At 39.1% G+C, this 72,089-nt stretch overlaps 2 pseudogenes; both read right to left on the bottom strand.

Annotated features, from left to right (window-relative positions):
* Window positions 1-22,979: 22,979 nt before the first annotated feature.
* On the bottom strand, window positions 22,980-61,568 carry LOC127137339 (ribonuclease TUDOR 1-like; annotated as a pseudogene).
* On the bottom strand, window positions 25,009-25,108 carry LOC127077732 (uncharacterized; annotated as a pseudogene).
* Window positions 61,569-72,089: the final 10,521 nt, after the last annotated feature.

Genomic DNA, 72,089 nt, shown 5'->3' with positions numbered 1-72,089 from the left:
ATCTAATTTCAGTTCTGCACTTCAAATAGGTTCTAAATCGAATCTCTCCTTTCTTAAAATGCTTATGTTATTGTTGTTCATCTTTTGATGCTGGTTAATCTGAGCTTTATTTCATGAAAATCCATGCCAAATTGAGTTAGTTATGGTGATTTAAAGGTTCATGCATGAAAATATATTTGCTCGATTCTCCTTGTATGTGGGAATTTAACCTTAGCTATGCCTAGATTCGTGTTGTATGTTGAAAGATGTACATGTTGATATGCTTATTTCTGAAATCTGAGAAATTTGTTCTTGGCCATGCACTTTTCATGATGAACATGATGAAGATGATGAACTTTATTTTTCCAGAACGCGTTTGATCTTTCCAAATGAATTTTCTGCGTTTGCATGTGTTTGTGAAATAACGCGCATGTACTGGTCCACGCTAGCATTCGCCTGGCAGTTTGATTGGTTGGTAGCGCTTTGACCTGGCCACATGTGCATTGACCGGCCAGGTCAATTAATGAAACTTTGCGCTTCGTTTGGTTAGGCGCGCATGTTTGAATTCGGATGGTGTTCGATTCCCAGCCACAACATTCTTCATTTGTTCTATTCATTTTCCTCATATATTCATGTACTATGCTTCTCATGCATTTTTTTATTCTTTCTTTAACTTCCAAAAATCATAACAAATTAAATAATGCTCCAAAAATATGAGGATTTTTGCATTGCATTCCATTTTCTCTCTAGTTTTTTTGATATTTTTTTCATAAATTGTGCTTGGCTGGAAAATATTTGGTGCTAGGGTTTGTGTATACATGTCCATTTTGTACATTTCCTTACCATATCCTTTGTGAAATGATTGTTGTTTATCCAATGCTCATGACATTTTACATGTGGAAACTAAACTCATCGCTTGACATTTTGGTGTTGATTTGGTATTTTTACCATTTGTGGTTTCTGTTTTATGATCATGTTAAGGTAGGTGTGACAATTGGTGTCACACCTTGTGATGTTCAACGTGTTTGATTAATTTGCTATGCCAAATGAATTCCAAATGCCTTGATTTTTTGTATGATGCTTGATATGGATGTTGTGATTGATCATGATTTTTTCTGGAATTTTTGGATTAATTTCTGATTTGATTGAGATTTTTCATTCTGGTTGGTCATATTTGAGCTTTTGAATTGCCTTGATTTTCATTTGATCATGAAATGCTTGTGGTTTATCCAATGGAGGTGAAACTTTGCACACTATTTCTAGACATGTTGAATGTTGTTTTGGATTTGGTTTGAGGTTTTTACCATGAATCATTTCTGTTTTAGGCCTATGCTAAGTTAGTGTGACAATTGGTGTCACACATGTGCTTGTTATGTTTGCCTTGACTTATGTGATTTGATTACCATGCCTATTGATGTCCAATGCTCCTAATTTTTTGTGAGATAATCATGTTGTATGTTCTGTTTACTCATGAATTTTGTTGAGATTATTTGAACCATTTTTGAATTAATGTGCATTTGATCATTCTGATGTCACAATGTGGTTACAATTTGCATACCTTGCCATATTTGGTTCATGAAATGAATTTGGTTGATGATATTGGTGTGAGACCTGTTGGATTGTGTTCTTAATTGATTGAGGTTGATTCATGTTGAATTTCATGTTCTGTTTTGAATTTTTTCTCCCTCTTTGACCCTAGGCCTTGACCTAGTGGTTTGTGACTCACAGTTGAGCTTTGATTTCAGGTTTACACATCCAAGTCCATAGTTGATGATGCTCGCTCATTTGTATTGATTAAGTGGTTAATATTGACCAATTTTAAGTTGTTTTGTAGGTTGATGCCAAGTTGTTTGTGTTATGCCCATTGGCTTGTGCCTTGCACACTGTTGCATTGCTTGCTTATCTGTTTGATTGTGTGATTGACTGTCTGTTTGGTTGTTTGACTGGTATACTGATTGGGTTAGATTTTTTCAGGTACCTAAGTTGCTTAAGTTCTTTTGAACTTGATTTTGCTTTGCTTGGTTGCTTAACCATTTGAGGTATAACTCTCTGACTTCATGTAGTCTGGAAGACCTGTCATGTTATTTGGGCAGGCACCTGTCTGAAGCCCTCCTTAAGAGGAAATGCTTGTGTTTGTTTATCTTTGTGCCAAGCAGGAAAAGTCCTCTTATGAGGCAATTGGCAGATAAAAGAGATGTGCAATCCATCTCCTGCTATTCAGTGTGTCATTCACTCTGCTCACACACCTTGTGTTGATGCATTGTGGATATTAACCCAAGATCTTTGTTGTGTCAGTCATATGTGGAGAAGAGTTCCCACTTTCTGAACTCCCACTTTCATTTGTCTGAAGCTCTCCCAGGCCAGGGAGAAGAGCTATGAGGTCTTAGCCTCACTTCCCATTTCATCTGCTTCACCCTAACTCTCAATGTTAGGGTTAAGAGCTAATCACACCCGATTCCAATTGGCTTGTGTTTCACAGCCTAACCTTGTGTGAGCCCACTTTGTTTGTATATAGTGTGTGCTATTTGTGTGTATGTTTGCTTTGCTTGTGCTGTTTAGGATAGCTTGCTCCCCGTGCAAGTTAGATAGAAACCTCAACCTAGGACCATGGTGAATTTACATGATAACTATTAGGCTCGAGTCAGTCTCCCTTCTAGTATGTCATTTCCCAGTATCTGGTTAGGCTAGTCCTTCTTCCCTGCGTAGGGGAACTACGTCGCCTTGATCCTCATACCAGATGAGGTACGTAGGCAGGAGATGAGCTGATCTCTCCGGGTAACTTTTTGTTTTGTTTGTGTGAGTTGTTTCTCCCTTTCTAGTTGGAGTCTGACGTAAGTCCAGCGATTGGCAGTTGGTTTCCTGTGTGTGTTTGTTGGTTCGGAGTCTGATGTAAGTCCAGTGATTGGCATTCGGTTTCCATGTTTGCCTGTTTGTGTGGAGTCTGACGTAAGTCCAGCGATTGGCAGTCGGTTTCCTGTGTGGTTTTGGTTGGCGTGCGTTAGCCGAGCTACGAGTGCTCTGATTCTTCTCCAGTCAGAAAAGATACATATGCATAGGATGCGACATCCTAGCGAGCACGTTTCCCCCTGTCCCAAACTACGTCGACTCTGATGTCTGTTCCTGACAGACTACGTAGGCTCAGGATGGGATATCCTGCCGAGTTAGTTTCTCTTGTTTTCTTGTGTTTCCTTCCAGCCAGTGTGTGGTTTGTGAGCAGTTTTAGCAACCTTATCCTTTCTTTTGTGCGTGGATCCCGTCGAGTACGACGGATGCGTAGGGGTGCTAATACCTTCCCTTCGCATAACCGACTCCCGATCCCATCTTCCTCTGGTCGCGAGACCATGTCTTTTCCAGGTTTACTTCGAGCATTTCCTTTCCCTCTTTTGGGATAAATAACGCACGGTGGCGGCTCTGTTGTTTCGTTTTCCCGCCAGTTTTTTCGCGTAATGCGACAGCTGGTGACTCTGCTGGGGATAACAGTGAAGTTGACCTCTTACTGGTCCATCTTCCCTAAGCGAGTCTCTCCTAGCGCTCTCTAGGTTAGGGTTTGGTTGCTTTTGTTGTTTCATTTATTGCATTCATTTATTTATTATTTGCATTTATGTTTGCATTTATGTTTGCATTCATTCATATTCATCTGTTCATCTGGCTATGTTGTGTTGTCTCTCTGTTGGGGTGGGAGTTACTTGAGGTAAAAGGCCCAATACCCAGGCTATGAGTGAAATCTAGGACACCTAGGAATAGAGTGATTCATGGGAAGCGGGTGGTATTGCGCCACTTAGCGGAACATTGATATCACGAGCAGTTCAGACTCTGATGGGGTATCGTCGTTACATACTTCGGGTGTGTATATGATGATATTCTATGAAAGGGTTATTTATGTTGCGTTTCTCTCGACCTTACCCTGGCCTAGATGACACCCGTGAGTGGGGAGGGAATGATCATTATTAAAGGTACAATTGGTGACTTGTTGGTGACTTGTGATCCTGTTGGTGACTATTGGTTCAGAATTTTGGGTTGTCTCAGATGACTTTGGGTTTCAGATGAGTTTGTGGTCCCGAGTTCAAGGCGAAGCTTTGATCCTGTGTTCCGAGATACACGGCCAGCCAGTCTTGTCTGCATCATTTGCATCATAGCATGTTTATTTTCAAAAAAAATACGCAATAAAAAAATTGAAAAAAAAAGAAAAGAAAGAAAAAGAAAAAAGCTAATCTCTGCATGCATATCATTTCTCAGGTTCATTCAGGAGTCTATTCATTGATAGAGATGGCATCCGTCCCAGAGTTGAAGCGGAAGACTTTCTCCTACAGTTTTCACCGTGGGCCTTTGACGTCTCTGATAGAGTTGAGCAACCTTGTGACCAGTGGTAACCAGAAGGGGTTTGTTGATCAGTATGGGGACTTGTTGACACTGTTGAGGATGGTGGTAGATCCAGTGCCGTTGCAGACTCTCCTACAGTTCTACGACCCAGAGCTCCGGTGCTTCACATTCCAGGATTATCAGTTAGCGCCCACTCTTGAGGAGTACTCCATTCTGATGAATGTCCCGATCCGATATCAGGTTCCTTTCTTGGATGTGCCTAAGGAGGTTGATTTCAGAGTTGTTGCCAGAGCTCTCCATTTGGGTATCAAAGAAGTCAGTGATAATTGGAAATCCAGTGGGGATGTTGTAGGTTTGCCTTTGAAGTTCTTGTTGAGGGTAGCTAGAGAAGAAGTAGAGAAGGGAAACTAGGAGGCTTTTCATGCTCAGTTGGCCATCATGATTTATGGGATTGTCCTGTTCCCGAGTATGCCCAACTTTGTGGACTATGCTGCAGTCATTATTTTCATTGGAGGAAACCCAGTTCCTACTCTGTTAGCTGACACTTACTATGCTATTCACAGTAGGCATGGTAAGGGTGGAGCTATCAGATGTTGTCTCCCACTTTTACTCAGATGGTTCTTGTCTCTCCTGCCAGTCATTGGACCTTTTGTGGATGCTCAGAGCACTCATAAGTGGACTCAGAGGGTTATGTCTCTTACATCTTATGATATCAGGTGGCAGTCTTACCGGATGGATGTGCGTAGCATCATCATGAGTTGTGGAGAGTTCCGGAATGTGCCACTTGGAGGGACTAAGGGTTGCATCAATTACAACCCGGTTCTTTCTCTTCGCCAGTTGGGGTTCGTGATGAAGGGAAGACCATTCGATGCTGAGATAGCTGAGAGTGTGTATTTTGAGAAGCGAAGTGACCCTGTTAGTTTAGAGCGAGTGGGAAGAGCTTGGAAGACCATTGGTGTCAAGGATGGAGCTGTTCTAGGGAAGAAGTTTGCCATTGCTATGCCTGACTACATTGAGTGGGTCAAGAAGAGAGTGGAAACTTTGTTGTTGCCCTATGATAGAATGAAGCCTTTGCAAGTGCAACCACCTTTGATCCTTGCTGAGAGTGTACCTGCTGAGCAGTACAAGCAAACCCTGATGGAGAATCGCCTGTTGAAGGAGAAGGAGCAGGATACCCAGATGGAGTTGTACAAAGCCCAAGCTGATAAGTTGAACTTGGCTCATCAACTCAGAGACGTGCAGGGTGAGGATGTTGCTAGATTGAGCAACAAGAAGAGATCCTATGAGGAGATGGAGGCATTGTTGAATGCAGAACACCGGGAGTGCTTGAGGTTGCAGAGAGCCGAGGCCAGTTATCAAAAGAAGATAAGAGACTTGGAGAAGCAACTCAGAGACAAAGACATCCAACTGAAGAAAGAAGTAGACTTGAGGCATGCATCCGAGAACCAACTTGGAGGAGAAGTTGTGGAGCTCAGAAGACAATTGAAGGAGAAGCTCACTCCCTTTCCAGAATGTTCAGAGTGCGACCTGTTGATAGACCAGTGTCAGTACTTGAAGACTCTCATTCCTGGAAGCCATTTGTCTTAGCTTGTATCTCTGTTGTGTATGTTGAGAATCACCTCCAGGCTTATTGGATGGGATTCATTGTTGTACTCCGGTTATTTGGATCTTTGCTGACTTTGTTGTATGATCTTTGTTCCTCTTATTTGTGGATGAGGTTGTTGGTGCTTCACCTTGTACTCATTACTTTTGTGTATGTCGTTTTTGTGCTTCTGTGTTGTTCTTGTTGTAGGTTGCCATTTCTTGAATATGAATTAGGCTCTTTGAATGCCTGAGAAATGAACATATCATGTGCATCATATGCATCATTAGCATCATACTCATATCATTTTGCATAACAGGTGTTCTTGTGCGTGACTTCTCACTCTGGTTCCTGTGTTAGGCAGGATAGCTGATAAACGACCGCACCGCTACTCAACCAGACTTAATCATCAGAGGAACATGGACCAGGTTCAAGCAGAATTGGCTGAGATGAGGGCAAACATGGCCCAGTTTATGACGATGATGCAAGGGGTTGTTCAGGGGCAAGAGGAGTTGCGTGCCTTAGCCTAGAGACAGGAAGTCGTGATTCCGCCGTCCAACCGAGCGTCACCAGTGGGTGTACCCGTTCATGAGAATGTTGTTGTTTCTCCCGTCAATGACTACGCCGTAGGGGATGAATTAAGGGGGATCAGAATCAACGGACAGCCTCTTGCTGCAGAGACTGTTAATGCCAGAGCTACCCGGGCTCCGATTCGTCATCCTGCTCCGCTTGTTGACAGATAAGAGGACATGTTCACTCTGCTCAGTGAAGATGATGGTGATGTGGTGAGAGTTGAAGAGAGGGACCGTAAAGTTGATGCCCTTGTGGAGAAAATCAGGGCCATGGAATGTCAGAATTCCCTGGGTTTTGATGTGACCAACATGGGTTTGGTGGAAGGGTTGAGGATCCCTTACAAATTCAAAGCTCCCTCATTCGATAAATACAATGGTACTTCTTGCCCTCGCACCCATGTTCAGGCCTATTATAGGAAGATCTCTGCTTACACAGATGACGAGAAAATGTGGATGTACTTCTTCCAGGATAGCTTGTCTGGGGCTTCCTTGGATTGGTACATGGAGCGTAAGAGAGATTCTATCCGATGCTGGAAAGATTTGGGTGAGGCCTTCTTGAGGCAGTATAAACATAACAGGGACATGGCGCCGAGCCGGACTCAGTTGCAGAGTCTTTGTCAAAAATCTGGAGAGAGCTTCAAGGAGTACGCCCAGAGGTGGTGTGAGTTGGCTGCAAGAGTACAACCCCCTATGCTGGAGAGGGAACTTACTGATATATTCATTGGGACACCGCAGGGTGTTTTCATGGACCGGATGGGAAGCTGCTCATTCGGTAGTTTTTCAGATGTGGTAATTTGTGGTGAGAGGACAGAGAGTTTGATTAAAGCTGGTAAAATTCAGGATGTAGGGTCCTCGTCTTCGAAGAAACCATTTGCTGGGGCACCTCGCAGGAGAGAGGGTGAAACCAATGCGGTGCAACACCGAAGGAGTACAAACAGAAATCAGTATCGCCAGGTTGCTGCTGTGACCATTCCGGCACCTCAACCTCGTCAACAGCAACAACAGAGAGTCAACAACAACCGCCGCCACAACAACAACGATAACAACAACAACGTCCGTATCAGCCGAGACAGAGGATGCCTGATCGAAGTTTTGATCCTTTACCGATGACCTATGCTGAGTTGCTACCTGAGTTGCTCAGACTAGGGTTCATGGAGTTGAGAACCCATGGCTCCGTTGACAAAGATACCACCTGGGTATGATGCCAACGTGCGTTGTGATTTCTATTTTGGTGCACCGGGACACCACATTGAGAACTGCAGGGCTTTTCATCATAAGGTCCAGGACCTAATTGACGCTAAAACTATCAATTTTGCTCATGTGCCGAATGTTGTAAACAACCCTATGCCTCCGCATGGTGCACACCGAGTGAACAATGTTGAAGGGGGAGAAGCTGAAGATTTCGTGGTCCATGTTGAGGATGTCCAGACATCGCTGTTTGTTGTAAAAGACCGTTTGTTGAAGGGGGGCATATCCCCGGGCTGTTATGAGGGCTGTGTGGAGTGTGTTGAATCTGAGAATGGTTGTGATCAGTTGAGGGCTGGTATACAGAGTTTGATTGACGAGGGTTGTTTGCAGTTCAGTCGGGCTGTTAGAGCTCGTGGGGTGGTGTCAACCGTCACTATCTATTTCAAACCGTCCGAGGGACGCAGACGGAGGGTTGTTAGTGCGCCTGCAGTTAGTGGTACTCCTGTTACTATTTTCGCTCCTGTAACCGTCAGTACTCCGACTACTATTGTTGCTCCGGGAAGAAGGGCTGTTGATAGTAAGGCTGTGCCATGGAAATATGACAATGCTTATCGCAGTAATCGGAGGGCTGAAAATCAGATTAGACCGATGAATCAAGCTCCTGTGACTATTGGGTTGCCTAGTAGAACTCATGTGGTTGTGAGTCCAGTTGTGGATAATGTTGGAGGACCGGGAGGGTTTACCAGAAGTGGACGTCTGTTTGCTCCGCAATCTTTGAGAGACAACAATGCTGAGGCTCTCGCCAGGACTAAAGGCAAACAAGCAGTGGTTGATGAAGAACTAGCTCAGAAGGAGGCGCCTGAGGGCTCGTTTGAGAAAGACGTGGAGGAGTTCATGAAAATAATTAAGAAGAGTGACTACAAGATTGTAGATCAGCTGAATCAGACTCCGTCCAAAATTTCTATCCTCTCATTGCTTCTGTGCTCTGAGGCACATCGTAACGCCCTTTTGAAGATGCTGAATTTGGCTTACGTGCCTCAAGAGATATATGTCAACCAACTGGAAGTGTGATTGCCAACGTGAGTACCAGGCATGGTTTGGGGTTCACCGATTTGGACTTGACGCCTGAAGGACGTAACCATAACAAGGCCTTGCATATTACTATGGAATGCAAAGGTGCAGTGCTGTCTCACGTGTTGGTAGACACTGGCTCTTCGCTGAATGTGCTGCCTAAGAAGACCTTGGGCAAGATTGATGTGGAAGGAGTTATCCTCACTCCAAGTGACCTGATTGTGCGTGCATTCGATGGATCCAAACTGTCAGTTTTTGGTGAAGTCACCTTGCCAGTGAAGATCGGTCCGGAGGTTTTCGACATTGTCTTCTACGTGATGGACATCCAGCCCGCATACAGTTGTTTGTTGGGGCGTCCTTGGATTCACGCAGCTGGGGCAGTTTCGTCAACTCTCCACCAGAAGTTGAAGTATGTCTGGAACGGTCAGATTGTGACCGTGTGTGGTGAAGAAGATATTCTGGTGAGTTACCTATCCTCTTTCAAATATGTAGAGGTGGATGGCGAGATCCATGAAACTTTATGCCAGGCATTCGAGACTATTTCTCTTGAGAGGGTGGCTTTCGCTGAGCAGAAGAAGCCAAGTGCCTCAATTGCATCGTATAAGCAGGCCAAGGAGGTTGTCAACTCTGGTAAAGCTGAAGGTTGGGGCAAGATGGTGAATTTACCTATCAAAGAAGATAAATTTGGAATTGGCTATCAACCTCTGCAGGCGGAGCAGGGTGTGCAGACGGGTCCGAGTACCTTTACCAGCGCTGGGCTGATGAATCACGGCGATGTCTTTGCAGCCAGTAGCGAAGATGGAGACAGTGATCGTGATTTGGACAACTGGGTTCGCTCGTGTGCACCAGGGGAGACGATCTACAACTGGATAGCAGAAGATGTGGTCCAAGTTATTCTTCAAACAGAGTAATTTTCTTTTGTTTTTTCATTTTGCACAAAACCCTACGTTCTGCCCAAGGCATAGTGGTTCATTGTAGGGCCTCATGTTTTTTCAATGATATCATTAATAAAGGACGTTTTGCAAACAATTTTGTGATCCCTGTCTTTCTATTTTTTGTTTTCATTTTTCAAAAAAATTAAAAATGGCAATGTTTTTGTTTTTTGTGACTTTTTTTGAACTCTTTTTCTAAAACAAAGCATTAAACATGCAGAAGTGATCTCACGGAATCCACTATGAACAATTCTGTTATGGCTCAGTATGATTTCAATAATCCCATCTACCAAGCTGAAGAGGAGAGTGATGAAAACTGTGAACTCTCTAAAGAATTGGTTAGATTGTTGAAGCAAGAGGAAAGGGTCATCCAACCTCATCAGGAGGAGTTGGAGATTATTAATCTTGGTACTGAGGACGCCAGAAGAGATATCAAGATCGGGGCTGCTTTGAAGGTGGATGTCAAGAGCAGGTTGATTGAGATGTTGAGAGAGTATGTGGAGATATTCGCCTGGTCGTATCAAGATATGCCTGGGTTGGATACCGATATTATGGTGCATCGCCTACCTCTCAGAGAAGATTGTCCTTCAGTTAAGCAGAAGCTTCGGAGAACGAGTCCTGATATGGCTGTTAAGATCAAGGAAGAGGTTCAGAAGCAGTTTGATGCGGGTTTCTTGTCAGTGACGACTTATCCCCCATGGGTGGCCAATATCGTTCCCGTGCCGAAAAAGGATGGCAAAGTTAGAATGTGTGTCGATTACCGGGATTTGAATAGGGCGAGTCCGAAAGATGATTTCCCATTACCTCACATTGATGTATTGGTGGATAATACGGCTCAATCCTCGGTTTTCTCTTTCATGGACGGTTTTTCTGGGTATAATCAGATTAAGATGGCGCCAGAGGACATGGAAAAGACGACATTCATTACACCGTGGGGCATATTCTACTATAAGGTGATGCCATTTGGACTGAAGAATGTCAGTGCTACCTATCAGAGGGCTATGATGACTCTCTTTCATGACATGATGCACAAAGAGATTGAAGTGTACGTGGATGATATGATTGCGAAGTCGCAGACAGAAGAGGAGCACCTGGTAAATTTGCAGAAGTTGTTTGACAGACTGAGAAAGTTCAAACTGAGGCTAAATCCAAACAAGTGTACGTTTGGGGTGCGATCTGGGAAGCTGTTGGGCTTCATTGTCAGTGAGAAAGGGATTGAGGTTGATCCAGCAAAAGTCAAAGTTATTCAAGAAATGCCTGAACCGAAAACAGAGAAGCAGGTTCGTGGGTTTTTAGGGAGATTGAACTACATTGCACGGTTTGTATCTCACCTAACCGCCACGTGTGAACCGATATTCAAATTGCTAAGAAAGAATCAAGCAATCAGGTGGAATGACGACTGTCAGAAAGCTTTCGACAAGATAAAAGAGTATTTACAAAAACCTCCAACCCTTATACCTCCAGTTCCTGGGAGACCTCTGATAATGTACCTATCAGTGACTGAGAACTCGACGGGGTGTGTATTGGGACAGCATGACGAGTCTGGTCGAAAAGAGCATGCCGTATACTACCTTAGCAAAAAGTTTACCGACTGTGAAATCAAATATTCACAGCTCGAGAAAACTTGTTGTACTTTGGCCTGGGCTGCTCGCCGACTGAGGCAGTATATGTTGAACCATACTACCTTATTGATTCCTAAGATGGATCTAGTAAAATACATCTTTGAGAAGCCGGCTCTCACCGGGCGTGTTGCCCGTTGGCAGATGATTTTAACAGAATATGATATCCAGTATACGTCACAGAAGGCCATCAAAGGTAGTATTCTGTCAGACTACCTCGCCGAGCAACCGATCGATGATTGTCAGCCGATGATGTTTGAATTCCCTGATGAAGACATCATGTATCTTAAGATGAAAGACTGTGAAAAACCTCTTGTCGAGGAAGGACCGGATCCTGATGACAAGTGGACATTGATGTTTGATGGGGCTGTGAATGTGAACGGTAACGGTGTTGGTGCAGTGCTTATCAATTCTAAAGGTGCTCATATACCTTTTTCTGCCAGATTGACTTTTGATGTCACCAACAATGAAGCTGAGTATGAGGCTTGTATCATGGGGATAGAATAGGCCATTGATTTGAGGATCAAAACACTTGACATATATGGAGATTCTGCTCTAGTGATCAATCAGGTCAATGGAGATTGGAATACTAACCAGCCGCATTTGATTCCTTACAGAGATTACACCAGATAAATACTGACGTTCTTCAAGAAGGTGAAGTTGAATCATGTCCCCCGGGTTGAGAATCAGATGGCTGATGCCTTGGCTACTTTGTCTTCTATGATCAAAGTTCATTGGTGGAATCATGTGCCACATGTTGCGGTGAATCGACTCGAGAGGCCTGCGTATGTGTTTGCAGCCGAGTCTGTTGTTGATGAGAAGCCGTGGTACTATGACATCAAGAATTTCCTTAAGAGCCCGGAGTATCCTGAAGGTGCGTCAAAGAATGATACCCATGCTGGTGGTCAAAGAAAACCCTGAGAAGGCTAGCTGGAAGCTTTTATTTGAATCAGGACGACGTGTTGTACAAGAGGAACTTCGACATGGTTCTGCTCAGATGCGTGGATAGACACGAAGTAGACATGTTGATGCAGGAAGTGCATGAGGGTTCGTTTGGTACCCATGCTGGTGGTCATGCAATGTCCAAGAAATTGTTGAGAGCCGGTTATTACTGGATGACCATGGAATCCGATTGTTTCAAGTACGCTCGGAAGTGCCATAAATGTCAAATCTATGCTGATAAGGTGCATGTACCACCAAGCCCTCTGAATGTCATGAATTCGCCTTGGTCGTTCGCCATGTGGGGGATTGATATGATTGGGAAGATTGAGCCCACTGCTTCTAATGGACATCGCTTCATCCTGGTTGCGATTGACTACTTCACCAAGTGGGTAGAAGCAACTTCTTATGCTAATGTCACCAAACAAGTGGTTGCCCGGTTCATCAAGAAGGAAATCATCTGTCGTTATGGAGTTCTCGAAATAATCATCACTGATAATGGTTCGAATCTCAATAACAAGATGATGAAAGAGCTTTGTAAAGATTTCAAGATTGAACATCACAATTCTTCTCCTTATAGACCGAAGATGAATGGTGTTGTAGAGGCGGCAAACAAGAATATCAAGAAGATTGTGCAGAAGATAGTCGTGACGTACAAGGATTGGCATGAGATGTTGCCTTTCGCTTTGCATGGGTACCGTACTTCAGTACGTACGTCGACCGGGGCAACCCCTTACTCTCTTGTGTATGGTATGGAAGTTGTCCTACCTGTTGAAGTGGAGATCCCTTCTCTGAGAGTCTTGCTAGATGTCAAGCTTGACGAAGCCGAGTGGATTCGAACAAGGTTTAACGAGTTGAGCCTTATCGAAGAGAGACGGCTAGCAGCTATGTGCCATGGGCAGTTGTATCAGAGAAGGATGAAGAGAGCCTTTGATCAGAAAGTGCGTCCTCGAAGCTATCAAACCGGTGATCTAGTTTTGAAGAGGATCCTTCCTCCCGGTACAGATAACAGGGGCAAGTGGACTCCTAATTATGAAGGTCCATATGTTGTTAAGAAGGTTTTCTCTGGTGGAGCCTTGATGCTTACAACTATGGATGGTGAAGATTTTTCATCCCCTGTTAACTCAGATGTAGTCAAAAAATACTTCGCGTAAATTGACCCGCTGGATAAAAAGAATAAAAGAGTCCAGGCAAAAAAGGGCATCCAGGCGAACCATAAAAAAAAGAAAAGGTTCGGGCAAAAGTTAGGGATAAAAATGAGAAGAATTTGTACACCCGGTAAGTCGAAAACCCGCAAGGGCGGCTTAGGCAAAAATGGGTATCCCGGTGGATTGAAAACCCGAAAGGGCGATCCAGGCAAAGAGGGATTAAAGCGAAGACTACAGTCTGAGTTATCTGTACTTCATCGCGCTTCAGCGTCTTCCATCTCGAAAGATGTGATCGGTCCAGTCATTCTTCTCAGAAAGCAAGGAAGTTGGGAGGAAAACTGATGATCTGTGAGTCATAACAGAATTGGGAAATAGTGGATGCCGTGTTCACATTGCCATTAGGATATATTTTTCCTTTTGTACGCAATTACCTCTTTCTAGGAATTGCTTCCCGATGTATTCGCCTTTTCGGGCCCATCTTCAATCAATAAAGTCGTTATTCAGATAAATTGCTCTCTTGTTTTTATTTTTACTGTTTTGTTTGCAAAAACGTTCGAATTTTTGATAAACATTGCATATAAAAACCTGAAGGCTAAACAATAGCGTGCAGAAAGATGAAAACATGTGAAAATCATTTTGAATGTTGAGGACACTTGAGCGTATCTTGTCCATGCAACCCCTGGGGCATGTGTATCATGCTGTTTTGCAGGTTGTTACCTTTGATTCCTGGCTGAAGCAGTTAAGCCACGATTGATTCCTCAGCAGTATGAGAGGATGGGGATGTTCCCCAACAGATGAAGCAAGTTCGAGACTTGTCTCCCCAACATATGTTAAGATCATTGGTTTCCTCAGCAGATCGAGGATGATTTCCCAGCTGGCTTGGAAGTGGCTGTCCCCCAAGCAAGTCTGAAGGCTATCAAAGCTACTTTTTCTCCCCTGCAGAGACGTCTGTGGATAGTGCCTTCTACTCCTAGAAGAGCTAAGGATTGTTAAACCCCCAGCTAGTCTGAAAGTTATTGAGTTCCCAACTGAGTCTGAAGATTGATTATCCCCACTGAGTTGGAAGGATGTTGTATCCCCAGCGGAGGTGTCAGTGGAGTGGATTCTTATTCCCCAGCAGTCTTAGTTTGAAGTACTGCTATCCCCAGCGTGGTCGTGAACGCTTGTCCCCGGCAGGGTTGTGGAGGTCTATCCCCAGCATGGTCTGGTATGTTATTTCCCCACCAGAGTTGCTTTTGCCTCAGCAGAGTGGTGAATGCCTGTCTCCATCAGAGTTGTGATGTGTTCCCCTAGCAGATCACCCAAGCAGAGGTTTGTGTTGATGGTTTTCCCAGTAGGTTCCCCGAGTGGATCAGGTTCAGCGAAAATTATTTCCAGCAAGGTTTATCCTACTTGTGGATTAGCTCTCCCCAGCAAAGTCGCATTGATTGTGTCCCAAGCGGAGTCCCCTAGTGGATTGGGATCCTTTCTCCAGCAGTAGTGCTATTCTCCAGCAGGAGTGAGAAGTCGGTGCTACTCCCCGCAGAGTATTCCTCAGACAGAGTCTCCCCATAGAGTTGGAGTATCTGATCAGTTTTGCTCCCCAATAGAAGTTTTCATCATTTTGCATTGTTGCATGTAATGATCATTGCATCCTCAAATCGCGTAGCATTTCCATTCAATATGGAACATTACGCCATAGAAAAATTCAAACATATGCATTCATATGTCAAACCTAATTGGACCATATCCCCGGTAGAGGCGAATCGTTGTTCAACATCTGTACAACACGTTTGCTACAGTTGCTTCTGACAGCATTCGGGATTGATATTCCCCAGAGAGGTTTATTTCCTCACCCGTCCGTGGAAGGAAAGCTTGATTCTCCCCAGTGAGATCCCCAGCAAGTGTTTAGCCTGGCCCTAACATATGTAGATGTCGTACCCGTGATACCAATAAGTGTCATGTCAGCACCCGCGTGTGTCCTTTCTTTGGTGTCGGTAAATACCATTCTTTCGGTGTCGGTAAATACCATTCTTTCGGTGTCTCACCCCAGTCATTGGTAAATGTCTGGTCGTCCCTTTATTGATGTCGGTAAACATCATCGTCCGATGTTCGTAACATATATTCTTTCCCCAGGAGTCACCTCTTTGTTGGTATCGATAAACGTTGAGTTTTTCCTATGCGTTCGTTGGCGTCTAGTGGTATTCCCTTTTCCTAGTTCATCCGTCGATGTCTGGTTACCTCTCCGTTGGTTTCGATAAACGTTGAGTTTTTCCCATTCGTCCGTTGACGTTTGGTTGTACCTTTCTCCCATTCATCCCTTAATGTCTGGTCACCTCTCCGTTGGTTTCGATAAACGTCGTGTTTTTCCTAGTTGTCCGTTGACATCTAGATGTATTTCTTCCCACAGGTCATCCGTTGATGTCTGTGTCACCTTCTCCGTTGGTGTCGATAAACGTCGAGTTCCTCCCTTGCATCCGTTGATGTTTGGTCGAGTCTTCCCACAGGTCATCCGTTGATGTCTGTGTCACCTTCTCCGTTGGTGTCGATAAACGTCGAGTTCCTCCCTTGCATCCGTTGATGTTTGGTCGAGTCTTTCCAGTCATCCGTCGATGTCTGGTCACCTCTCCGTTGGTTTCGATAAACGTTGAGTTTTTCCCATTCGTCCGTTGACGTTTGGTTGTACCTTTCTCCCATTCATCCGTCGATGTCTGGTCACCCCTCCGTTGGTTTCGGTAAACGTCGAGTTTTTTCCTAGTCGTCCGTTGGCGTCTAGTTGTGATTTCTTCGTTCCCATTCATCGTCTTTCGATGTCTGGATGTGGTTCCTTTTTTCTAAAAAAAATCAAATCAAAATCCCCAGTGGAGTCATTGGTAAACATCTTGACTGGTTCAGTGACAAATATCAGATCCCAGTGGAAGCTCCCGTTGGTGAATTTTCCTTTCTTGGATCCCCGCAGAGTGCAAATTTCTACGGTTCTTTGGTATTCAATCCCTGTTTACCTTGAACGTCTGACAGCCGTTGCTCTCATCCGTTCAGGTTCCCAGCTGATTGAATAGGGGCAGCTGTAGCACCTCAAATTTGCACCTCCCATTTGTATATACATTTTCATGTTTAGGTCATTAACATTGCATTGTCATTGCATAGTCCATCATGTCATCAGTCAAGACTGGTTAGAAGATTCAACTGTGCAAGGCAACAAGTGCATTCTCCATGAGATCAAAACCTTAGGGTTGGTACAATGAGCTTATATGGCCCAAGGATCATTTTGAAGTGGGTTGGCCAAAGATTGAAGGCTCAAAGCTCATCAGTCAATGTGAAATTCATCTGAAACCCTAAAAAGTCAACATAAGTCAACTGTCAACTCAACTGTGGATTTGGAGGTTTTCAACCCTAAAAAGTCAAAAATGGAAAGGTTTTCAACTCAAGATTACATCATCAAGAAAGCTTCAAGTGAAATTTTGTCCAACATGAAAGTTGAAGATCTTTCTCTCCTATTTCCAAAAAGTCCAAAATCATGGAATTCTCATGTGTGGTTGAAGAGATATGGATCAATCTTGGCCAAGTGTGGTTTGAACTTCAAATGTGCATAACTTTCAAACCAAAAGTCCAAATGGAGTGGTTCTTTTTGCATTGTTCTTGTTTTGACCTATACTTACCAAATCATGCATCATATTACACCAATTCCCCTCACATAATCATTTGCATTTTCACTTAATTTTTGGAGGGAAAATTAAAGTTCAAATTTGGTTCATTGTTTAAGCATTCTACCACTTCCATTGGCTCCAAAATGAAATTTCAAGTGAATTCAAGCCATTTTCGTGTACTGTTCATCCATAATTCTCATGCATAAGGTGAAATATCAATTTTGCACTTACACCTCTTTTTTGCTAATCCACTTAACCAATGCTTAAACATGTTTAGGAGAGTGATTAGGAGGATGTATATAAGACAAAGCATAACTGTTTTTCGCTAACCATAATCAGAATTCTCAGATCTAGATCAAAATCACAAAGTTTTCTCTCAAATTTTTCTTCAATTTTTCAAAACAAGATCCATTTCTCTTGATCAATTCATCATCTGGAAGAGTTCTTGAGTAGGTTTGCAGGTAGAATCGAAGAAAACAATGCCTGTTTGTTCATGCTTGGAGCTTTCATGCAACAATGGTGAATTCATATTGTGGTGAGATCGTGTACAATTAAGTCTCAAATCTTCTTCCAATCAATCATACAAGCATACTAGAGGAGCATTGAAGCATCACAAGGCCTTGGATCCATCTAATTTCAGTTCTGCACTTCAAATAGGTTCTAAATCGAATCTCTCCTTTCTTAAAATGCCTATGTTATTGTTGTTCATCTTTTGATGCTGGTTAATCTGAGCTTTATTTCATGAAAATCCATGCCAAATTGAGTTAGTTATGGTGATTTAAAGGTTCATGCATGAAAATGTATTTGCTCGATTCTCCTTGTATGTGTGAATTTAACCTTAGCTATGCCTGGATTCGTGTTGTATGTTGAAAGATGTACATGTTGATATGCTTATTTCTGAAATCTGAGAAATTTGTTCTTGGCCATGCACTGTTCATGATGAACATGATAAAGATGATGAACTTTCTTTTTCCAGAACGCGTTTGATCTTTCCAAATGAATTTTCTGCGTTTGCATGTGTTTGTGAAATAACGCGCATGTACTGGTCCACGCTAGCATTCACCTGACAGTTTGATTGGTTGGTAGCGCTTTGACCTGGCCACATGTGCATTGACCGGCCAGGTCAATTAATGAAACTCTGCGTTTCGTTTGGTTAGGCGCGCATGTTTGAATTCAGATGGTGTTCGATTCCCAGGCACAACATTCTTCATTTGTTCTATTCATTTTCCTCATATATTCATGTACTATGCTTCTCATGCATTTTTTTATTCTTTCTTTAACTTCCAAAAATCATAAAAAATTAAATAATGCTCCAAATAATATGAGGATTTTTTCATTGCATTCCATTTTCTCTCTAGTTTTTTTGATATTTTTTTCATAAATTGTGCTTGGCTGGAAAATATTTGGTGCTAGGGTTTGTATATACATGTCCATTTTGTACATTGCCTTACCATATCCTTTGTGAAATGATTGTTGTTTATCTAATGCTCATGAAATTTTACATGTGGAAACTAGACTCATCGCTTGACATTTTGGTGTTGATTTGGTGGTTTTACCATTTGTGGTTTCTGTTTTATGATCATGTTAAGGTAGGTGTGACAATTGGTGTCACACCTTGTGATGTTCAACTTGTTTGATTAATTTGCCTTGCCAAATGAATTCCAAATGCCTTTATTTTGTGTATGATGCTTGATATGGATGTTGTGACTGATCATGATTTGTTTTGGAATTTTTGGATTTATTTCTGATTTGATTGACATTTTTCATTCTGGTTGGTCATATTTGAGCTTTTGAATTGCCTTGATTTTCATTTGATCATGAAATGCTTGTGGTTTATCCAATGGAGGTGAACCTTTGCACACTATTTCTAGACATGTTGAATGTTGTTTTGGCTTTGGTTTGAGGTTTTTACCATGAATCATTTCTGTTTTAGGTCTATGCTAAGTTAGTGTGACAATTGGTGTCACACATGTGCTTGTTATGTTTGCCTTGATTTATGTGATTTGATTACCATGCCTATTGATGTCCAATGCTCCTAATTTTTTGTGTGATGATCATGTTGTGTGTTCTGTTTACTCATGAATTTTGTTGAGATTATTTGAACCATTTTTGAATTAATGTGCATTTGATCATTCTGATGTCACAATGTGGTTACAATTTGCATACCTTGCCATATTTGGTTCATGAAATGAATTTGGTGGATGATATTGGTGTGGGACCTTTTGGATTGTGTTCTTAATTGATTGAGGTTGATTCATGTTGAATTTCATGTTCTGTTTTGAATTTTTTCTCCCTCTTTGACCCTAGGCCTTGACCTAGTGGTTTGTGACTCACAATTGAGCTTTGATTTCAGGTTTACACATCCAAGTCCATAGTTGATGATGCTCACTCATTTGGATTGATTAAGTGGTTGATATTGACCAATTTTGAGTTGTTTTGTAGGTTGATGCCAAGTTGTTTGTGTTATGCCCATTGGCTTGTGCCTTGCACACTGTTGCATTGCTTGCTTATCTGTTTGATTGTGTGATTGACTGTCTGTTTGGTTGTTTGACTGGTATACTGATTGGGTTAGACTTTTTCAGGTACCTAAGTTGCTTAAGTTCTTTTGAACTTGCTTTTGCTTTGCTTGGTTGCTTAACCATTTGAGGTATAACTCTCTGACTTCATGTAGTCTGGAAGACCTGTCCTGTTATTTGGGCAGGCACCTGTCTGAAGCCCTCCTTAAGAGGCAATGCTTGTGTTTGTTTATCTTTGTGCCAAGCAGGAAAAGTCCTCTTATGAGGCAATTGGCAGATAAAAGAGATGTGCAATCCATCTCGTGCTATTCAGTGTGTCATTCACTCTGCTCACACACCTTGTGTTGATGCATTGTGGATATTAACCCAAGATCTTTGTTGTGTCAGTCATATGTGGAGAAGAGTTCCCACTTTCTGAACTCCCACTTTCATTTGTCTGAAGCTCTCCCAGGTCAGGGATAAGAGCTGTGAGGTCTTACCCTCACATCCCATTTCATTTGCTTCACCCTAACTCTCAATGTTAGGGTTAAGAGCTAATCACACCCGATTCCAGTTGGCTTGTGTTTCACAGCCTAACCTTGTGTGAGCCCACTTTGTTTGTATATAGTGTGTGCTATTTGTGTGAATGTTTGCTTTGCTTGTGCTGTTTAGGATAGCTTACTCCCCGTGCAAGTTAGATAGAAACCTCAACCTAGGACCATGGTGAATTTACATGATAACTATTAGGGTCGAGTCAGTCTCCCTTCTAGTATGTCATTTCCCAGTATCTGGTTAGGCTAGTCCTTTTTCCCTGCGTAGGGGAACTACGTCGCCCTGATCCTCATACCAGATGAGGTACGTAGGTAGGAGATGAGCTGATCTCTCCGGGAAACTTTTTGTTTTGTTTGTGTGAGTTGTTTCTCCCTTTCTGGATGGAGTCTGACGTAAGTCCAGCGATTGGCAGTTGGTTTCCTGTGTGTGTTTGTTGGTTCAGAGTCTGATGTAAGTCCAGTGATTGGCATTCGATTTCCATGTTTGCCTGTTTGTGTGAGGTCTGACGTAAGTCCAGCGATTGGCAGTCGGTTTCCTGTGTGGTTTTGGTTGGCGTGCGTTAGCCGAGCTACGAGTGCTCTGATTCTTCTCCAGTCAGAGAAGATATGTATGCATAGGATGCGACATCCTAGCGAGCACGTTTCCCCCTGTCCCGAACTACGTCGACTCTGATGTCTGTGCGTGACACACTACGTAGGCTCAGGATGCGATATCCTGCCGAGTTAGTTTCTCTTGTTTTCTTGTGTTTCCTTCCAGCCAGTGTGTGGTTTGTGAGCAGTTTTAGCAACCTTATCCTTTCTTTTGTGCGTGGATCCCGTCGAGTACGACGGATGTGTAGGGGTGCTAATACCTTCCCTTCGCATAACCGACTCCCGATCCCATCTTCCTCTGGTCGCGAGAACATGTCTTTTCCAGGTTTACTTCGAGCGTTTCCCTTCCCTCTTTTGGGATAAATAACGCACGGTGGCGGCTCTGTTGTTTCGTTTTCCCGCCGGTTTTTTCGCGTAATGCGACACCAGGCAATAGAAATTTTAGTGTTAATGCATGTTAGAGATGTGGTATTATGAACCATACTCCTAAAACATACCACACTTAAAAGAAAAATGGCAAAAGGATAGACCTAATCTCATCCATACTTATATTGGTTTATGAACCAATTAGCCTTAAGATATAGAGATATCATAGATCAATGAAATGGATGGGATAGAAAGGGATTGAAGCTGAAGAGGGAGGGGAAATGAGACAAACACAAATTGGTCATGGGAGGACTTTTACCAAATTAAAATCATCCATTCATTTTGGGAGATGAAATATACATTTCATCAATCCCCTAAATCCAATGATTTTAATCCAACAAAGTCAAATCAACCTTGACCAAGGCCCAAGCAACATAGTCAAACTCAACAAGTCAATGGAAATAGCTCAACACAATTTATTCACAATTAAACAAATTAATATTAATTAAAAATGCATTAAATTAATTTATGTTTGATCAAAAACCTAAAACCTCTTCAAAACACCAAATAAATGGCCAAGAGATTTATCATAGGTCAAACAAGGTCAAAGTACCTTGGAGGAAAAATTTCAATATTTTTGGAAACTTAAAAGTATTTTTAAACAATTAAAAATATGAAAAAAAATAATTAAATTATGAAAAATATTAATATTGATCCAAAAAATAAATTTAATTCAGAAAATGAAAGAGAAAAATATTTGAAATTTTTTGTTGAAAGTCCCATATTTTTTGGATCAATATTAAAATTAATATGAATTAATGAAAATAAGGCAATTAAAATGAAAATCATAAATGACAAAAAAACGTGGACCACTTGATCTCCCTCATTAATTGAGGTGGCAGATCAAGTGGATCTGAGTGCGCGTTCCACCATACACCAAGTCAAATGTCCTACACACGTGGAAATAACTTTGGACACCCCACATTAAAACAAATTGAAAGGATCATGTGGTTCAGAAGGATGCCAACATATCGCCGGAGCCAGGGCTCCGGTCTTCTTCTCCGGTGGACCTCACCAGACTGGTCCACTCTCAACCATCACCAAAATAAAAAAAGAGGACATGAATTTAAAGAAAAACTGCTCAAGATCTTGAATCTGGCCTCAATTTTGTCTAACTCCAAGTATATAGAAAGATACAGGGAGTTGAAATTTGAGGATCATGATCTGAGTTGCTTCGAATTGACCTCTAAGAAACTCAATCTTGTTGCCTACATTGGTAGGAATTCAGACAACAAAAAATCAACAAGAATAATGGAGAATTGAGTGAGAATCACAGAGATGAAAAATTCTGAAAATCAACTTTAATGTAGCTTCAGATTGGAACGATCTTGCTCTCAATTATGCTTGGCCTTGCTTCAGATGCTTGATAGAGTGGAAATGGATAAAAGAGAAGGAAGGACTCTTGGAGTTTTAATCTCAAAACAGTTCAGAGATTCAAACTCGATTTTCAAATAAAATCTTCAAGCTTATCCTTTGAATGTGAGGGTTTAGGGTTGCTGATTCAAAGCTTGCGTGCCAGGGTCCTTAATTCAGAGCAAGAGGACCTCTATTTATAGTTGATAACATGAAATAGTATCACATTCTAGGACTCAATTTAATTAAATTATATTATTATTTACTTCAATTTATTTCATTTTATTAGATATTACGCGGTATTTTCTTTCTATTTTATCTTAGGCGGTTTATTTGAAGCACAAGTAAAAAAGGAAGAAAAGGAGGTGCAAAAAGGAATGAAAAGAAGCAAATATCAAAAGCCAAAGCCCAACCCAAAAAGCACAGGCGTTGTGCCTGTGACGAGCGTCACAAAGGCTGTGACGAGCGTCACGCTTTGCACACTCCTGTGACGAGTGTCACACATGGTGTGACGGACGTCACACCGTTCCCCTATATTTTTGGCACCAGGAACGCAACTGACCACGTTGAAACAGACCACGTTGAAGCTACTTCCACGCTTGACCCTCGGAACGTAAAGACCGTGTACACGGAAAACCCTTGGAAGCAGTTACACAAGTAGCAGTATAAATAGTAGCTTTTCGGAAAGCTCTCGGTTCCAAGCTTTTTCCAGATTTCTTTGCCGTTTTCGCTTTTTCGCATTTTTCTTTTCCAGCAGTACGAGCACATTTTTTACAGCATAGCTTTTACAATTTTTATATTGTTTCCCTTGCAATTTCCATTTTCCTTTTTAGAATTTATTTAATTCTTTTTCGCACAATAGTTTCTACACCGGAAACTATTGTGTACCTTTTACCGGATCTAACCTTACGTTAGAATCTAGTCTTTTATTCCTTCGCTTTTATTTTCCTGCCTGATTGAAGAATTCAAGAACAAATCCAACCGACCTGTGGTGGAGTGTTCAAGACTGCTATTTAATTTCTCAGGTTCTTTAATTATTGTTTGAATATATATATGCCCTGTTTTACTGTTTATTTATATTATTTTCCTGAGATGAATTTGTTTATGCATGATAATTATTTAATTCTGTTTAGCATGTCTGGCTGATTTACTTAGGTATCGGTATGTAGAGTAAGCTGAATGAAGGAATCAAAACCAAATTGGTTTAATTAAGTTTAAAATTAAAATCACTCTTTTTACGGTCTCAATTTACAGGTTTAATAACAAGGTTTTTGTACGAAAGTAAAAGACATAAAGAAGTTAAAAGGAATAGAGCGAGAGTTTGAGTTTTTGCTTGGACAGTGTAAATTGGAAATTAATTCTAGATCAGGGCGAGAGCAATTTTTAGAGTTAATTAAATTCTAACCTTTTTCAAAAAGTATTTTTAAAGATTGAATGTGAGGACGAGAGTTAAGCATTTGAATTTAATTATATAACCTAAGTCAACAGAGCGAGAGTTTGAGATAAGGGTGTTTAAACGATTAGTGTTTTCTTAAAAAGAGTTTCTACGGAACCTATTGTTTTCAAAAAGTGGTTTTTGACTTAACTCAAAGTGACAGCTACGCTAATATAAAATCATAGTTTATTCAACAGAGCGAGAGTTTGAGATAAGACTTTTAATCAATAGCGTCAACTAAAAAGATTTATTTTAAAACCAAGAAACCAACAAAGAATTGATTCCCTAATTACGACGAACTACATACCGATATCCGCTTATTAGATATTTATTTTAGATCTTATTTTAGTTTTAGCTTTTCCCCCAAACAATAAAAGTATTACCTGCCTTAGCTTTACGAAGTAACCTTAGATAACGGTATATCGATTCATAAGTCCCTGTGGGATCGATATCTTTTAAAACTACGCGATAGAACTGTGCACTTGCAGTTTGTACCCCAAATTCGACTCATAAAGTCGCGATCAAGTTTTTGGCGCCGTTGCCGGGGACTTTTATTTAGTCGATATCGTAACTCTTCTGTTACGCTGTAGAGACTAAGGCTTTTCTTTCTCTTTTCTTTCTTTCGTTGATTTGTATGCCACACACTCGCTCACAAGGCGAACCGTTCTACTTACGAATCAACGATATCGAACTATATGTCCGAGTCTTACGACGAATTCGGGAATATCGTGCTGCAAACAATCTCCCTCCTGTTGAACTTCCTGATTTCAAAAATATTTTCCCTTCGATACCCGAGATGGCAGAACCAGCTCGTGCTCTTAGAGATTACGCCGCTCCATCGCAAGATGAGCCGCATTCAAGTATTGTTCCACCCGCAATCGAAGCAAACAACTTTGAACTCAAACCTTCACTGTTGCAGGCAGTACAACAGAACCAATTCTCTGGAAATCCTACCGAGGATCCAAACCTTCATTTATCCGTATTTGTCCAATACGCTGATACTGTTAAAGCTAATGGTGTCACTTATGAGGCAATTCGACTTCGTCTTTTTCCTTTTTCATTAAGAGATAGCGCTAGAAGATGGCTTCAATCTCTTCCTTCAAACTCAGTCACCACATGGAACGAGTTGAAGAAAGTTTTTCTTGCTCGATACTTTCCGCCAAGCAAAACAGCTATGTTAAAAGCCCAGATAAATGGATTTAAACAGAAAGATAACGAGTCTCTTTTCGAAGCATGGGAAAGATACAAAGACATGATGAGACTTTGTCCACACCATGGTTTAGAGGACTGGTTAGTAATTCATACCTTCTATAATGGTCTCCTGTACAACACGAGGTTAACAATAGACGCCGCCGCAGGTGGTGCACTAATGAACAAACCTTATGCTGACGCTTACCAACTTATCGAAAGCATGGCTCAAAACCACTATCAGTGGGGAAGCGAACGAACAATGGTAGAAAAACCTCAAACGAAAACTGGCATGTCCGAGATAAGTAACCTTGATCATGTTAATGCAAAAGTGGATGCTCTGGTCCAGAAAATTGAAAGTTTAAATGTATCACCTCCAGCCACCGTAGTTGCCATAACTCAGAATTGCGAAGTCTGTGGAATCCAAGGTCACACTCCTGCAGATTGTCAACTCCTAACAGGAATCCAAGCGGAGCAAGTAAACTATGCTCAAGGAAGCCCCTACTCGCACACCTATAACTCAAATTGGAAGAATCATCCCAATTTTTCATATAAGAGTAATAATGCTTTATACGCACCTGGACAATCTCTAAATCAAGCCCCAGCTATACCTCCGGGATATCAGAAGCCGATCTCGTCTACACCTAACAATAACGCCCCTAGGAAATCCAACTTGGAAATCATGATGGAAAACTTTATAGCTTCTCAACAGCAAACCAATAAAGATTTCTTAAACCAGAATGTACACACTGGCGAACAAATTAAACAACTAGCAAGTAAAGTAGATGCCCTGGCTACTCATAACAAAATGCTGGAAATGCAAATTTCACAAGTAGCTCAACAACAAGCGCCTACTGCTGCCCCAACTGGTACATTTCCTGGCCAACCCCAACCTAACCCAAGAAGCCACGCTCATGCAACTATACTGAGAAGTGGAACGGAAGTGGAAGGACCGTCTGACCCAAGGATAGAAAACCAAAACTCTAAAAACTCAACTGAGGAGGAAAGTGAACCTAAGGAAAAGGAAGAGAGTAACAAGGAAACCGTAGAAAAGAAGGAACCTTATGTACCTCCACCACCTTATAAACCGCCTATCCCTTACCCTCAAAGGCTTATTAAAACCAAAGATGCGGGCCAATTCAAAAAATTTGTTGACCTACTAAAACAATTAAACGTCACAATTCCGTTTACAGAAGCTATTACGCAGATGCCCTCATATGCCAAGTTTTTAAAAGAAATTCTTTCTAATAAAAGGAAACTTGAAGATAGCGAAACCGTTACACTCACCGCTGAATGTAGCGCTATAATCCAGAATATGCCTCCTAAACTTAAAGACCCAAGTAGTTTCTTATACCCTGTCACATAGGAAAATTTGTCATTGACAAAGCCTTATGCGATTTAGGAGCCGGTATTAGTGTTATGCCTTTATCCATATGCAAGAGACTTGAAATGGGAGAATTACGACCAACTAAAATGTCTGTGCAACTAGCAGATCGTTCCGTCAAATATCTTGTAGGAATTCTTGAAAATGTTCCAGTGCGCATAGGTCAATTCTACATTCCAACTGATTTTATAATTATGGATATTAGAGAAGATGAAGTTACACCCATTATACTGGGAAGACCGTTCTTGGCAACTGCCGGTGCAATCATAGACGTGAAACGAGGACGACTCACTTTTGAAGTAGGAGACGAGAAAATTGAGTTCATTCTTTCCCAATTTTTGAAAGCACCTGCAATAGAAGATACATGTTACTTCATGGATATCATCGATGAATGCATAAAAGAAACGGAGTTAGAAAAATACAAATCATCTGACTATCTTGTAGAAGACAAACTTAACCAATGTTTAGCAATAACACCGGACCCTACGCAATGCCTTAAGAAACCAACCTTAGACCTGAAAACACTTCCCAAAAATCTGAGATATGAATTCCTAGACTTAGAGCTTGAACGACCAGTGATAGTTAATGCTGACCTAGGAAGACTCGAAACAGAAAAACTCCTGCATATCTTAAGAAAATATCCAACCGCACTAGGTTACAACATCACCGATCTTAAAGGAATAAGTCCCTCTATTTGTATGCACCGCATCATGCTAGAAGAAGACTGTAAAACTTCTAGGGAACACCATAGGAGACTAAACCCGATCCTGAGTGAGGTAGTGAAGAAGGAAATAACCATGTTATTAGAGGCAGGTATCATATATCCTATATCTGATAGCAAATGGGTTAGTCCTGTACACGTAGTACCAAAGAAAGGAGGTGTAACAGTCATTGAAAATGAAAAAGGAGAAACTATAACCAAACGAATCGAATCGGGATGGAGAATGTGCATTGACTATAGGAAACTAAACAAAGCAACCCGAAAAGATCATTTCCCTTTACCATTCATTGACCAGATGTTAGAACGATTAGCAAAACACTCTCATTTCTGCTATCTAGACGGTTACTCAGGTTTCTCTCAAATACCGATTCACCCTGATGACCAAGAAAAGACAACGTTCACGTGCCCTTTTGGTACCTTCGCTTAAAGACGAATGCCGTTTGGCTTGTGTAACGCTCCTGCAACTTTCCAAAGGTGCATGATGGCAATATTCGCCGATTTTCTAGAAAACATCATGGAAGTATTTATGGATGACTTTTCCGTATGCGGACAAAGCTTTGAAGAATGTCTTGAAAACCTAGAGAGAGTTCTAGAGCGATGTGTAAAAGTAAACCTAGTACTTAATTGGGAAAAATGTCACTTTATGGTACAAGAAGGAATTGTTTTAGGACACATCATCTCGAACAGAGGAATTGAAGTAGACAAAGCTAAAATAGAGGTAATCGAAAATCTTCAACCCCCGAAAACTGTGAGAGAAGTACGAAGCTTCTTAGGACATGCCGATTTCTACCGACGATTCATTAAAGACTTCTCTAAAATAACTAAACCTTTAACCGGGTTATTAATGAAAGATGCTGAATTCATATTCGATAATAAATATTTAGAAGCATTTCAAACGCTTAAACAAGCACTGATCTCCGTACCCATAATGCAGACACCAGATTGGAATGAACCATTCGAAATAATGTGTGATGCTAGTGATTACGCTGTAGGTGCTGTTTTGGGACAACGAAAGGATAAAAAGCTTCATGTTATATATTACACAAGTAGAACTCTAGATGAAGCACAAATGAATTACGCCACAACCGAGAAAGAACTTCTAGCAGTAGTGTTTGCGCTAGATAAATTTCGTTCTTACTTGGTCGGAGCCAAAATAATCATCTACACTGACCACGCTGCTATCAAATACCTCTTAACAAAAAAGGATGCTAAACCTAGACTCCTAAGGTGGATCCTTTTGCTACAAGAGTTCGATTTGGAAATCAAAGACAAGAAAGGAACTGAAAACGTAGTAGCAGATAACCTCTCTAGACTTGAGAACCTTGAACCGGAAAGAACATCGATCAATGATGATTTCTCGTACGATAAACTTATAGCTACTTTGGAAGAAAATAATGCTGATAAACAGGTGGAAACCACTTTAGCTATATCTGTTACACCGTGGTACGCTGACCTCGTCAATTATTTAGCTGCCGGAATAGTTCCACCTACCTTATCCTACCAACAGAAGAAACGATTCTTCTATGCCATAAAACACTATTATTGGGATGACCCCTTACTTTTTAAAAGAGGCCCCGATGGTATTTTCCGTTGGTGTATACCCGAAGAAGAGGTAGAAAATATAATCCAACACTGTCACTCCGCTCCTTATGGTGGACACGCAAGTACATCCAAGACCTGCTCTAAAATCCTACAAGCCGGTTTCTATTGGCCAAATATATGGAAGGATGTACATGCAGCTATTAAGAAATGTGACCGATGTCAACGCACAGGAAACATATCTAGACGTGACGAGATGCCACAAAAGGGCGTTTTGGAAGTAGAGATTTTCGACGTGTGGGGAATAGACTTCATGGGACCTTTTCCATCCTCTTTCGGTAACAAATACATACTCGTGGCAGTTGACTACATATCAAAATGGATTGAAGCTATAGCTTCTCCAACAAACGACACACGAGTAGTAACTAGACTCTTTAAGAATATAATATTTCAAAGGTTTGGTGTCCCAAGAATAGTAGTCAGTGATGGTGGATCGCATTTCATATCCAAGGTACTCGAAAAACTACTGCTTAAGTATGGCGTAAGACATAGAGTAGCGACACCTTACCACCCTCAAACCAGTGGGCAAGTGGAAGTGTCTAACAGAGAAATCAAACAGATACTAGAGAAAACAGTCGCCACTTCAAGGAAAGACTGGTCATTGAAATTACCAGAAGCTTTATGGGCTTACCGAACTGCTTACAAAACTCCCATAGGGACAACCCCATTTAAGCTAATTTATGGAAAATCCTGTCACCTCCCGGTAGAATTAGAACATAAAGCCAATTGGGCTATTAAAAATCTAAATTTAAACTATAAAGCCGCCGGCGAAAAGAGAATCCTTGATATAAGCGAATTAGAGGAACTCAGAAGAGACGCTTACGAAAATGCCAGAATCTACAAAGAAAGAACAAAACAATGGCATGACAAGCGCATATCAAGGAAAATCTTCAAACAAGGCGATACAGTCCTTTTATTTAACTCCAGACTAAAGTTATTCCCGGGAAAACTACGATCTAGATGGTCAGGTCCTTTTCAAATCACCAATGTTTTTCCCAGTGGAGCAGTAGAAATTAAAGGCAAATCTATGGAACCATTTACCGTAAACGGGCAACGTCTAAAACATTATCACTATGCAGAAAACACTGAAGATTCGCAAGTCTTGCACTTAGACGAAATGCCTCAAGAACTTATAGATTATAATTGATAGTTTTTATGTCGAGCTTGCGACATTAAACAAAGCGCTTAGTGGGAGACAACCCACAAATATTTATTATTTTCTTCTATTATGATTTTTCTATTTCTTCCTTAATTATTCTTTTAATTTTTGTTTAGTATTCATTCTTAATTTATTTTAATTTATTAAAAACTTTTCTCTTCTTTTTTCGGCATTTGGCCAAATCCTGACTAAAACTCTTATTTTTCTTTTCTCTAGCTAACACTAACCTGATGGGACAAATTGATCGTATGGGTATCAAATTCAGAGGAACAACTCAGAAACAAAAGTTTGAGGAACTAGCCACGAGAGAGATGCTACCTAGTCTGTATGCTGATGACTGGGCAATGACTGCCCTTGGACTAAGACAAAGTGTCCTGTATTTGCTGAGTCAGATAGGGTGGGAAACCGCTCCTATCCGTAGACAATTTGTCACTTACCGGAGACTGACTCTAGAATTCCTTAGTTCTCTGATCTATCTACCCAGCCATGGAAAAGGAATAAGCAGAGGTTTCATCCAGTTCAGAATTTTTAACATGGAGTACCAATTTAATATTCAAGATTTTACCAACCTTTTAGGTTTCCCTACATCCTTTGACACATTCACAGTGAGCCAAGAAGAACTTTTTGAATATAGAGAACTTGAACACTTTTGGGGTAACTTGACTAGAAATGACGATCCCGAGGAACATGAGTTTCTCTCTGGAAACATACATAACCCGGCCTTCCGTTATTTCCATAAGATCCTGACCCACACCTTATTTGGGAAGAAGTCAAACAGTACCATAGTTTCACGTGATGAACTCTTCATCATATTTTGTGCTTCCCAGAACCGTCCAGTAAACGGTGCCACTTTTATGTTGGCAAATTTAGACCACCTTATCCAAGATGAACGAGCACCAATTTGAATAGGCGGTTTGATAACCATGATTGGTAATGCTATCGGATTACGTCAGCCTATGCTTGACTTAAGCCCTTTTTGTGGCATTACTACTATGAGTATACCCTTCCTCTTCAACACTATGTTTATAGCAAACCTAGGATCTGATGAGTTTGAGCTTATAATTAATAACCAAGTTCTTTGCCTATTCACCATGCCCGATCCTAGGACTAGTGTTCATAACCGCAATAACTGGCTCTACATTCTGAACGAAACCCCCTCTCCTGCTAGATCCACTGAATCCATCCAGGACTATGAGATTTGTGATGACCTGATTCCTTATGCTGAATCAGACCCTCAGACACCATCTGGTTATTATGATATTGATCCTCCTCCTCAACCTGTTCAGACCGAAGAATCGGAAATACCCGACCTTAGACATCATATGCCCGGAACTGATTATAACACTGCCATTGAAGCTTTGATGTCAGAACAAGACGCCCTCAGAGAAGAGTTCACTAGCTTGAGACACGAATTTCTGGGATACATGAACAGTATGACAAATCAGTTTCACGAGTTACTATACCGTGTTAACTCCTTTGGTCCTCCGGCCAGAGATCGTGCAGATGGATAGAAGCCGTTTTTCTTAGTTATCTAGCTTTAGTTAGTTTTATTATTTAATGTTATTTCAAATTATGTTCGTATTTGTTTCTCTTTCGCATTTTTGTTTTTCTCCATTGTTACATTATGATTATTTTATGAAGCTATTGAATTATCCTATTTTATTATGAATTATGCAATATTTATCAAAAAATGCTCTCTACTGTTGCTGCCTACATAAATTATTAACAATATAATACATTTATGCACTATTATACAAAGTAGAATTACATGCAGGAAAATTAAATAGCAAAATAAAATAATCTGAAGGAAAACAAAATAAATAATAATAATAAAAAAAATTACCAAAGTTATTCTGAAGAACGCTAGCAGAACCTTACCAAAAAGACTGTGTGACGAGCGTCACACATTCTATCACGGACGTCACACAAAGTGCTTGTGACGCCCGTCATGCTCCTGTAACGAGCGTAACGCCATGTTAACGTTACAAAGACCGTTGGAGACGAACGTTACAACCCTACAACTTTTTACCTTCCCCATTTATTCACATTTACCCACATTTATTCACTTTTCAACCACTCCCTTTCCAACTTCAAAATTTTTCCCTATAAATACCCACCATACCTTTCTTCCTACATCACAACTATTCTATACAATCAAATATATTTTCTTTTTCTTTCCTAATTACTTCTTCCAACTCATTCATCAGTATGGCGGGAAATCAAAATTTCGGTAATATCATCTTCCGATTCGAAGATGATAATTATCAAAGGGAGTAATTCGAGCACTTTCAACAACGAGGTGTCACTTCTACCAGGTATCCTGATTCAACTTGTTTACAACAATTAGGATTACTTCAAGGTATCGGGTGGATGCTCCGCCTTGCCGATCTAACCTTTCTATGCATGCATAATCAACCCACCTACCCATCCCTAACCTTAGAATTCTTAAGTTCATATGCGTACAACACTCCCACCGGTGAGGACGAATTCTTAACCGGTACCGCAACCTTCCGTATGTTCAATACCGAGTACGCCCTATCCCAAAACCAATTGAGTACCATGCTACAATTCCCGATAGAAGGTCAAGTCTACCCCAGAATCCCTCCAAACCTAAACTGGAGCACAGTTGCTGCTTTCGACCTCTTTAGGAAAATATCCGGCGTAGATGCCAACAACTTGGAAGAGCTCCTTGTTTCCCATATACATAACCCAACTATCCGGTACTTTATCCGCATCCTACAAAACACAGTTTTTGGAAGACCGAACAACAACAAGGTCAACGCAAAGGAACTATTCTTCCTCGAATGCGTCTTCGAACCGAATGCTAAGGTAAACGCCGCCTCCTTCCTATTTCATCATATCCGCACCTTATGTGCTAGAGGCCGTCAACCTTTTGTAATTGGTGGATTAATCACCACCATAGCACTGGGCTTAAACCTAGGGGACCGACTCCAAACTTTAGAATCTTTACCTCCCCTCTTTATGGATATAGGCTACTGTCGGTCCAGCCGCCTAATAAAGAACAGAGTAGGCGGAAAATATTACCTTATGGTGAATAACCAGGCAGTCCCAAGCGTTGTTCTACCCAACATTGCCTTAACCGATGTCACCAATCCCAACCGCCACCTCTATGATCTGAATGCTCCCGAAGCTACCGAACCTTCACATACAAACCCGTCTGCAGACGAGTTCGAAGAAATGGAGCAAGGAGATAACACTCCTGCACAACAATCAGTCCCGCTCAACCCTTCCGATACAGCAGCTGGCCCATCCTCCCGACGTCGTCGACGAAGAAGGCTTGCAACCAACGACGACATCATGGATGCTATTGATGGTATGCAAGCACAGAATCTCGAAATGATGCGCCAAATGCAACAACAGCAGGAAGAGAGGAATGCCATAACCGACCAGCGGTTCACTGATTTGCTTAGCAGGTTCGACAACTTAGAAGTACGTCAAAGATCACCAGGTCCAAGAACAAGAGGCGGCAGGCAACCTTAACTTTAGTTTTTTTTCCTTTCTTTTTGTAATTCATTTTTTTCCTTCAAACATTGAGGACAATGTTTCATTCAAGTATGGGAGGAAAACCATGTTCTCTCCATCCTCCTTTTTCCTTTTCAAGTATGTATCTTTCTTTTCATTGTTATTTCCCTTATAAATATATATATATATATATATATATATATATATATATATATATATATATAGATTTATTTTAAGTTAAGTCCCAAACGTGAAAACCTTCAATTATCTATTCCCCTCAATTTTCTTGAGCCATAACAAAAATTCATCACACTCAATAAGTATAAAGGTCGCTTATTTTATAAAACTTGAGTGAAATCAAGACAAAAATGATTACCATAACAACGCTCTAAGAACCTCAACATGTTAGATCAGGATAAGTACCTATTATACCAATCCCTTGAACTTTTAGTTTTATAGTAACCCCGAGTAGTTTATACGAGAAGTCAGCACCATCTTAATAGCAAACTACGTAGAGAGCCGATGAATATAAGTGAATGATTCCCAAAGTAACATAAAAAATATATATATATATATATATATATCAGGAAATGCACTAATTAAGTTAGGTGATCCTTACCAGATCATTTAATCTAAAGGTTGCAGATCATACAAAAGCATAATATGAAAGATCCATTATGAGTTGGTTCAGCAGGTATCTGGTACTGAACTTGGTAGGGCGGACTACGGTCCGATCCCCCGCAATTTGCAATGGACTGAATAACGAAGTTATCCGACTTATGTACCAGAACTTCTAGCTAAAAGGGGATCAGAATCACTAACCGGTTACTCCACTATGTGCGCGAAAAGATAAAGGGCTTAATGTGATTTCGCTAGAATGAAAACGGGTGAAATAAGAGTAAAGGAACTAGGATAGCTATAATTGCATTACTCGAACTGGTTTGCATAAGGTGAGGTTATCTGAGGTTGTGACAGTGGTTGTTGATGTCAAGATTAAAACCAAGTTACTTCTAAACAAGGTTTACATGCAACCTAGTACGAATTGATGTGTGTTTCGAAATTTCATCTGGCTAAAATTTTTAAAACAAGTTCTATACTGTATTTTGCTTGAGGACAAGCAAAGATCTAAGTATGGGGGAGTTTGATAACATGAAATAGTATCACATTCTAGGACTCAATTTAATTAAATTATATTATTATTTACTTCAATTTATTTCATTTTATTAGATATTACGCGGTATTTTCTTTCTATTTTATCTCAGGCGGTTTATTTGAAGCACAAGTAAAAAAGGAAGAAAAGGAGGTGCAAAAAGGAATGAAAAGAAGCAAATATCAAAAGCCAAAGCCCAGCCCAAAAAGTATAGGCGATGTGCCTGTGACGAGCGTCACAAAGGCTGTGACGAGCGTCACGCTTTGCACACTCCTGTGACGAGCGTCACACATGGTGTGACTGACGTCACACCGTTCCCCTATATTTTTGGCACCAGGAACGCAACTGACCATGTTGAAACAGACCACGTTGAAGCTACTTCCACGCTTGACCCTCAGAACGTAAAGACCGTGTACACGGAAAACCCTTGGAAGCAGTTACACAAGTAGCAGTATAAATAGTAGCTTTTTGGAAAGCTCTCGGTTCCACGCTTTTTCCAGATTTCTTTGCCGTTTTCTCTTTTTCGCATTTTTCTTTTCCAGCAGTACGGGCACATTTTTTACAGCATAGCTTTTCCGATTTTTATATTGTTTCCCTTGCAATTTCTATTTTCCTTTTTAGCATTTAATTAATTCTTTTTCGCACAATAGTTTCTACACCGGAAACTATTGTGTACCTTTTACCGGATCTAACCTTACGTTAGAATCTAGTTTTTTGTTCCTTCGCTTTTATTTTCCTGCCTGATTGAAGAATTCAAGAACAAATCCAACCGACCTGTGGTGGAGTGTTCAAGACTGCTATTTAATTTCTCAGGTTCTTTAATTATTGTTTGAATATATATATGCCCTGTTTTACTGTTTATTTATATTATTTGCCTGAGATGAATCTGTTTATGCATGATAATTATTTAAGTCTGTTTAGCATGTCTGGCTGATTTACTTAGGTATCGGTATGTAGAGTAAGCGGAATGAAGGAATCAAAACCAAATTGGTTTAATTAAGTTTAAAATTAAAATCACTCTTTTTACAATCTCAATTTACAGGTTTAGTAACAAGGTTTTTGTACGAAAGTAAAAGACATAAAGAAGTTAAAAGCAATAGAGCGAGAGTTTGAGTTTTTGACTGGACAGTGTAAATTGGACATTAATTCTAGATCAGGGCGAGAGCAATTTTTAGAGTTAATTAAATTCTAACCTTTTTCAAAAAGTATTTTTAAAGATTGAATGTGAGGACGAGAGTTAAGCATTTGAATTTAATTATATAACCTAAGTCAACAGAGCGAGAGTTTGAGATAAGGGTGTTTAAACGATTAGTGTTTTCTTAAAAAGAGTTTCTACGGATCCTATTGTTTTCAAAAAGTGGTTTTTGACTTAACTATAAGTGACAGCTACGCTAATATAAAATCATAGTTTATTCAACAGAGCGAGAGTTTGAGATAAGACTTTTAATCAATAGCGTCAACTGTAAAGATTTATTTTAAAACCAAGAAACCAACAAAGAATTGATTCCCTAATTACGACGAACTACATACCGATATCCGCTTATTAGATATTTATTTTAGAACTTATTTTAGTTTTAGCTTTTCCCCCAAACAATCAAAGTATTACCTGCCTTAGCTTTACGAAGTAACCTTAGATAACGGTATATCGATTCATAAGTCCCTGTGGGATCGATATCTTTTAAAACTACGCGATAGAACTGTGCACTTGCAGTTTGTACCCCAAATTCGACTCATAAAGTCGCAATCAATAGTCAAGGAGATTGATAATTGCACACTTCCATTTTTGGCCAAAAGTTGGGATCTCACTTGCATGCTTGCATGGGCGTGTGATAGGCCCATCAAATGATGCATTTAGGTCCAAAATCATGTGTAAGCAATGCTGAAATCATGTGGAAAGGCCATGCATTCATGTATGATAAGTGGAACTTCAAATCTTCCAAATGGTCCTTCAACTTTAAGCCATGTGCAAGTCATTCATACTTTGTCCAAATGAGATGAATTTGGAATTTTTGGAAAGTTTAGATTAAGAGGAACAACTTTAATATTGAAAACTTTTTCATTTGAAGCTTGGATCATGATGAATTATGAGGAGGAAGTTTGGAAAATCAAACATATCAAAAAAAATTCTAAGTATCAAGCCATATGTTCACTTCTTCTACCTTGAGTAACTTTTTCTATGTACTTCAAATGAAAACAATTCCTTCATCAAAGTTGTAGCTCTATCAAACTCCTTAAACTTGGTAAAAAATTTGACCTCATTTGGATTTAACATGAAGGAGTTATGTATTTTATAAATTGAGGAAAATCACTTGTTCAATGGTATTGGCCCAAAATGACCTATAATGTTTCCCTTTATCACATATACTTGCAAGTTGAATTTACACTTCCTCCAAACATTAAAGTTGAAGCAGACATCTTGAATTTTATCATGCAATTTGAATGGCTTTCATCTTATAAAAATTGAGTAAGTTATGGTCTTGGGAAGTTGACCTCCAAATTAGGGTTTAGACAAAATGACCTATAAACTTTCACCATAAAAAATGAGTTTCCAAGCAAAACTAGCTCTTGACCTAAACATGAAAGTTGTTTGGAATGCCATTAAGAGTAAATTTGCTCTTGGAATCATTTTCATATGACAAAGGTTGTAGGAGATAAGGTCTAGGGAACCCCAGTTTTGACCAGTTGAATTCCTCTAGTCAACCACCATGAACCAACTTGCTAACTTGATATTATTTTGACTTTTGGGACCCATGGAGGGTCGTATATGCATAAGATGAAGAAATTTGAAGTATCCCTTGAAATATTTGACCAAGTGGTGAGAAACTTGTTGAAGAAGTCATATAAGATACTCAGATGAATTAGGGTTTCCAAAGCAAACTAACTCCAAACTCTTGATGATTTCTTGAACAAAATAACATGTGAAGATCATGGGGATATATATGATACTTAGAGCCATAGCAAACCATTTCTTGACTGAGCTCCCTATAATGCGGGTCTTAAATCCTAGATGTGAGCTTGATAGAGCATATGTGAGCATTGGCACTACCTACAAAAAGAGTTAAACTACACAATGACATATTTTTGGTATTTTGGTTAGTAAATAAAGAAAAATGAAGTATGATACACTGAAATATGCTTGGTGATCTCTCCCAATGCAAACCCAATGAATGAGGGGTAAGGAGGATGCCAAGGTGTGATCCCAATGCTAATGCATATGATGAGAATACCATGAGGAATCTTAGGGTAAAAATTGGGGTCTTACAGCTGCCCTTATTTAAGGACATTCTAGCTGAGGAGATCATGGTTAAAATCTTTGCATCAACTCAGTAGAATGGGCTTAAATAACAACATATAAAAACAAATTTTGGTCCCTAAGAGACCTTATCATGTATATGATACGAATGTAAAAAAAACTCTACGGGGAAGATGTTGCCATAAAGGAAAAGAATCCGGAGAGACCCAAAGTCCGCAGGAGTATAACGCATTTCGTAAGGAAAGCTCACTGGGGAGACAGAGACTCTAAGGGGGAAAGGTTGTGTGTAGGCCAGACTACGACTTTAAAACTGCAGGGGGGGGGGACTCGAGGGATTCTGTGAAAATAAATCAATGGAAAGACTCAGTCGGGGAATAGAAGGAACATCTACAGGAGCAATGGGTAGGTCAGAACAAAGCTGAAATACTTGAACCAAACAGAAATGGCGATCTCACTGAGGAAATACGCACTACCGTCAACTGGTGAAGAAATTATCTTCAACATAGGAGTAACAGAAGTATATTATCCACTACCGGTTATTGGGTAAAAAGATAACATAGTCTGACAGGGAGGACATTCGTTACCGGTTAGGGTAAACATATCAAGGATGACTCGCTGGGGGCAACAAAAGGGGTATTCATTACCAGTTACTGGGTAAGAATAACCTGTTGGGGAAAATCCAAATAGGATTTACAACCATCGGTTACTGGGCAGAAGACTACAAAGAAAGAGAATATCGTCACTAATTAAAGCGGACATATCAAGGATAGACTCAAAGGGGAAGAATATATGTCATCGGTTAGGATGAACATATCAAGGATAGACTCACCTGGGGATATTAGGAAGGATATCCGTCATCAGTTAAGATAAACATATCAAGGATAAACTACTTGAAAAAGTAGGAATTATATCTATCAGCTACTAGATAGAAAACCAGAAAGAGAATATCCTTCATCGGTTAAGATGAACATATCAAGGATAGACTCTAAGGGAAAGCAAGATTTACAACTACCAGCTACTGGGCAGAAGACTACAAAGAAGAGGAAATCCGTCATCGGTTAGGATGAACATATCAAGGATCAACTCTCTAGGGAAAGAAAATAGGGATTACGACTACCTTTTTACTGGGTAGAACACCAAAACAAGAATATTCGTCATTGGTCAAGATGAACATATCAAGGATAAACTCAGAAGGGAAAGTGTATCATTCATCGGTCAAGATGACTATATCAAGGATAAACTTCCTGGGAGACGTGAAAATGAATCTGCTGGGGAGAAAAAGGTTACTTTTTCCGGGTATTGGGGCAGAAGTGAAATACTTGCAAATTGAGAAGAATATTACCAATTACTGGGTAATAGACTCTCAGGGGACCAAAAGCATCTATCTAGGTAAGATCTAGAAAGAAACGGTCAATCAATGACTCAACCCAATGAGGATATAACTCAAGGGGAGTGATTCCATCCAGATAATCAACTGGGGAGGAAGCTAAAATAATGATCATCCACGAGGAAATAACTCAGTGGGGAATGAGAAAGGTTAAATTCTTTCTGCTTATAGGGCTAACACTCTACAATTGAAAGAGGACAGACATACCAAATCTGCGTGGGGGGCAAAAGGATACCACCGTAGCAGAGGATCATAGAAACAATGAATCACAAAGTGCGTTATTAATGCAATGATGAAATCTATGAATGTATATGTATATGTATATGTATATATGATGATTTTGCTGACAAAATGATCACAAAGGATACAAATGTCACTGGTCTACGTCACCAATACAATACTCATCCAATCCTCATAGGAGGGAAGCATCTGCTGGAGAGAAAGGGTTGCGAAGGATGAACGGGAATCATCTATCTCAAAGGCTCAAGCATTGCTGAGGAAAGGGAAGATGTTTGCCGAAAATTTGTACCATCAACTCTGCGGGGAACTTTAGGTCAACACCATATCAAATAGGAGACAACCTTACAGAGGATCGGAAATACTGCTCAAGAGTCGGGGCTAACCGAGGTTAGGGATAACTCTGATGGCGACTTGCGGGGAACAAAATTTGCTAAATCTATGAAACCTAATGCGATAATGTGCCTACAACTCAAGGGAGGCAATTACAAACTCAGTTGGGGAAACCAACAAAACTCGGCTGGAGATGTTGAAAAGTTGTTGAGGAAAGGGCAGAAATCACAACAACTGCTTGGGGATAAAACCATCAATGCTTCACTTTTTAGGGCTTACTTGTCCTTGGACCGATGTGGTCATCCTTTAATGAAATTGATTTCTCTTTAAAAAGTAATAGTTTTTATTACTTAAGAAAACATGATTTTTATTTTTTTTAAACTTTAATTTCAAAATGATCATACTAAAGTTTAATTGTATTTAGCTGAATAAATAAGAGTAGCAACAACTGGATAAAAAAACTCAACTTTATTTAATAGAATGGTAGTCTGTAAATGACAGGACTCCATAGATCTTTAGAAAAGTTGAAAAATGGTCATTTACATCGAAAAGGGATACATTGAATACAATGAGCATTATTCCTTCTACCGCCTTCAATATCCACTATGCTCTTGGATTTGGTTGAAGATGAATCAAAACCAAACATTGTTCTCAAGAAAGTCTTCATGACTGGAGATCAATAGGATGCAGTTACTTGCCATGATCCCTTATTTTTGCATAAACTGCCCCATGGTGGGGTAATCAATTTATTGGGATAATTTTTCTGTTTTATGTCTCTAACTTTTTCCTGGATCGCCCTTTCGGGTTTTCAATCCCCTGAGACGCTCATTTTTGCCTAAGCCTCCCTTTCAGGTTTTCAACTTAGCGAGTTGTTCTTTTCCTTTTTAGGCGAAGTATTTCTTGACTGCGTCGGCGTTCACAGGACGCGTGAACTCTTCACCATCCATAGTTGTAAGAATCAAAGCACCGCCTGAAAAGGCTCTCTTAACAACATATGGGCCTTCATAATTAGGAGTCCACTTGCCCCTAGAATCTGGTTTGAAAGATAGAATTTTCTTGAGCACAAGATCACCTTCTCTGAACACGCGAGGTCTGAACTTCTTGTCAAAAGCTTTCTTCATTCTTTGTTGATATAACTGACCATGGCACATGGCAGTTAACCTCTTCTCTTCAATTAAATTCAACTGGTCAAACCCGATCTGACACCAATCAGCTTCTGTCAACTTGGCTTCCATCAGCACACGCAATGATGGGATCTCAACCTCTACCGGGAGAAAACTTCCATACCAAAAACAAGTGAGAAATGGGTTGCCCCTGTTGAAGTAATGATGGATGTACAATACCCATGCAAAGAAAATGGGAGCATCTCATGCCAATCCTTGTACGTCAAAACCATCTTCTGAATGATCTTCTTGATGTTCTCGTTTATAGCTCCAACAACCTCATTCATTTTGGGTCTGTAGGGAGAAGTATTATGATGTGCAATCTTGAAGTCTTTTCAAAGAGCTTCCACCATATTATTATTCAAGTTCGATCCATTGTCAGTAATGATCTTGCTTGGCACATCATACCGACATATAATCTGATTTTTGATAAACCTTATAACAACTTGCTTGGTTACATTCACATATGATGCCGCTTCAACCCACTTTGTGAAGTAGTTAATAGCCACAAAAATGAAAAGATGTTCGTTCGAAGCTTTGGGCTCAATCATGCCAATCATATCGATTCCCAACATGGAGAAGGGCCATGGAGAGGAAATGAAATTCAATAGTGTCGGGGGAACATGAATTTTATCTGCATAAATTTGACACTTGTGGCATTTCTTCACAAACATGCAACAGTCAAATTCCATTGTTAGTCAATAGTAACCTGCTCTCAACATCTTCTTAGCCATAGCATGTCCATTGGAATGAGTACCAACGGAACCTTCATGGACTTCAGTCATCAACAGGTCTGCTACGTGTCTATCCACGCATCTGAGCAGAACCATATCAAAGTTTCTCTTATAAAGCACATCACCATTCACGTAGAAGTTTCCAGCTAATCTCCTCAAAGTCTTCTTATCTTTCAAAGATGCCCCTGACGGGTATATCTGACTTTGGAGAAAACATTTGATATCAAAATACCACGGCTTTTCATCTTTAATCTCTTCAACAACAAACACATGTACTGGCCTATCAAGACGCATCACATTCAAATTGGGAACTTCATTCCAATACTTCACTATGATCATCAAAGCCAACATTGCAAGAGGATTTGCCATCCAGTTCGCATCTCGAGGGATATGATGAAACTCAACCTTTGTTAAGAATGTTGAAATCCTCCTCGCATAATCTCTACATGGTATCAAACCAGGTTGATTCGTCTCCCATTCACCTTTGATTTGATTCACAACCAAAGTTGAATCTCCATAGACGTCCAAATACTTGATTTTGAGATCAATGGCCTCTTCAAGCCCCATAATGCAAGCTTGATACTCAGCCATATTGTTTGTACACTTGAAAGTTAATCTAGATGTAAACGGAAAATGAGTTCCTTGAGGAGTAATAATCATTGCCCCAATGCCATTACCATACTGATTAATAACTCCATCAAATACCATCCCCCAACGGGAACCAGATTCAGGCCCTTCTTCATGCAATGGTTCATCACAATCTTTCATTTTTCAAGTACAAGATCTCTTCATCAAGAAAATCATACTGCACTAACTAGTAATATTCAATTGGTTGGTGAGCCAATTGGTCAGCCAAGACACTACCTTTGATAGCGTTTTGATTGGTATTCAATATCATACTCTGATAACAATATCTTCCAACAGGCGATCCTCCTAGTTAAAGAAGTCTTCTAAAAAATATACTTGATTGGATCCATTTTGGATATCAACCGAGTGGTATGATTCAACATATACTGACGCAGACGCTTAGCATCCCAAGCCAATGCACAACAAGTCTTCTCAAGCATAGAATACCGAGTCTCATAGTCGGTGAATTTGTTACTGAAGTAGTAAATAGCATATTCTTTCTTTCAAGTTTCGTCTTGCTGACTAAGAACACAACCCATACTTTCATCAAGCACAATCAAATACATGATCAACGGTCTTCCTTCAACAGGTGGAGACAGAATCGGAGGATCAAGCAGATATTCTTTGATACTATCGAAAGCTTTCTGGAAATCCTCGGTCCAATCTCAAGACTGGTCTTTCCGAAGAAGCTTGAATATAGGCGCACATGTGGCAGTCATGTGTGAAATGAATCTTGAGATATAATTCAAGCGGTCGAGAAAACGTCTGACTTGCTTCTCAGTTTTGGGCGCAAGCATCTTTGTATTGCTTTGACCTTGGCAGGGTCAACCTCAATACCCTTCTCGCTGACAATAAAGCCCAACAACTTACTAGAGCGAACACCAAAATTACATTTATTGGGATTCAAGCAGATGCTCAACATGTTCTTTTTTATCACTGGATTTAGCAATCATATCATCAACATAGACCTCGATCTCTTTGTGCATCATATCATGGAAAAGAGTGGTCATTGCTCTCTAGTAACTTGCATCATCATTCTTTAAACCGAAAGGCATCACTCTATAACAGAATATTCCCTAAGGTGTAATGAATGTGGTCTTCTCCATATCTTAGGGTGCCATTTTAATCTGATTATAATCGGAAAATCCGTCTATAAATGACAAGACTTTGTATTTAGTTGTATTGTCTACCAACATATCAATGTGTGGCAGAGGAAAATCATCTTTCGAACTAGCTTTATTCAAATCTCGGTAATCAACACACATGCGGACTTCTCCATCTTTATTAGGAACAGGCACAATATTGGCCACCAATTACGGATACTCACCAGTAACAAGGAAACCGATATCGATCTGCTTCTGCACTTCTTCTTTGATCTTCACTAACATATCAGGATGAGTTATCCTTAACTTTTGCTTGACTGGCAGACATTATGGCTTCAACGGCATTCTATGCTCCACAATCTCAGAATCCAAACCAGGCATGTCTTGATAGGACCAGCAAAAACATCTAAATACTGTTGAAAAAGATCAATCAACCCCTTCTTCACCTCTGGACACAATCGATACCCAATCTTGACTTCCTTCACATCATATTCGGAACCCAAGTTGACTAGCTCAATCTGCTCTTCGAACGAATGAATGACTTTTTTCTCGTGCTCAAGTAGACGAGACAATTCATCAGACACTTCTTCATTACTTTCTTCCTCAGCCTCAAACATAGGGAATTCAAAGTTTGGAAAAGGAGTAGGATCATTGTATTCAATGGGTTTAGAAACCAACATGCATAATGATTTGATATTTTGATTTTAGAGATGTGAATCGTGACCAAATATTATGCAAATAGACAATTATTATTTATTCATTCATGTCTTTTATGATTACCATTTTCTGAAAAGCAAAAAGTAAAAATAAAACATCATAGATATGGATGAATAGAATTGTATTTTATTAAAGATCAAATTGAAAGATGCCTGACAATGTTCACTTCTCCCTTAGGCATAGGAGAAGGATTTTCAAAAATAATAAAACAATTACTTAGAGCGATGAATAATAACAGGAACATTAATAGTGGTCCATTTTATTGCAAGTTTTTCCATGCGTCACAAAATTGGTGCAACCTTCATCTTCATCATCCTCTATTAGAATAATTGAGTGTTGCTCATTGCCATGAATGAACCCTCCTCTACGAAAACTGGGTTATACATCTTCTATTTTAACCACAGACGAACCTTGTTGGAATCCCAGACAAACACAATTCTTTTTCTCGGTGGCCTCTACCATCCGGCCCCACTAATCAGAACTACCATCTTCAACAACTTTCCGCGCGTCTCTAAAAGAGGACATAGGTGCCCCAACTCTCTTTTCTTCAGCAATAGATAGAGCTTGGAACGGAGTTCCAATCTCATCCTCATCTTCAACATACGAGAAATACGACAGGTGGCTTACCAAACGTGCTTTTTCTCCACCAATGATAACGAGCTTTCCATTCTTCACAAATTTCAACTTCTGATGCAGAGTTGACGTAACAGCTCATGCCTCATGTATCCATGGCCTTCCTAACAAGCAGCTGTAGACCGGGTGGATGTCCATTACTTGAAAAGTAATTTTGAAATCACTCAGACCTATCTTCACTAGAAGGTCCACCTCACCAATAACAATCTTGCGAGAACCATCAAAAGCTTTGACGATCACGTCATTGTATCTCATCAGAGCTCCTTGATACGACAATCTGGACATAGTTGACTTCGAGAGTACATTCAACTACGAACCGGTATCAACCAATACATTTGATAGGGCGTTCTCTTTACAACTCATTGATATGTGTAGTGCCAGGTTGTGATTTCTTCTTTCTTCGCGAAGTTCTTCATCACAAAAGCTCAAATTATTACCGAAAGTGATATTAGCCACAATATGGTCTAACTGATCTACTGTCACATCATGTTCCACATAAGCTTGCTCCAATACCTTTTGCAATGCTTCTCTGTGCGTTTCAGAATTCATTAGTAGAGACAACACTGAAATATTGGAAGGAGTTTAGAGAAGCTTCTCCACCACATTAAATTCACTCTTCTTAATCAAACGAAGCACCTCATCATCATCATTAGGCTTCAAATTGCTGGATTCACCAGACTGACACTTTGGAGCACTAACCGGATTTGCTACAGGCACTTCAACCTTCTTACTGACATCCTCTACATCCTTCTGGAAAATAGGCCCAAAAACACGACCACTACGGGTCACCTTCACTATATCGGCAATGTCCACAATAGAATTAGTCGTAGGCAACGGGACCTCTTGAACTTTCTCTACCATTGTCGCATTATATTGATATGGAACAGCTCTATCAGATGCATATGGGACTGGACCCGTTAACCGTATCACTAACCGCGATACCGATCTATTGTTGCTTCTATCAAACTGAATTACCACCTGCTCAGGGGTCTTGAACACTGGCACTATCACATTGACATCATTTATATCCCTTGACTGTTGAATCTGGATTACATTCTCATCCATCAACTTCTGGATATCTCTCTTGACAACCGAACACCCACGGGGATTCACACTGCAGATTCTACAACTGTCGTGGTTGTGTTCACAATCACTAATTGTACACAATATCTTATGCATTTCAACCAAAGATCGACAAATACGTCGTACATCAAATACTCGGAAACTCCCTGGACATTCATCTACCATATTCACATAGGAATTACCATGAGTCGGCAATGGGTTTGCTTTAACATTTGGCGCATGGTCCTCAAAGGACACCATCCCACTCTTTACAAGCTTCTAGACCTTATATTTCAATGGGTAGCAGTTCTCGATATCATGACCAGGAGCCCCTTAATGAAAGGCACAACAGAGTTCTGGCTTATACCACCATGGAAGTGATTCTGGAATTTGTGGCGGATTTCTTGGTTGGAGAAGGTTCTTGAGAACCAAAGATGGACACAATTCAACATACGACATAGGAATCGGGTCAAAAGAGACCTTCTTCCTCTCAAAATTTGGTTGTTATTTATTATTGTTGGTGTTATTGTAGTTGTTTGTTCTTTGTTGCGGATGTTGTTGACGTTGTTGTTGAACTAACATTGATTGATTGTTGGAAAATACTAGAATAACATATGATACTTGATGATGGTGTTGACGGGGTTGCGTACTTCTTTTAACATAAGGCCTTCTCTGCCTCCCCACTGATATTGCATTGGCCTCGCCTTCCTTCTTCCTAGGGAAAATGTTACCATACTTCTTGCTTGAAGATACCTCTTTCTTAGACAACCTTCCCTCACGGACACCTTCTTCTAATCTCATCCCCATGTTTACCATTTCGATAAAGTCACTAGGGGCACTAGCAATCATTCGCTCGTAGTAAAACAAGCTCAGGGTCTTGAGAAAAATCTTGGCCATCTCATTTTCTTCCAATGCAGGGTTGATCTGAGCAGCAAGCTCTCTCTATCTCTGGGCGTACTCTTTAAACGTCTTTTTATCCTTCTGAGACATCGACCTGAACTGATCCCTATCCGGCTCCATGTCCACATTATATTTATACTGCTTCACGAAAGCCTCACCCAAATCATTAAACATGCAGACACTCGCACTATCCAAACCTATGACCACCACAGAGCGGCACCAATTAGACTGTCTCGAAAGTAATGAATCAGTAACTGATCATTATCAGTTTGGGTCGATATTTTCCTGGAATACATGACAAGATGGCTAAGTGGACAGGTGTTTCCCTTATACTTTTCAAAGTCGGGGACTTTGAACTTCATCGGGATCTTGACGTTCGGTACAAAGCAAAGTTCAGCAGCACTTTTGCCAAACATATATTTTCCTCTCAGAGTCTTCAATTCCTTTCGCAGCTCAAGAAATTTATTATTCATCTCATCCATCATCTCATAAACATCTGGACCCTCAGACGGCTCGGAATGGTAGATGGTGTCCTCAACACGGGGTAGAGTGTGAACAACTGGAGGCGGAATGGACATGACCGGGCTTGATTCCGGCATGGTAGCAAAAGTAGGCGCAAAACCTTCGGGCACAAAGTTTGGCGGCATTCCCCACGAGAATCCGGCAGGCATAGCAGGCGCAAACTGAGTTATAGGCACGGTTGAAGTAGCAATCTCTGAAATGATAGTCCTCTGAGGAGGAGGAGTCGCAGGCGTTGGAGAAGATTGACTCTAAGCAGCTAAAACAGACTCCATCAAGGCAGTCAAGCGAGCAATTTCATCCTTCAACTCTCGGTTCTCTTGTTCCAAATGTTCCATGTTTCTCGGATGATTGGCACGAGTATTGTATCGATGAGTCAGCTTGGTTGAAGCACAAAATAATAACCAATAAGACATCTGGAGGAAAAAAGACATGTTATGCAAATGATGCATGAAATGCAATGCTTTAATTTTTTTTTATTTTCAAGGAACATACTATTTTATGTGCAAATATACAATAATAACAATTGTAACAATTTGATTGACCATAAAAATCTCTTTTATTCATATAATTTGGAAGGATTACATTGAGTACAATTTCAGAAACCAAAATACAAATACAAGAGAAAAGGAGACTAATCATCCTAAGGATCCCCTAACAACGGTGTCAGATAATCTGGTTGCAGGCGCGTACTTCCTTCGGATGCGTCGAATCTCGGACTCAAAAGAAGTCTTCATCTGAGCCTTCTCGAGGACAAGCTGATCGACAATCTTCTTCCAAGCACCGAAAGGTTGAGGCATACTAGAGGAAGATTGACCCTCTGCCTCTCTCTGTCTCTTCACTGCTCGGTCTTCAAGAAGTTCAATAAGCACATCTTTCTCCTTAGACTCAAGCTGCAACTTCTCATGCTTTCTGCTTAAAGCATGGAACTATTCTTCCCACATATCCTTCTCTTGCTTCATCTTGGCGAGTGCGTCTTCCAACTCCTCTACATCTTGGTTAGGGAGAGTTAATGGCTCAACCACAACCATAGACATATGTATCTCACAAGCATATGTCATCTTCAACTCCAAATCTCTCTTCTTCACCCAAGAAGTGTAAGCTCCCAAAGCTACACAATTGCGTGGACCAAGCTTGGATCTCCTTTTCCTATGCACATTATGCCAAGCATGTACCATCTTATGCTTCAAATGTTGGGGATCTTTACCCTCTTGATAGAAAAGTTCTTCTAACTGCGTGTTATTAGGTTTGTCTCTCAAGGGGAACCCAAGTTAATGACGAGCCAAAGCAGGGTTGTAGTTAATTCCTCCTTGTGTACTAATGAGAGGCACATTAGAGAATTCACCATAACTATCAATAATATTCAAGCTACTCAATGAAGAATCATACCAAACTATAGCATCATTAGTGAGAGACATAAGTCTCTGAGACCATATTAGACATTGTTTGCTCTCCATAAAATCAGGCGTCTGAGGCAAGTGCGAAATAAACCACTTGTACAGAAGAGGAACATAACACGCAATAGTTCCACCACCTTTAGAATTCCTTAGATGCAAAGAGAAATACATAATACCCAACAAAGTAGGCACATGATTTCCAATCAAGAAGATTCTAATGGTATTAACATCAACAAAACCGTCAATGTTAGGGAACAAAGCTAAACCATAAATGAGCAACACAGAGATAGCTTCAAAAGCATCCACACTACCAGCTTGAGCAAAGGCATTAGCTTTCCCAATAAGGAACTCAGAAGTCAACCCAAAGATTCCTCCTTTCTTCACCCAATGAGCCTCAATCTCAGACTTCTTCAAATGAAGAGCTTCATCTATAAGATGAGATTTGGGAATCTCCTCTAATCCATTAAAAGGCACTTTGTTATAAACAAGTATTCCCAAAAGATGGGCATACTCCTATAACGTAGGCACAAGCTGATAAACTGGAAAAGGGAAGCAACGATAGAGAGGGTAATAGAACTGAACCAACACAGTAAAGAGTCCTTCCACTACATCAGCAGATAACACAGATAGAAGCTTCCCATGATGTTGTTTGAAGTCCAAGGGGTCTAATACAAAATATGATAGCTTCATTAACTCTTTCAAATCCAGACATTTGAAATTGTACTTCTTAGTGTTCCTTCGTCCATAATCCATGGTCTGAAAATATTTGCAAATAAAACCTCACTTCCTTGAAGATATTTTTGGTGTGATGAATGTTACGATGCACATGAATGCATGAATGCAACAATCATAAGTAAAGGATCACAGACAAGGAAAACAAATAAAGGTCAAGGGATGAATCAAGTCATTGTCAAGTATTGATTGGATCAACCAAGAATCAAGGGTTTGCTGTGAGTCACGAGCATGGAGTCAGGTTAAGAACCATCCCAAAGGAGTGTACTAAGGATAAAACTTGGAGATCACGTTCTAAAAAGTTCCTAGAGTCTTAATTCCATCTATCGAATATTATAGGTTAGGATGACTGACTCATAAACCCATAATATTCTCAAGAGAAACTCGTCTGAGTGTAGTATCGTGTAACAACTGTTATCAAGTCTACACTTGAACAGTATCTGCACTACATCCTAAATAGGCCAAGTTGGGTTAAGTGTTCTACGGTCCTCAGCTTCTCGGACCCCAAATCAGAGAAAGTAATGCCTAACCACAAATAAGTTGTCTGACATCAATAGCTCCAAAAGGGTCTCCACTGAGTAGATAGGTCTCCAGCCCACTTGTTAAGGACTACTCCACACAAGTCGAACATGACTATACCATCTTCATATCTTAATTGCACTCAAGTTCGGGTTAGAACTTATCTCACCATTCAGAGATCACCAAGCACAACAAGCAGATTATATCACACAAACAAATATACAAACATCAAATATACAATTTTATACACATAAAAAAGTAGGCTAAACCCACTGGAGACTACTCCCCAGCAGAGTCGACACTTAATTTCTGTAGCGGTAAATTCATGACCATTAAGTTATGGATAAACTTAACGTCAATAAAACCAGAGTCTCCACCGCGCTTTTATTGTTTTCAAGGGAAAAGGGAAAAGTACGAACAAAACCCAAAGATAAGAAGTTTTCAAATCAAAACCAAAAAAATGCTAGAGATTACAAGTAAGGGGGTTGGTTACACAGAGTGAAGGTGTTAGCACCCAAAGTGTCCTAGGTACTCCTAGGGAGCCCTTTTTGTGCGTACATGTTTTGGTATAAAAAGATATTTGCAATAAATAGAGTGTGGGGATGAGAAAAGAATTCATTAATTTTATTTTTGTGTTTGTCAAGATCTTCGGACTTGTGCCTACGTACCAACATAAAATGAGGGATCAAAACCTAGTAGTTCGTGGTACCAATTTCAAAGTGAGTGTATTGCTTTTAATAAAAAATTAAGTTTGAAAGAGGCATAAAATGCCTAAAAGAGTTTGAATGGGTGTTAGTTCTTTTTGTCTTTTGAAATTTAAGTCAAGTATAATTAAGTTTATTTACAAGTTTGATTAAGGAAAAGAAGTTTAAAAATGCAATGGCATAAGGCCAAAGTTTCTAATTTGTAATAAAGAGTCTAAGTTTGGAAATCACAATCAAAGAATATTTTGAAAGAGGGGAGAGATTTGAAATTAAAGAAGTAGGAGGAGATGAAGAGACTAATCCTAAGCAAAAATTTAAAAGTTAAGAGTTGAAAAGATCTGATCGATGGGATGCAATCCAATAGACAAGAATGTCATATAGAAACCCAATTTTCCCTTGGACTTTAGAATCAAGCAATATCAATACACAAATAGCAAGATGAAGAGCAATGCCTCAAATAAAGATAGCCACATCCAAGCTAGCAACTCCATGATCTTATTCTTAATCTTCCCATGTATCAGATGACAAAGTCCTTGAATCGCTTAGAATAAGGCATTAGACATAGGTTCAAAGTAACATTTGCATCAAGACCATGTAGCAGATGAACTCAGATGGATCTCAACACTTGCATCATATGAAAGTTCAATTCACAAGCACTTGGTTTCAGAAAAGTTGGCATTAGCCAAGTCCTTTTGCATAAGGAATGTTGCCTAGTTCTAAGTCCAAGTCTCATATCAAATCCAACAGTCCACACAAACATTTTTAAAGATTTTTTGTTGTTATTATGTACATTAAGGTTAAAAGGTCACAAACACAAACAAGTATATACAATCACAATATATGACTCAAGTGAGCAAAGTAAAAATGGAATTAAAATAAACAACTTAAATGGTATGAACAATGGCAAATGATAAATTACTTGAATTTAAAGTGAATAAAGTAAATGACTTGAAATTAAAAGTTAATCAAATGTTAGTTGATTAGAAATTAGTATTGCTTTTGCTTTTCAATGTTTAAGTCATTCTTTGGAGAACACTCAACCCTCTATTCACAAGCATGAATCCTTGAACCAACACATATTCCAAAGGAACGAAAAAAGGCCAAGTTTCCACACAATACCATGAAAGGGGGGAGACTTACAATCTCACTTACTAGAATGCTATGCTTTTGGGTCAAAATGTAGCGCTATGTTAAGCAATCATAATTGGATTTATGTATAAGTCATAACTATCTGAGGTCGGGCAATAGAAATTTTAGTGTTAATACATGTTAGAGATATGGTATTATGAACCATACTCCTAAAACATACCACACTTAAAAGAAAAATGGCAAAAGGGTAGACCTAATCTCATCCATACTTATATTGGTTTATGAACCAATTAGCCTTAAGATATAGAGATATCATAGGTCAATGAAATGAATGGGATAGAAAGGATTGAAGATGAAGAGGGAGGGGAAATGAGACAAACACAAATTGGCCATGAGAGGACTTTTACCAAATAAAAAATCATTCATTCATTTTGGGAGATGAAATGTACATTTCATCAATCCCCTAAATCCAATGATTTTAATCCAACAAAGTCAAATCAACCTTGTCCAAGGCCCAAGCGACATAGTCAAACTCAACAAGTCAATGGAAATAGCTCAACATAATTTATTCACAATTAAACAAATTAAAATTAATTAAAACTGCATTAAATTAAATTATGTTTGATCAAAAACCTAAAACCTCTTCAAAACACCAAATAAATAGTCAAGAGATTTATCATAGGTCAAACAAGGTCAAAGAACCTTGGAGGAAATTTTTTAATATTTTTGGAAACTTAAAAGTATTTTTAAACAATTAAAAATATGCACAAAAATAATTAAATCATGAAAAATATTAATATTGATCCAAAAAATAATTTTAATTCAGAAATTGAAAATATTTGAAATTTTTTGGTGAATGTCCCATATTTTTTGGATCAATATTAAAATTAATATGAATTAATAAAAATAAGGAAATTAAAATGAAAATCAGAAATTACAAAAAAACGTGGACCTCTTGATCTCCCTCAGTAATTGAGGTTGCATATCAAGTAGATCTGAGCGCGCGTTCCACCATACACCAAGTCAAATGTCCCACACGCGTGGTAATCACTTTAGACGCCCCAGATTAAAACAAATTGAAAGGATCGTGTGGTTGAGAAGGATGTCAACATATCGCCGGAGCCAGAGCTCCGGTCTTCTTCTCCGGTGGACCTCACCAAACTGGTCCACCCTCAACCATCACCAAAATAAAAAAAAGAGGACATGAATTTAAAGAAGAAATGCTCAGGAGCTCGAATATGGCCTTAATTTTGTATAACTCCAAGTATATAGAAAGATACGGGGAGTTGAAATTTGAGGATCATGATCTGAGTTGCTTCGATTTGACCTCCAAGCAACTCAATCTTGTTGCCTACATTGGTAGGACTTTAGACAACCAAAAATCAACAAGAATAATGGAGAATTGAGTGGATCAAAGAGAAGGAAGGACTCTTGGAGTTTCAATCTCAAAACAGTTGAGAGATTCAAACTCGATTTTCAAAGAAAATCTTCAAGCTTATCCTTTGAATGTGAGGGTTTAGGGTTGCTAATTCAAAGCTTGCGTGCCAGGGTCCTTAATTCTGAGCAAGAGGACCTCTATTTATATCCAAGGAGATTGATAATTGCACACTTCCATTTTTGGCCAAAAGTTGGAATCTCACTTGCATGCTTGCATGGGCGTGTGATAGGCCCATCAAATGATGCATTTAGGTCCAAAATCATGTGTAAGCAATTTTGAAATCATGTGGAAAGGCCATGCTTTCGTGTATGAGAAGTGGAACTTCAAATCTTCCAAATGGTTTTTCAACTTTAAGCCATGCGCAATTTATTCATACTTTGTCCAAATGAGATGAATTTGGACTTTTCGGAAAGGTTAGATCAAGAGGAAAAAATTTCATGTTAAAAAAGTTTTTAGCTGAAGCTTCTATCATGATGAATTTTGAGGTGGAAGTTTGGAAAATCAAACATATCAAAAAAAATTCTAAGTATCAAGCCATATGTTCACTTCTTCCACCTTGAGTAACTTTTTCTATGGACTTCAAATGAAAAAGAGATCCTTCATGAAAGTTGAAGCTCTCTCCAATTAATTTAAATTGGTCACAAATTTGACCTCATTTGGATTTAACATGAAGGAGTTGTGCATTTTAGAAGTTGAGGAAAATCACTTGTTCAATGGTATTGGCCCAAAATGACCTATAATGTTTCCCTTTATCACATGTACTTGAAAGTTGAATTTTCACTTCCTCCAAACAAAAGAGTTTAAGTTGACATCTTGAATTTGATCATGCAATTTGAATGGCTTTCATCTCATAAGAATTGAGCAAGTTATGGTCTTGGGAAGTTGACCTCCAAATTAGGGTTTAGACAAAATAACCTATAATCTTTCACCATAAAAAATGACTTTCCAAGCAAAACTAGCTCTTGACCTCGACATTAAAGTTATTTGGAATGTCATTTAGAGTAAATTTTCTCTTGGAATAATTTTCATATGACAAAAATTGTAGGAGATAGGGTCTAGGGAACCCCAGCTTTGACTAGTTGAATTCTTCTGGTCAACCACCATGAACCAACTTGCTAACTTGATATTATTTTGACTTTTGGGAATCATGGAGGGTAATATATGCATAATATGATGAAATTTGAAGTATCCTTGTAAATATTTGACCAAGTGGTAAAGAAAATTGTTGAAGAAGTCACATAAGATACTCAGATGAATTAGGGTTTTCAAAGCAAACCAACTTTAGACTCTTGATGATTTCTTGATCAAAATAACATGTGAAGATCATGGGGATATATATGATACTTAGAGCCATATTAAACCATTTCTTGACTGAGATCCCTGCAATGAGGGTCTTAAACCCTATGAGTGAGCTTGATAGAGCATAGGTGAGCATGTGCACTACCTACAAAAATAGTTAAAGTACACAATGACGTATTTTTGGTATTTTGGTTAGTAAACAAATAAAAATGAAGTATGATACACTTAAATGTTCTTGGTGATCTCTCCCAATGCAAACCCAATGAATGAGGGGTAAGGAGGATGCCAAGGTGTGATCCCAATGCTAATGCATATGACGAGAACAACATGAGGGATCATAGGGTCAAAATTAGGGTCTTACAATTTATATTTAAGGTATGATTCATAATTCAATCCAAATTACAAGTTCAATCAAATTTCAATCATAAATTACAATAAACAATCCCAAGTGCACTTAAACTAACATGGCCTAAGTTTCCCATATAGATTCCTAAAACATCCATTTGGAGCAAGTTCAAGCAAATTCGGTTTTATTTTAATGATGCATAAATTTAAATAGCCACGTATCCTCATAGTGCAGTGAGGAATTCAAAGCTCTGTAGTTCAAAGAACTAGTAGTGGGAGATGAAAAGAATTGTGATCAAATTATGGTCTAAATCAAAGGATAATGCTGTTTGAACTCCAACAAAGGGTGAAATATAAACCCAAGAGTAAAAATGGTATGAACCAACGAGTGAGGGGCCTAAGACATGGTATCACTGTATTGGGATAACCGAAAAGAAAGGTTGACTGAATACGGCTGCAAAGTAAGTAAGGAGATGTTCGTCTAAGCTACAAGGTCTGACAAGACAAACAAATCGACTCTTGGTTCATAAGGGATACAAGATGGAGCACAAAGGGATATTGTATTTGTCTCAAAGAATAGGGTGTATCACATGAAGTGACTGAAGGTAGAATATGAATGCATCATGGAGATGGAGGGAGTGAAGTGACCAAAGTCACGAAAATGAAGTATTTGCTAACAAGTGACTGGAGAGGTATAGTTTGAAACCAAAGGTCAGATATATTAGAATCTATAGGAGAAATGGAATTTGTACCATTGAGGGAAAAATGGCATGGACCACAAGTGAAAGGTCTAAGACATGGTATCACTGTATGGTTAGGCCGAAAAAGAAGGAATTAAATGTCTGGGGACAATCCAAACAACTCTAGGTACAAATGCGTACTTTTCATTAGGCGCCCTAAAAGGGTATATATGAAATTCAAAAGAAAGTGTATCTGATCTCAAAGAAATAATATGTCACTAGGGTGAACTGTTTAATGATTGAAAGTAGATAATGGATCTTGAAAGATATGAATGGTGCCCTAAGGTGGAAGGAGGAATAATTAGAAGTATGCTTGCCAAGGATTCGCACCCTCGTGCCTACATATTCCCATTGTGCAATGAGAAAGTCAGAGCAATCGTAGTTCATGGAACTACAAAAAAAAAGGAAAGAGAACGGAGTGTGTTTGTCTAAGCAACAAGGACTAATAAGACAAACAACTAAAGGACTATGATTGAAGTGATTGAAAGTATAACTTGTACCAACAGAATGGTAGCATGGGAAATCCACATAGGCAAATTGGCTTTGAATCAAAGAGTAAACAAACATACCAACAAGTGAGGGGCCCGAGGTATGGTATCACTGTAGTGGAATGATTGGAAGCAAAGAGAATTAAATGTATGTGTTGGTTCTAAGTGTTGGCAGCAATTTTGGTAAAACAAAGAGTGCTCACAAGATGTTGCGTGTGATGTCTTAACATAATATATCTATGTACCTGCTGGAGTTTAAATGGAAAACATAATTATGCAGGATTGTTTCAGAATGTCATACACCATGTCATGGCATATGATATTATGTACCTGATGGAGTTTAAAAACATAATTATGCAGGATTGTTTCAGGATGTCATACAGAATGTCATGGCATCTAATATGTTTGAACCTGCTGGAAATTATAAAAGGAATTATGAAATTATGCAGGATTGTTCCAGGATGTCAGACCCGATGTCATGACATTCTATACACAGAACATTCAGTATGAATGTCTGGTGTTTTGTGTTTGCGCATTTAATGGCAATCTGTGTATGATTGAAGATCTAATTTGCAGGTGCATTCAATCATTGATTACAACCTGATTTACTTATTTTCCAAGGAGATCTAACTAGCTGTCATGAGAAGATTTAATTGGAAAATAGTTTAGGGTTTTCAAGATGTCCAAGCCCAGCTGAAAGCTTCTATAAAAAGGGACTTGGAAAACCTGATTGAACACACAACCAATACTGAGCGAAATACTGAGAGAGAGCTAGGGTTTGTGTCTTGTTTAGTCGTGAGACTTGTAAGCCGTTCAAGTCATCCTTGGATGATTGAATTGGTATGATTTGTGGTTGTAATTTGTCACTCAAAGCTTTTAAGCAAGAGTGTGTGTCTACTTGATCAAAGTTGTTAAGCAAGATCAAGTGTGTGTCTACTTGATCAAAGTTGTTAAGCAAGGTCAAGTGTGTGTCTACTTGATTGAAACTGTGAAGTAAAATCAAGTGTGTGTTATTGAAAAGTGTTTTATTTTCTCAAGGAATTGTTGTTTAAAATCACAGGTGTGATTGTAGGGAATTGAGTGGGTTCTCATATCTAAGAGTGCTTAGGTAGAAATTGCACGGGTAGAGATTAGGTGAGAAAGAATGTAACTTGTTAAAGTGTATGGAGAGTCTTTGAACTGATTCTATTTTAGTGAATTTCCTTCCTGGCTTGGTAACCCCCAGACGTAGGTGAGTTGGACCGAACTAGGTGAACAATTACTTGTGTCTCTTGGATTACTATTCTTTATCTTTATCCTGTTTGCATAACTCACATATTTGTGTTGTGACATTACCTTCGACATCTCATATCTGATACCAGAATTTCAGTATGGCAATAGGACAAACAGCTCTTGATACAAAGATGGACATTGATTAGGTTGTCCTAAAAGGGTGAGTATGGAACCCAAAGAAGGTATTGATTGGCACAAGGAAAGAACATATCACTTGTTGGGGAACAAACAATTTGGGATCAAAGGAGAATTGTATCTTGGATCCATGAAGGAATAAACTCTGAACTGAAGAGAAAAACTAGTATGAACCCACAAGTGAGGGGCCCGAGGCATGGTATCACTGTATTGGAATAAGCAAAAACAAAGGAATTAGATGTTTGGGTACAAGCCAAACAACTCTTGGTTCACAAGACGGACTATTCATTAGACGTCCTAAAAGGATGTGAATGGAAACCAAGGAAAAGTGATATTTGATCTCAAAAAGATGGTATTGGTTGAGGAAAGAATGATGGATTAATAAATAAGGTAGCTCGTAGAGAGTCTGAACTCTCTTGCCTACGTATTCTTATTGTGAAATGAGAAAATCAGAATCGGGAAACTCACCGGATTGAAGCTTGGATTGCGGACAAGTTTCGGTTGTTATGCGTGATGGTGTCGCCGCGTTGTGAACCATTGTTCGATGCATTGCAAGGGAGAATGAAGATTTGTGTTCGTGATGAAGACGAAGGCGTTGATGTGCTCGTAAGTTTCCTCTTTCAACCTTTTTTGTTCTTATTCCTTCCCTCATTCTTCTGTCTTTTGTCACTGTGTATGGTTGTCATGGTGATTGTGAGAGATTGGGAGTGTGTATGAACAACTCAGAGAGTGAAACAAAGAGAATTTGAGTTAGATTGATGAAGTTGAGAGTTATCCAATGATGAACCGTGAAGATGATGATTCCCCGAATGATTGGAAATGATTGGGATTTATATAGAGTGGTGATTGCAATAAAATTGGGCAACTTGGGCAACCGTTAGGGAAGGGGTTACTGTTAGTGAATTGAAGGGGAAATCAGTTAGATGCTATGACTCTGTTAAAGTTCTGTTAATTGTAGCTAGATGTTTGAATTGGAAGTTAGTGAACATGAAAGAGGGAGTTGGTTTTGAGTACATAAGTTGAATTGTTGTTGGTATACGCAGGTTAGAGATGATTGAAGCTAGTTCGGTTTGTTTTTGTTTTGGCTTGCTACTCTTTGCCTAAAGTTCTGCTGTCTTTAGCCTCCGCTTAGCCTCTTCTTCCATCATATTTGCACTTCATTCAACATATTTGGAAAAACAATTTTCCACAAGCTCTAGTGCCAAGTCTTTTACCGATTCACCATCAGGATAACACACTGACCCAATCAAGTTGTTGAACTTATCAACACCTTTCAGGATAATCCAAACATCTCGATTCAATAATGTCATATCAGTGAAGAACTTAGCTTCATGAGCAAAAGGATCAGCAACTGTTTCAGAAGGTGTTAAAACTGCAAGTCTTTAGGCAACTGTGAGTGAGGCTCGAGGTTCTCCGCTAACACCTCCATTAGGCTCATCAGCCTTCACTTCAAGTTCAACAATTCTTTCGGGTGCAACTCTCTTTCCCACTTGTGGGGCCTGAATTCGAGAAACGAAAACTTGGACAAATTGAAACTCTGGCAGCAGGTAGACCCGAATGGTATTGTCATCACGAACCTGCTCAACAATTCCTTCCATGGGACTTCCCTTGTTTGCAGATAATAAACCCATTGCATCTAAGTTTCTAGGGTCACTGATGGCTAATGGTGGTAGGTTTCTGATAGATGTTTCAGCGGTGCCAGGAGTCTTGACCCATCGACCGAGGCCTTCCTGTTGTTACTAATTGGTATGGTATGCTCATGTGATGCTTAATGGTTGCTTGAGTAATGCCAATGTTGTGAACTCAATTGGCTTATTTTTCTTGTTGAAATTGGTAGGTGATCTAATGGATGTACTTGAATCCTTGCTACTTGTTGAAGATTTGTGGCTGAACTGGATTGAATTATGGGCTTGTTATCATCATGGAACTGACTTGGAAACGGCTTTGGGTCTTAGGTTCTAGGAACTATTGATATGTATATGTGATTTATGGTTGAATGGAAATGAGTGTTGTAATATATGGAATGTTTAGATAAAATGTGAATATGGTAATGCATTTCGAAATTGGATATATTATAATGGATCACGGTTTATGCTAAAACGAACATGGTCTAAAATGGTTTAAAGTGTAAACATGTACAAGGTTTAAAGATGAGAAAGGTGGGAAAATGACTTTGGTTTAAAAAATGAACCATGGTATGTAATTTGAAATGAACATGGATCAAAGATGAATCATGGATGCTAGGATTAGGAATGAACTAGATGAGTTGACTTTGGCCAACTAGTTGACCAAAAAGTCAACAGTTCACCAAAGTCAACTATAGGTAAAAACCAATTTTTTGTAAATTCTTTGTATGAATGTGGCCATTGTAAAAACCAATGTTGTAATGGAAGTGATTTTGAATGAATGAAGACTTGGTTTGATTGAAACAATGGTTTATGTCTAAATTCTAAGAAACAATCAATTAACCTGACTTAATGGATTACCATGCATGGATGAACCACTAATGAATGATCTAAAATTTCAATGGACCAAAGGTAAACCAAAGACCAAAAGACCAATGCACTAAACGCAAGCAGAAATCCAAGGACCAATTGAAACAAAACCTGACCTAGGGTTTAATAGTCACAAATCTAAGTTAAGCAACAACCAAGAACTCAAACCAAGAAACAGTTCACACCAACAATTTGGAAATGCCATGACCCTACTTAGGGTTTCCAACACCTCAATGCAAGTCACATGACTCATGAACCTCAAAGATCAATGCTAGGATTTTGATGAATTCCAAGTTCAAAAGTCAACCAACATGGCACTCATGCACCAACTATCCTTGATTAGGGTTTCAAACCACACTCAAAGCTCCTTCAATACATATCAAGCATTGGGCCCACCATTAGGGTACAAAAGTCAAGTTAAGGCTTCTAAGATCAAGCAACAAGATCCCTTAAGATCAAGAATTAGGGTTGGGTGTACGGATGAATGTCATGGCATAAACCCTGAGAGTTAAGGTCCCAAAGAATCAAGCAATTAGGGTTGCACCCCATATGATGAGCCATACCATAATCTTCATGCCAAAACCCTTATTTTCCTTAACCACAACCTTGAATCTATGATACCTATTAGAAAATGTTAACCATGAATGAATGGCGCAAATGAATGAAATATGAACGAGTATAGATAGATCTCAAATTATATGTTGGATGAAAAGCAAAAGGGAGGGAAAATTTTAGGGTACAACAGTTGCCCCTATTTAATCTTCTTGAACCTGAATATAAGAATTGTGGACGCTTTTCAGGTATTCAAGGTAAAAGAGGATTAAATACTAACGTATCCAAAAATTTGCCCGTTGAGAATGGATGTAATGTGATGAGAGTTTTTTGGTTTTCTAAGCAAAGGTCAAGCTTTGGGTTAGTCAATAAAATTGGATTTTTGTCTTTTCTCGTTTGCAAGGTTTCATGCTATGCTTTATGAATGATATGCATGAGTGAAACGACGTGGTTTATGCATGATGGTGATTTATGCCATGGTTAAGCCAAATGCTCATATAGAGGGCGGTGGCAATTTTGGGCTAGGATAATGGTCATATAAACATGATTCTCTGACACCTATTTCAAGCTCAATAGCTATTGTAACACCTCTGGATCATGTCTGAAACATGGAGAGAGCTTGTACCTGCGTAGCCTGCCTCTGCCCCAATATACTAGATATCTGCACCAATTTCCCTAGTTATCAGTTATGGAGTATTCTCATCATTTGAGTATTACAAATTGGCTTGCACCAGTGTCTTAAAAATGTATTCTCTTGATTAACCAACTCGGGAGTGATTGACTTCTCATGCTCTTGGGGTAGCTTGCACCAATTGCCCTAGTTATCAGTTATGGAGTAGTCTCATCATTTTAAAGGTTGTAATGTGGTCTGGTTCACGGTTTCAGAAAGAAAGGATGTAAGGCTCAAAACCTATTCTAAACCCACCCATTCTCCGTGATGTTCTCTAGTCCTATGTTCAGTTAGCTTAAAATGAGCGTCCATGTTTCAGAAAAGGATTTTAAATAGTATCGAAGATGGTTACGGAACCCAATGAGAGTTTGGAGCGGCAGTCACTCACCTTCTGCTTTTGTTTGCAGTCATCGAGATTTGCTTTTACTGAGGATTTTGATATTGATCCTCTGATTCTTTTGTTTTTGCTTACCCTTATTTTTGCTTGGGCTGATCCTTTGGGTCTATAACCCATTGGGATTCCCTAACTTTTTTCCTAAGTCAATCTTGTTTTCAAGCATTTGACTTAGTGGGCTTTTCATTCTCTTTTGATTTTTTATTTCATCTTTTCTTTTGGAGAAAATCTTGTGACACTGCTTTCTCGATTTATTGCACGGGTCGTGACTATCTCACTCCTTTTGTGGGTAAGGGATAATTTTTTTGAATTTTTGATTCCATCCCCTCGAGAGGGATATGATATGGTTGATCATTTGATAAGGTATTCTCTTTCTGAAATTTGAATGCCAATTCCAACTAATTGAAGACTACCCTGCCCCTGGTTAAACATGAGGTTTATATGTGTATAAAGAAAGAAACTCCTACTTCAAGGCCCAAAGGGGTTGACTAGGGATTATCTTCCTTATATCTCTGGTGTTTAGGAATTTGAACATTGCCTTATATAATCAACACAGTCTTATTCAAAAGAATACATGCAACGATCTTGCGCATTTTAATTGCATCATTCTCTTTTGATTTTATCTGACAAATAATTTGATACTGATCAAAATATGAGTGAGCACGAATGGGTTTAAGAAAAACATGCACGTTTATTTCATTATTATTATCATCTGAAAATTAGAAGAGTTTTAAAAATGAACAACATATTAAAAAAAAGATTACAAAGGAGACATGATTGAATCAATATGATATTGCTAGCTTTGATACTCGTCTAAAGAATCAACTGAATCTGAGCAATATTCACCACTAACTACATTCGCAACTTATCCATAATGGTCTGGCGACAGGTTGGTTATGACATTGGGTCCTGCCTCAAAAAATGACAAAACCTTCTGATCAATCAACTCTTCTACTTTGGTCTTGAACAACCCACAATCTTCAGTTGAATGTACTATATAGGCGGCATGAAACACACAAGAAGCGTTAGGATTATACTTTGGACTATAAGGATAAACAACTGGTGGTATTTATTTTGGCATAATTGCCCCTTGCTGAACAAAATATGGTAGCAACTAAGTATACGATACAGGGATTTGGTCACACTGAGGATGCTTTCTATCAAACTATCTGGTCTGCCTTTTCCCTTGATGGTTACGTGCCACTGTTTGTTGACTTTTCAGAATTTGAGCCGGAGGCGGATGTTGATACTCGGACGTAACACCATGTGAGTATGAGTAGCATGGCATAGGCACCAAAGGTATCTGCGACTGAGAATGAATATTAGGAATAGCCATTGGATGGAACATTTAATTAGAATGCACCAAGCCAGGACTGACTATCTGATGAGAAGTCTGACCATAATGAACTCCAAATGGGACATAGGGTGCCCTAGTATAGGCGTACTGAGGTGCAACAACAGTAGAAGATGATGCTCCAAGATAGGCCAATAGCATTCTAGAGTTCTATCCTTGATTTGGATGTTGCATAGCAGGTTGAACCACGGGTGGAAGAACTTGCACATGAATCTGAGACCCTTGTATTCAAACTCCTTCTTAATAAGCACCTTAGCAGTCACGGATGTAAAGCACAACAAATTCCGATTTATGAGTTCTTGAACTTTGGTCTTGAAAGAGTAACAATCCTCTATAGAATGCCCTACATGTCTGGCATGAGGGTCATGTTTACGACTGTACGTAAACCTAGCAGGCTCGGTTTGTTTAGGCATAATTGCCCCAACATTAACCAGTATAGGTAGCAGATGTGCATAACGCATAAGAATTGGATCTTAGAGAGGACATCTCCCTTTCTGATCGTTGTTCTTCTCACTGATTTTCTCCTGCTTCAGTTTTTGGTTGCTTTGAGCTGGCCTTTGATGTGGTAGTAAATGTTGTTCTTGAGGATGAGTGGTTGAATCCCTGCATCCACCTTTTGTTTGTTATCTTTCTTCAGATTGTCTTCAACTTGTTCATCAATCACAACTTGATTTGGGAAGTTCGTTGTAATGCTATCTTTCTGGTGTCGGCAAATCATTGTCTATTTGACGGGGGAATGGATAAGGTGAGTTTTCTGATAAACATGCATGAAATGAAAATTAATGAATGCATATGTTGGGAATGGAATGCAAATGATTATGCAGCATTCATAGATTCAAAGCACTGATGGTATAGCAACCCAAGTTCCAAGGTCTGACATATGTACAACAATACAATAACATAGGTTAACAACACCAATAATCTAGATAATCTGTGTATACTTCCTGATGCAGGATCAAAGGTCTGATGTCCACGAGAATAAGGGTATGTAGAGTCTATGGTTTCCTGCATAAAAAACTCATATCCCCCTCAAAGGTAGGTTTTATCCTTCAAAGGCAGTCTAGAAAGGTTACTAGAGTCAATGACCCATTTCAAGATACCTTTGCCTTAGACGAATGACTCGTCGGACAATGATGCTCCCAAAAGGATCTACTATAGGTGTAATGTCTTGTGTCAACAATAATCGCAGAATAACTCCATGGAGGTCAAACACGACTCTAGTCACATTGTTATCCTATGTATGTACTCAAGCTTGGGTATAAAACTTTTCTCTTATGCAATCTATCCCCAACCCAACAGGGATTATAACAAATATTATCCAGAATAAACAATATTTAATGCGATAAAGAATGCGATAAATAAAACGAGTAAAACATAAAGGTAAACACCCAAGCACACAGAGAAGCAATCAAAACTAGGCTCGACTCCTTTTAGCGACTAGGAAGTACTCCAAGTAGCGAAGTGTCCCCAGCAGAGTCTCCAGCTGAAGCTAGCGGAAATATACTCGAACGTATCCCATGCTCGAACATACAACAGAGTCGTCATCGAACTTTATTTATTATCGAAGGAAAGGGAAAACATCGATAAAACCTGGGGGAAAGAGATATGATGGGTAAGGAAGTCGATTAAGCAAGGGGAAAGTATTAGCACCCCTTACATCCATGGGAACCGTTTTGATTGTTCTTGCTCGAATGGGTGTGATATCTAAGGTTACTCCCAAAGGAATGAGGGAAAAGGAATGTAAATAGATACAGTGCTCGGTGAGGATTAGGATCCCCATGCCTACGTATCCTCATAGTGCAATGAGGAATTCAGAGCTCTATAGTTTAAAGAACTAGTGGTGGGATGTGAAAAGAATTGTGATCAAAGTATGGTATAAACCAAAGGATAATTTTGTTTGAACTCCAACAAATGGTGAAATATGAACCCAAGAGTAAAAATGGTATGAAGCAACAAGTGAAGGGCCTAAGACATGGTATCATTGTATTAGAATAACCGAAAAGAAAGGTTGGCTGAATACGGCTGCAAAGTAAGTAAGGAGATGTTCGTCTAAGCTACAAGGTCTGACAAGACAAACAAATCAGCTCTTGGTTCACAAGGGATACAAGATGGAGCACAAAGGGATATTGTATTTGGCTCAAAGAATAGGGTGTATCACATGAAGTGAGTGAAGTGACCAAACTCACGTAAATGAAGTATTTGGCAACAAGTGCCCGACCTTAGATAGTTGTGACTTCTACATAAGTCCAATTACGTTATTTTTAATTTGAAAACTTCTTATCTTTCGGTTTTGTTCGTACTTTTGCCCTTTTCCTTTTGAAACAATAAAAGTGTGGTGGCGACTCTGGTTTTATTGACGTCAAGTTTATCCATAGCTAGATGGTCATGAATTTACCGCTACAATAAGACAAACAACTCTTGATACAAATATGGATATTTATTAGGTCGTCCTAAAAGGGTGAGTATGGAACCCAGAGAAGTTATTGATTGGCACAAGGAAATAACATATCACTTGTTAGGGAACAAATAATTTAGGATTAAAGGAGAACGGTATCTTGGATCCATGAAGGAATAAACTCTGAACCGAAGAGAAAAACTGGTATGAACCAACAGGTGAGGCGCCCAGGGCATGGTATCAATTTATTGGAATAACCAAAAACAAAGGAATTAGATGTCTGGGTACAAGTCAAATAACTCTTGGTTAACAAGACAGACTATTCATTAGGCGTCCTAAAAAGATGTGAATGAAAACCAAGTAAAAGTGATATTTGATCTCAAAAAGGTGGTATTGGTTGATGAAATAATGATGGATTAATAAATAAGTAAGCTCACGGAGAATATGAACTCTCTTACCCACGTATTCTCATTATGCAATGAGAAAATCAGAGCTTTCGTAGTTTGGCCCACTAGGGCTGAAAACAAGATGATTGATGTGGCAAAAGAAGATTATTAAATGAATGAAGAATGAGATAGACTTGATAGTTATTTGATAAGAACCACACTAAAGCCTATGAGTAAAGGTGGATACGATGAGAAACGGGACAAACTTCCCGCACCCAAAGGTCATTCCTTGTTTACTACTTAAGGCTCGTGACATGTAATTCTCATCTTAACTTTCAAGTTGCTGGAGGAGAATCTTTTTTGTTTGTTGCGTTTCTATTTCGTGAAGAGAGAGAGAGAGACTTGACAGTTGATTGACGAGAATCACACTAAAGTCTATGAATAAGGACAAATGCTTTGAATAGCTAGGGTCTACACCCTATACGCAAAGTCACTCTAGAACAGGATAGGAGAAACTTCGTCTCATCATTCCTTATTACTTAAGGCTCATGGAGTGTGATACTTCTCATGACTGACAAGTTATTGGAGAAGAATCTTCATTGTTTCTCCTTGTGTTGATGTTGTTTTGTGTGAGAAGACTTGGTAGTTTATTTGATTCGTATCGCACTAAAGTTTATGAATAAGAGCGAATGCTCTGAATATCTAGGGCCTACCGCTCCGTATGTAGAGTCACTCTAGACACGGATAGGAGAAACTGCATCTCATCATTCCTTATTACTTAAGGCTCGTATCGTACAATTTGAATCATATTTACCAAGTGTTGACCTTTGACTTATCTTGTATGATCCGCTGGTTGGTGTGACTGAGGATGGCTTGATTGAGAATCTGACTTGAGGCCTCGAGCTCCACAACTTACAGAAAAAGTTTTGTGAAGTGACCAACGGTATTTAGGTCATTACGATTAGGCTGTGGGATTATACAATATCAAAGGATTTAATTGATCAAAATTGCTTTTGATCAACTTGAATCGAAGGTTTGATTTAATTTTAAGAACTAGGTTAATTCTAATCTAATGGTTAGAATCATTCATAAGCTAATCCTAAGGGAATATGTAATAGTTAGACTTGATTAAAAATTCCAAGTCACAATTCCTAAGGAAGCATGTTATGTTATATGGCTAAAATTGGTAAAATAAATCCCTAAGAGGCAATATTCAATTAGGAACACAATTAAATCCTAATCAAATATTATCTTAACTAAATAATCTAAAACTCAAACAAGTTCTAAGACTATGCTAATCAATTAAAAAACTAATTGTTTAGAAATCAAAATTCTAAAACTAATAAAATTCTAATTAATACTAATTTCTAAATCTAAACAACTACCTAAAAAAGTTCTAATCAACTATTCATAATTAAATAAATTCTAATAACTATCTTAATCCTAAAATTTAATAAACCTAATTTCTATCTAAAACCATTAATTCTAACAAATCTAATATTCAAATTCTAACTTCTAATTATCAAGAACCTTACTATTGTCTAATCAAAATTCACTAATCAATCTAACCCTAATTAAGCTATAATAACAAAACAACACTTAACTAAAAAGTGCATGGGCCTTAGCAAGAGAGGGGGTGTAGGTCCGTTTTTGGTGTGATGGACATAAGAAGTTCATTTGGGCCCTAGGCCCAAGCATCCCAATCATTCCTCAATGCACAACATGAATCGATTCTTCCTTCACACTCGACGTCTGAACTGAAACGGGAAAGAGAAACAAAAGCACTTATTAGGAGAAGCTTATTGCAACGCGCGACTTAGATCTTGGACTTTGGAGTCCCCTCATCATCACCATCACATCCGCATCGGCGCTTTAGTTCCAACAAGTAGAGATTGAATCCAACAGTAATTTGTTTGTCTCGGCTTTGTGCTCTTCAATCACCACGTTCGAAGATCCAGAAATTTGTGGATTCATAATGTTCCATAATCAACCATGGTTCACGTGGTTCAATCGTCATTACGGTTCAAGTATTTGAGGATTTGCAATTCAACTCGCTTTGTTATCATACATGCAAACGGAAGGAAAACAACATCGAAATCAAATTGGGAAACACACTGGTTTGAAGCTCGGATTGCAGACAAGTTTCTGTTGTTATATGTGATGGTATCGTCGCGTTGTGAATCGTTGTTAGATGCGTTACAAGGGAGAATGAAGATTTGTGTTTGTGATGAAGGCGAAGGGTTTGTTGCGCTCGTAAGTTTCCTCTTTCAACCTTTTTTATTCTGATTCCTTCCCTCCTTCTTCTGTCTTTTGTCACTGTGTATGGTTGTCGTGGTGATTGTGAGAGACTGAGAGTGTGTATGATCAACTCAGAGAGTGAAATAGAGAGAATTTGAGTGTTACTGGTGAAGTTGAGAGTGATCCAAAGATGAATCGTGAAGATGATGATTCCCCCAATGATTAGGAATGATTGGGATTTATGATTGCAACAGAATTGGGCAGCTTGGGCAACCGTTAGGGCAAGGGTAACTGTTAGTGAAATTGAAGGGGAAATAAGTTAGATGATATGACTGTGTTAAAGTTTTGTTAATTGTAGCTAGCTTTTTGAATTGGAAGTTAGTGAATGTGAAAGTTGGAGTTGGTTTTGAGTAAGGGTAGAAAAATGGATGGATATTCAATCAAATCCACTAAAAGTTTTTTAAAAATATTCAATCAAATCCATCCATTAAGAATAAAATCCATCCAATCCATCCATTATCATATTTTTAGTGGATGGATATCCATCCATCCATTTTTTTTTCTTTAAAATTTATTTTTTTCAAAAAGTTTTTTATTTTCTTTTTGAGAAAAATAATTTTTTTTCAAAAAAAGAAATATTTTTTTATTTTCGAAAAAAAATATTTTTTTTTATATTCGTAAAAAAAAATTGAAAATAAAATCAAATTTTGGTATTTTTAAAAAAAAAAGATTTTTAAATATTTTGGAAAAAATCGATTTTTTGTATTTTGAAAAAACAACTGATTTTTTTTCGAAAAAAAAAATTTATTTTTTATTTTTCAAAAAAAAATTTGATATTTGAAAAAACTTATTTTTTTAAAATTAGATAAACAAAACCTATTGGATCATTAAAATGGGTTGGATGGATTGGATAATCCATGTTTATAAATGGATGGATTTAATTCAATCCATTAACTTAATTTTTATGTAGTGGATGGATTGGATGGATTTTTTGATGGATGGATTGGATGGATTTTGTCTTAATGGATCCAATTGCCACCCCTAGTTTTGAGTCCATGAGCTGAATCGTTGCTGGTATATGCAGGTTAGAGATGATTGAAGCTAGTTCGATTCGTTTCTATTTTGGCTTGATACTCTTTGCCTGAAGCTCTGCTGTTTTTAGCCTCCACTTCGCCTCTTCTTCCATCATATTTGCACTCCATTCAACATATTTGAAAAAACCATTTTCCACAAGCTCCAGTGCCAGGTCTTTTGCTGATTCACCATCAGGATAATACATTGACCCATTCAAGTTGCTGAACTTATCAACACCTTCCAGGATAATCCACACATCTCAATTCAATACTCTAATCTCAGTGAAGAACTTAGCTTCAACAGCAAAAGGAACAACAACTGTTTCAGGAGGTGTTGAAATTGCAAGTCCTTGGGCAACTGTGAGTGAGGCTCGAGGTTCTCCGCTAACACCTCTATTAGTCTCACCAGCCTTCACTTCAGGTTCAACACTACTTTCAGGTGCAACTCTCTTTCCCACTTGTAGGGCCTAAATTCGGGCAACAAAAACTTGGACAAACTGAAACTCTAGCAGCAGGTAGACGCGAAAGATACTGCTATCACGAACCTGCTCAACAATTCCTTCCATGGGCCTTCCCTTGTTTGCAGATAATAAACCCATTGCATCTAAGTTGCAAGGGTCACCGATGGCTGATGGTGGTAGGTTTTTGATAGATGTTTCGGCGGCGCCAGGAGTCTTGCTCCATCGACCGAGGCCTTCCTATTGTTATTAATTGGTATGGTATTCTCATGTGATGCCGAATGGTTGCTTGGCTAATGCCAATGTTGTGAACTGAATTGGCTTATTTTTCTTGTTGAAATTGGCAGGTGATCTAATGGATGCACTTGAATCCTTGCTACATGTCGAAGATTTATGGCTGAACTGAATTGAATTATGGGCTTGTTATCATCATGGAACTGACTTGGAAATGGCTTTGGATCATAGGTTCTAGGAACTATTGATTTGTATTTGTGATTTATGGTTGAATGGAAATGAGTGTTGTAATATATGGAATGTTTAGATAAAATATGAATGTTGTAATGCATTTGGAAATTGGATATATTATTATGGATCAAGGTTTATGCCAAAATGAACATGGTCTAAAATGGTTTAAAGTGTAAACATGTACAAGGTTTAAAGATGAGAAAAGTGGGAAAATGACTTTGGTTTGAAAAATGAATCACGGTATGTAATTTGAAATGAACATGGATCAAAGGTGAATCGTGTATGCTAGAATTAAGGATGAACTATACGAGTTGACTTTGTTCAACTGGTTGACCAAAAAGTCAGCAGTTGACAAAAGTCAACTATAGGTACAAACTAACTTTTTGTAAATTCTTTGTATGAATGCGGACATTGTAACATGATATGTATGAATGTAATGGAAGTGATTTTGAATGAACAAAGACTTGGTTTTAATGAAACAATGGTTTATGTCTAAATGCTAAGAAACAACGAATTAACCTTGACTTAATGGATTACCATGCATGGATGAACCACTAATGAATGACCTAAAATTTCAATGGACCAAAGGTAAACTAAAGACCAAAAGACCAATGCATTAAATACAAGCAGGAATCCAAGGACCAATTGAAACAAAACCTGACCTAGGGTTTAATAGTCACAATTCTAAGTTAAGCAACAACCAAGAACGCAAACCAAGAAACAGTTCACACCAACAATTTGTCAATGCCATGACCCTACTTAGGGTTTCCAACACCTCAATGCATGTCACATGATTCATGAACCTCAAATATCAATGCTAGTATTTTGATGAATCCCAAGTCCAAAAGTCAACCAACATGGCATTCATGCACCAAGTATCCCTAATTAGGGTTTCAAACCACACCCAAAGCTCCTCGAATACATATCAAGCCATGGGCCCACCATTAGGCTACATAGTTCAAGTTAAGGCTTCAAAGATCAAGCAACAAGATCCCTTAAGATCAAGAATTAGGGTTGGGTGTACAGATGAATGTCATGGCATAGACCCCGAGAGTTAAGGTCCCAAAGAATCAAGCAATTAGGGTTGCACCCCATATGATGAGCCATACCATAATCTTCAGGCCGAAACCCTAATTTTACTTAACCATAACCTTGAATCTACGATACCTGTTAGCAAATGTTAACCATGAATGAGTGGCTCAAATGAACGAAATATGAATGAGTATAGATAGATCTCAAATTATAGGTTGGATGAAAAGCAAAAGGGAGGGAAAAAATTTGGTACAACAACATTCATTACACATCACGATCCAAGAGTCATTCTTTTGATTTTCTTGATTCAGTAGCAGAAACAGAAGGAAGAAGAGGAATTGGAGAAGAAGAATAGAAGAAGAAGCGTGAGGAAGAACGATTAATACCTATTCTTGCAAGCCGCACCGGATTCAAATAGGTGATTTACCACTTTCGCATAACTTATTTGATGTGGTTGTAAGACCCCAATTTTGACCCTAAGATCCCTCATGGCATCATAACATTGCATTTGCATTGCCTCAAGGATCTTTAGCATCTTGGTTCCCTTTGCCTTTGGGTGGGACTCCTTGTGATTGGTTTGAGATCACCAAGCATGCTGGAATTATACATCATTGTTTCTCTTACTTTTGTTTACTAACCAAAAGCACAAAAATGTGTCACTAACATCTTTTATTTGAAGCTTGAGTATCATCCAAGACACTTTGTGGGTTCTATTTAGATGATCATTCAACACAAGGGAATGACTTGAGATACTTCCAACAAGTTCAAATGGGGTCTATTCGTCAGTCAAAACGTTAATCTTGAAGGAGCAAAAGTTTGTTCATGAGCTGTCATGCTCGCTAGGCGAACAGAATGAGTCGCATAGCGAGTGCCAAGAAAAGCCACCAGAATCACCTACGCTCAGAGGAATTTCTTGAACTATCATGCTCGCTAGGCGAAACCCACGTGTTAAAAAAATAAATAAAAATAAATAAAAAAAAGAACGAAAAACGAAAAAAAAAGAAAAAAAAAAAGAAAAACGAAAAAAAAATTAAATTAAATTAAAATTAAAATAAAATAAAAACGAAAAATAAAAAAATAATAATAATAATAAAAAAATAATAATAATAAATAAAAATAAATAAATAAATAAATAAAATATAACAGAAAAATTATGGACTTGGGCCTCTCTCATTTGAGCCCACAGGTCCACAAAAATCAGGTTATAAATTCAGAGTTTTAGTGAAACAAAAGGCATAAT

The sequence above is a fragment of the Lathyrus oleraceus genome, chromosome 4, assembly GCF_024323335.1.
Source record: "Lathyrus oleraceus cultivar Zhongwan6 chromosome 4, CAAS_Psat_ZW6_1.0, whole genome shotgun sequence".
NCBI lineage: Eukaryota > Viridiplantae > Streptophyta > Magnoliopsida > Fabales > Fabaceae > Lathyrus > Lathyrus oleraceus.
Note: the sequence above shows the minus strand (reverse complement) of the source record. Positions and strands in the feature narration are given on the sequence as shown.